This window comes from Temnothorax nylanderi, unplaced genomic scaffold, assembly GCF_030848795.1.
Source record: "Temnothorax nylanderi isolate EJ_2023f unplaced genomic scaffold, tnyl_v1.0 TNYL_tig0724_pilon, whole genome shotgun sequence".
Taxonomy (NCBI): Eukaryota; Metazoa; Arthropoda; class Insecta; order Hymenoptera; family Formicidae; genus Temnothorax; species Temnothorax nylanderi.
Genome location: NW_027249786.1, coordinates 1 through 72,089, shown reverse-complemented (window position 1 = coordinate 72,089; position 72,089 = coordinate 1). Strand labels below are relative to the sequence as shown.

At 34.9% G+C, this 72,089-nt stretch overlaps 4 protein-coding genes across 11 annotated transcripts; 1 reads left to right on the top strand and 3 right to left on the bottom strand.

The window, feature by feature from the left end:
• Positions 1-10,341: 10,341 nt before the first annotated feature.
• Positions 10,342-10,809, bottom strand: LOC139785019 (uncharacterized). Its single transcript, XM_071724192.1, has one exon. The coding sequence runs from the start codon at positions 10,807-10,809 to the stop codon at positions 10,342-10,344; it is 468 nt and encodes a 155-aa protein (XP_071580293.1).
• A 7,352-nt stretch (positions 10,810-18,161) lies between these two features.
• LOC139785020 (uncharacterized) lies at positions 18,162-22,629 on the bottom strand. Of its 2 annotated transcripts, XM_071724194.1 has the most exons (3): positions 20,829-22,629; positions 18,401-20,645; positions 18,162-18,316 (listed from the first exon to the last, which is right to left on the bottom strand). In XM_071724194.1, the coding sequence occupies exons 1-2, from the start codon at positions 21,244-21,246 to the stop codon at positions 19,861-19,863; spliced, it is 1,203 nt and encodes a 400-aa protein (XP_071580295.1). In that variant the 5' UTR covers positions 21,247-22,629; the 3' UTR covers positions 18,162-18,316; positions 18,401-19,860. The 2 variants fall into 2 exon arrangements, with proteins under 2 accessions (XP_071580295.1, XP_071580294.1); XM_071724193.1 differs by having other exon boundaries at positions 18,401-22,629.
• Positions 22,630-25,142: 2,513 nt separating this feature from the next.
• On the bottom strand, positions 25,143-54,763 carry LOC139785018 (octopamine receptor beta-2R-like). Of its 7 annotated transcripts, XM_071724186.1 has the most exons (5): positions 54,687-54,748; positions 54,358-54,428; positions 53,493-54,264; positions 27,727-29,065; positions 25,143-25,764 (listed from the first exon to the last, which is right to left on the bottom strand). In XM_071724186.1, the coding sequence occupies exons 4-5, from the start codon at positions 28,719-28,721 to the stop codon at positions 25,518-25,520; spliced, it is 1,242 nt and encodes a 413-aa protein (XP_071580287.1). In that variant the 5' UTR covers positions 28,722-29,065; positions 53,493-54,264; positions 54,358-54,428; positions 54,687-54,748; the 3' UTR covers positions 25,143-25,517. The 7 variants fall into 7 exon arrangements, with proteins under 7 accessions (XP_071580287.1, XP_071580289.1, XP_071580286.1 ...); XM_071724188.1 differs by having other exon boundaries at positions 53,493-53,916; positions 54,046-54,763; XM_071724185.1 differs by lacking the exon at positions 54,358-54,428 and having other exon boundaries at positions 54,687-54,754.
• Positions 54,764-60,655: 5,892 nt separating this feature from the next.
• On the top strand, positions 60,656-72,081 carry LOC139785016 (glucose transporter type 3-like; the record flags this gene model as incomplete). The annotated part of the gene is made up of 4 exons (XM_071724184.1): positions 60,656-60,734; positions 61,550-61,800; positions 62,105-62,307; positions 71,970-72,081. Coding segments are annotated over exons 1-4 (645 nt in total), but the record flags the coding sequence as incomplete, so codon positions are not given.
• Between the last annotated feature and the right edge of the window lie 8 nt (positions 72,082-72,089).

Genomic DNA, 72,089 nt, shown 5'->3' with positions numbered 1-72,089 from the left:
CAAACAAATTCACGCTATGATTGCAAACCTTAACGGTGATCCAGCATCCTATGCTGATGCAATGGCTACGAAAGAAAAACTCGAATGGACTGAAGCAATCAATGAAGAATTAAATTCAATGTATAAAAATAACGTTTGGAGTCTGGTGGACAGACCAAGAGCGAAAGACAGAATCGAAAGCCAAACATTATTGACTCACGCTGGGTATTAAAAGAAAGATAGAAAGTAACAATCAAGTGAGATTCAAAGCTCGGCTCGTGATTAGAGGCTTTAAAGATGAAAATGTTTATGATTTGCAAGAAACTTATGCACCTGTATCTCGATTACCTCTGATCCGAGCAGTGCTCGCAATCATTAATAAATATAACCTGGAAGTATGCCAAATCGTAAAAACTGCTTTTCTGAATGGCACATTGAACGATGATATATATATGGAAATTCCGGAAGGAGTTCAGTGTTCGAAAGAAACAAGATTAAATAAAGTCTGCAAATTAGAAAGAGCATTGTATGGTTTGAAAGTAAGTCCAAAACTATGGAACGAAAGATTTACGAAAACTGCTTTAAAAATTGGTCTGAAATCCCACGAAAACGAACCATGTCTATTTACTTGGCGACAAAAAGAAAAATTTTTTATTTTGATCTTATACGTGGATGATATGCTTATATCAAGTAACGATGTAGAAAAACTCAATGAGATTAAACGAAAGCTGATGGAAGAATTCGAAATGACTGATTTAAAGTTTTTCTAGGGCTGGAAATAACTCGAAATCGGAAAACAAAAGAAATGAAATTGACTCAATCAAAATACATTGATTGAATGCTCCGAAATTTAAATTTGACGGATTATATCCGAAACGAACGCCAATGATTACTAATCAGGTAGCAAATCGCGAGCGAAAGCATAGGGAAGAAAATGAACAATTGGAAGAATTTATCGAAAGTAGTAATATTGAAAATATTCCATATAGAGAAGCTGTAGGAACGTTACTATATCTAGCAAACGCTAGTCGACCGGATATTAGTTATTCGGTAAATGTACTAAGTAGACATCAAACAATCCGACAGAAAACGAATGGAAAATGATCAAACGAGTATTTTGTTATTTGAAGGGAACTCGAACGCTAGGATTGAATTATTTAGGAAGATCGAACGATTTACAAGCATATTCTGATGCAAGTTTTGCTGATTGCAAAGAATCTCGAACGACTAGTAGTTTTGTTATTAAATTGTTTGGTGACTCAATTGCATGGCGAACACGAAAGCAAAAATATGTAGCACTATCTACTTGTCAGGCTGAGTACGTCTCGATGAGTGATGCTTGCCAGGAATTAATGTCACTGAACAATTCTTGAAAGTGATACTCACTAACAATTTCTTTCCAATGAAATTGTGGTGTGACAATAAAGCGGCAGAATTCAGCTCGAAAGTTAGCGGAAGCAATAAACTAAGACATATACCAGATTTGAAAGAACATTATGTTAGACAGTGTGTTGATAAGGGTTTCGTGAATGTATTTTGGATAAAATCGAAAGAACAAATTGCGGACGTATTTACTAAACCCTTGGCATTTAACTTGCATGCTTCTTTAACAAATTCTATTATGAATGTCGAAAGTAATGATAACTGATCAACTTTAAATTTTCTTTGTTTATTATAATTCTCTTATGTTACAGGAACTACTGAGTAGTCAAGTTGGAAAGGTCCGGAAGATGTACATATATGAGCGGGAGGGAGTGTTAAATATGGCGCTCAGATATGAACACTATAGGGAGCGGTCGGATCGCCCCCCCCCCCTCTACTTCTGCTTCGTCCTCTGCTCACACGAACGTGCGCGACATTCATTCCTTCAGAAGACATCTGAGTACACGGATCGCGCGTCAGATTATACATTGCTGCCGAAAGTTCAATTATTACATATTTAAAGTTTTCTTGTATTGAAAGAGTGTGAATGTGATATAAATAAATTACGAAAGTGTTTAAATAAAGAAGGTGTTGTTGCTTTGCTTTGACCAAAAACTTCAAAATTTATCATTATGCTCAGTCTTTTATTTACTATTACGCATTTATCGCTGATAACGTAAAATAATAACTACATTATGAAAAATAGAAATAAATTAATAAAATCCTCTCATACATCATAAAATATCCTTTGATATTAGAATCAACGCAACATATCTTATATTACGTATATCATGCGCATTTTATGCTAAATAATTAAAAAACATAAAAAATCTCCGTTTTCTAAGTTTCACGTCTTATTATCAATATCACATTCTTGTACCGCTCATCTGCATCATACTTTTATTTCATCGCGTAAAACTACCATGTTTATACTTATTAAAATTTTTCATCGAAGTACGTAAACTAATATTACGATATGCATTAAAATTAATCAAATAAATGAAAATAAAAATAACTATGTAAAATGACGTTTTCTGGGTCAAACGAATTGAAATATAATAAAACGCATTTTACGCATAAATCTCTCGCGTATCGTTTCTTTACGCGTAACCGTTAATATCTATTCTTGAGGAACCTCCTCTTCTGCGCCTATCGGGATATCCTCCGTGGACGTCTCCAGTTGCTGCGTCAATCCTTGATAATTATGCTCAGCTGATAGGTCAGCTGTTCGTTGTACCTCCACCTGCTCCCTGGGTATCAATGCCAATGCCCTGGCATTATTCGTACTCGCCTTTGCCTCATCCAGCTGCAACGAAGCCGAGGAAACCGGCGACTCTTTAGCCGTCGGTTTCAAGGTCTGGACCTTGGCCGCGGGGGAGCTGGCCGGATGGATGCGAGAATTATTCATTGAATGTCTACGCACCGGCCGGTTCCCCAAAAGATGGAAAGAGGCCATCCTAGTCCTCCTGCCAAAGCCGGGTAAGCCTGCGGACTCCCCGTCCGCGTACAAGTCCGTGTGCCTGCTGGACGAGGTGGGCAAGATCTTTGAGAGGATCATTGCCGAGGGCCTCGTCCAGCACCTGGCCCGGAGAGAGGGTAGAGGGCTCTCTGATGACCAATTCGGCTTCCGTGCTGGGAGATCTACCCTGGACGCGATTAGGCGCGTCATCTTCCGCATGGGGGCCGAAATTGAGGGGGGGGGGGAGTGGCACTGGGAATGTCATTTGACGTTATCAATGCCTTCAACTCCCTCCCCTGGGAGGTAATAGGGAGGGCGCTGGTGAGGTTCGGCGTCCCTCCCTACCTGATCATGGTCATCAGAGACTATTTCCGGGACAGGGGGTTAACGTACACGGACCGAACGGGGTCAATGTTGTTCCTCGGGCCGCTTTTTCTCGCGTATGCGCGCTGAGGCGCTGGCAGCTGATGTTTCAGTGCAGTAGAAATTTATGAAAATAGAGGTCCCGTTAGGCCCCCAACTTAGATATTCTTAAAAATGATCTAAAATTACTTAGAAAATCGATAAAAAAGCAGTAGTAACACACATATATATGTACATGTATGTAAAATTGCAAAAATTATCTAAAATATTGTATTTTCCGCAGAGATTACTAAAAAAGTATAAATAATTTCTTTGTTTATATTAAATTACAAACTAGAAATATGGGTGTGTGTTTGCGTATGTATTGACGTATATGGACGTACATGGATATTAAATACGATAATATGTATCTTCTAATTGTTCAGTAAATATATATGTACATATTATGTATGTATTATATATATAGATATATATGTATATATGTATGTGTATACACGCGCGTACGCACACACACACACACACACACACACACACACACACACACACACAAATTCAGCTATAATAGGAAAATTAAAGTAAAGCAAAGAAGGGTGTTAAAATAATTTATTACACCATGTATATATATAAAATAAAATATATTTATTTGGCAGACTATAAAAAGAATACCAACATTTGTTGCAAGGGTAAGGAAAACTGCCAAAAACCTTACCAGTATTCATACAAAAGAAGTACATTCAAAGAATTCCCTCTTAAAAAAAAGTACATTCATTCATAAAAGAAAATTATATTTCATTAAATGATTATAATTAATATAACAAATCAAATGACTACATTGATATCACAATCAGATTAATGTTAATATCACAAATATGTTTATACTAGTTAATTTTTATAAAGTTAACAAAACTTACATTTGATCAATAATTGTACATATCATACATATATATTAATATTTTATACTGAAACACAGTAAATCCTTTGTTAAAAAATCTGAGAAAAATAAAAAGAATTATATATAAGTATGTTTATATATTTAATAACACAAAATAAAATTTTAATTCGAGAAAATATTGCACAAACGTAATTACTGCACATGCACGCAAAAGGAAAAAATTGGCTAGATGAATATGACTACGTTAAGTAAAACAATAATAAATAAATTGTATGTAAAGTAATTAATGAGTGACTACGTTAGACAATAATAATTATATATAAATTACAAAAGAAATCTTAAGTGCCATCAGACGAAGTAGATTGTTGTGCATATAAATTTTCCGGGTTATATATGTAATTCGAAATGTTCACAATCGGGTTCAAAATTTACACAATTAATATTTTCTGTTTGAAAACTTGATCGAACAATAGAAATTGCGGAAATAGTTTCATTGGATAATTTATTTCTTTTTTTAGTTTTTAAATCTGTTACTATAAAAAATATCCGTTCCGCTTCGGTATTTGAATGTGGAAATGTTAAAATTGTTTCTACTAAAAATTGTAAATTTGAAAATATTTTTTGGCTATTACCATCTTTGCATTCAAATATTTTTTTCCACATTTCATCGATTTCTAAAGAGGCCAATTCTTTTTTCTGTAAGTTGTTAAAAAATGTTGGTAAAGTTACCCATTCGACTGCTAATTTTGTTATATCTATTTCTTCTATTTTTAAGCGCTCAACAATATTACTCAAATCGGTAATTTTAAATCTACCTACATCAAAAAGAGCTATTTCGGGATCCAAGAAAATTAATTGTTCAAAAAAAAATCTTTGTAAGGCAGACGTTTTATCATTTCGCGGATTGCTGTTTTATAAAACTCTAAGCATTTAAATCTAATTTCCCGAGCGCATTCTAAAGATAACGTTGCCAAATGTTTTTTACATTCAGGTCCAACCTGTATTTGATCTAAGGCTGCGTTCGGTTTGGGCGCTCACGCGCTGTAAGCATCATTCTATCTTCGTTGCACATCGAATATCAAACGAAGATAGAGCGATGCTTACAGCGCGTGAGCGCCCAAACCGAACGCAGCCTAAATGTCGGATGTTATTTTCATCGTCTACGTTTATAGTAGCGATTTCTGTCAAAGCCTCGGGGATCATAAAATTTGTCGCAACTTGCCGAATTATTCGCTGACTATTTTCAAATAATTTGTGAATTAGAATTTTGCGCGATTGAAAAATAATATTGAAAATATTTAAAAAATGTAAGGAATATTTTAAAAACAATAAATAAGCTTTAATGGAATCATCATTTAAGTGTGTTAAAAAAATTTCTGCAGATTTCAAATTATCTTCAAATATTTCTAGATTAAAATAATTTTTTAAAACTATCCAATTATCAAGCAATCTAACAACGCATTTGTGTAAAACAAGCCATCGCGTATTTGATAATTTAAGAATTTTATTTTTCTCTACATTAAAAACTCTTGAAATTCAGCTAATTTTGCGGATCTCTTTGCACTACCTGAAACGTAAGTGGCACACACAACTCCTCGAATTAAATTTTCACAGTCCTGTGGTAATTTTCCGCAAGCTTTACTAGCTATTATCGCGGATGAATGGCAGATGCAATTTAACAAAACTACATGTGGAACTTGTAACTGTAAGCAAGAAAAAAAAGAATTATTGCATCCAGTCATTACTGATGCATTGTCGCTTGCCATTCCAACAATATTTGTAATCGGAATTTTTTTACTTTCTAAAAGTGTTTTAAAAGACTCGAAAATTTTACTTGCTGAACAATCTCTGGCATCTAAACATACTAAATCTAATAACTGAATTCTAACTTTCTTATTTAAAGGCGAAACAAATTGTACAAGAATACACAAAATCATTTTATCACAAATGTCTGTGCTCTCATCAATTAAAATAGAAAATTTTTGTTTTCGCAAAATATTAACAATTTTTCCCGTTTCATATGTAGCAATTACTTTTTTAACAATATTAGTGCACTTACGTCGGGCCATTGAAAGAGCCTGCGCAATTTTAGAATCTATGAAAATTGATCGTAACAAAAGAATCAAATGATCTGCAGTATAAAATGCAACATTATGCTCTGCATAAAATGCAGCTAACTTTATTTCCGCGCGTTTAACTTGATTTGTATGTGAAAGAGTACTTTCATTATCATCAAGTCTTTGATTTTGACATGTCGATCGTGATATATGCTTGGACCTTTGTGAGTGTCGCACTAAATCTGTTTTGCAACATCTGATGGCAGTATTACATAAAGTAGGGGAGACCGGGGCAATTCGTGACAATACGAAAAATTTCCCGCGCGGATAACTTCTATGCATTTGCTGGTAGAAACCTGTATTACAGACCATAGATGGGTCTAATGGTCCTCTATATTAGAACAAAATTCGGTGTGCGTATCTACAATGTTTCGTTGTCAGTGGCGGAAAAAGTGTTTACCTCGTGTAAAAGTAAATTTTTGAATCCACGGATATTTTGTGTTCAATACGAAGCAATTGCTTCCAGATTTGAAACGGTAAGTTTTACTTGTTCACCTGGCATTTACACACACATGTGTAACGCAGGTTGCATGCATTTATTTCTTGTCTGGGTTTTTCGGACCACGAAAGATAAAAAATGACGCTGGGGCATTTCGTGACATGACCGCCTGGGGTAATTCGTGACACATTGCGTGAACAATCCTGGGAAAACGATGACGATATATGACATCCCTTCGATCGTCACCGATTCTTTGCCTTTAGCCACAACAAGTACAAACATCAGGGTCGGATTCAAAGCAGCAGGAATCTTTCCTTTCAATCCTGACGTTTTTGGTGAAATTGATTTTTTACCCGGTCAAGTCACTGATCGAGGATGGAATGGAGATGACCAACCACAGCCAGGTACCTCAACTGAAAATGATGTGTCAAGGGCCTCAAACAATCCCTTCGATCGTTTCCAAAAGCGGGCAAAAGGAAAGTCACGACAAGAGGACGAAAACGAAAGAGAAGTGCAATTTTGACTGACGCTAATGAACTCGATGCACTTGTTGACGAAAATGACGAAAGAGTACAAAATAAACAAAAGAATATAAAGATCAAGCTCCCCAAGAAACAGCCAGCTTGCAGAGGACGTGGACGCCCGAGAAAGGTCGTTACTCGCAGTTCGGAAGACGACGAAAGCGAAGCCTAACGATTTTTTGCCCTTCCTATTCCATTTAATGTACAATTTGATTAATAAAAACCTTTTTTGAGTGAGTAAGTGTACGTTTTGATATAAATCATGAAAATAGGACGAATTCGGACATTGAAACCCGTTGAAAGAAGAATTGTCACGAATTGCCCCGTGCCTTGTCACGATTTACCCCGGTATTGGGGCAATTCGTTACACGAGACAGAGTGAGGCATTTCGTGTTCTACTTTAAAAGTAATGTGATGAAAAGACACAAATAAATATTTTTTGAAAACTAGAAGGTTGCACGATGAAAAAACCGGCTAAAACGTATTTTTATCTCAAATACTTATCTCAGAAAAAATTCAAAACCAAAAAATGTCACGATTTGCCCCGGTCTCCCCTACACAAAGCTTTATCCTCTGTAGGATGAGAAGCCAACCATCCTTCAAAACAATCCTCATCTAGCCAAGAATTTTGAAAACTTCTAATTTTTTTAACGGCTCCTGATTTCTTTAAATCCATTTTTTAAATAAATATTTTAATAATGATTGATATTAACATAAAAAATAAAAAATAAATTTTAATAAATTATATATAATAATAAATTTATAGTTAATAATAATGAATAATATATACAAAATATTATTCAAATCTATAGCAAATTAAACTCTCGCACTGTCGTGCCTCGTAGAGACGTCTCTGAATTTACTGTAATCAAGAAATTGATTACAGAACTCTTGTATTTCTCGATAGAAAAGCCGTAAGGACGAAGGTACCTTACCTCAGAGTCCTAAAGACAAACGTTTCGAAGGAAACGTGAACTTAATCCTCACTGGATTCTAATGGCCGCTCTCCTTTGTACGAATCTCGTGTATCTTTTACAACAGCGGTGGCCATCCACTCAGCTAAAAATGCCGCTCGTGTGAAATCAAACTGCCGAACTGATTGTTCCTCTTCGAGATATTATCGTGATCCCAATTCACGATACGGATTATCCCTGTAGAGTAGGATTCTCCGGTTGACGAGCCTCGAATAGATTGTACGATCCACTTCCTTCCAGAATATTCGAGAGCTGCGTAGCGAACCCTCGAAACGTGCTCACAGTTCGAGCGATGGAACGGAAGTGAAGACGCACGCGTCGCGCGTCGAGTAGTTGCCTATTATAGCGCCACGTAGTGAAACGCATGCGCAGCTCGGAAATGATCTAGATTGTATTAGTAGCGCCGCTATGTTGATAGTGTGTTTACAGGAGGTCGATAAAGTAGCTCACGGACTTATTGATTAAACTCTTCAACATCAACTAACTGTTTTACCCTCGAAAGCTCTGTCTGTCCTTACTCTTAATTTGAACTTATGCTATATTCTGAACATTTCCCCCCGCCTTTGTTAACCACGGTTAGCGAACTAGATCTTTTATTTATTGGTGAAGATAGGAAGAGGACAGACCTTAACTGTAGGTCGTTTTAAAACGGAGGTTTGAGTACGCACAGATACAACTCGAATAAGGCCATCTTTGCCTGGATGAGTGTCGATAACTCTGCCGAGAGGCCATTTTAGGGAGAATATCGCTCGTCTAGTACTAACACAAGCGAGTCTTTCTTAATGGAGGAAGTAGCTTTGTTCCATTTATACATGGATAAATAACGTTGAAGGCATTCCTTAGACCATCGTGACCAAAAGCTGTCCAACATTTGACGAGTACGTTTCCATCGTGATAGTAGAGAAATTTTAACATCTTCGAGAGAAGGCTCAGGTATTATCGAAAGTGAGCAACCAATTAAGAAATGACCGGGAGTTAGGGCATTGAGATCGTCTGAGTCTTCCGATAACAGACTTAACGGTCTAGAGTTAAGAATAGCTTCAATTTGAGTTAATAGAGTGGTCATGTCTTCATAAGTTAGTACAGATTCTCCTAGGATCGTTTCAAATGGTATTTTACTGACTTGACACCAGCCTCCCATTTACCTCCAAAGTGAGGTGCAGAAGGTGGATTGAAAAGCCATTGGGTACCATCATTTGCAAGCAGAGTGGCTAAAGTATTCAATTCTCTAGACGATGATTCAAATAATCTTTGTAATTCGGAATCTGCTCCTTTAAAATTTGTTCCGCAGTCACTTCTTAGAGTTGCACATATTCCTCTTCTAGAAGTAAACCTTTTATAGGCCGCAATAAATGCATCAGTCGTGTAATCAGTTACCAGTTCAATATGCACTGCAGACGTAGCTTCGCACACAAATAGTGCGACATAACCTTTATAAGTACGAGCATTTTTTCCTCTCCATGTTTTAAAACAAAATGGACCAGCGTAGTCAACTCCAGAATGTAAAAAGGGACGAGAAGGAGTTATTCTTTCTATTGGAAGTTGTCCCATTAGTTGTTGAGCTCTTTGTTGTCGATAACGAGCGCATTTTACGCATTTGAGAATGAACGATCTTACCGGGGCTCGTCCCCCAATGATCCAATACTCATTTCGAATAACTGCTAAAGTTAGTTGAGTTCTTCCATGCATAGTGCGAAAGTGAGCCTCTGCTATTATAAGAGAGGAAAGAGGTGAACTTTTAGATAGTATCAATGGATGTTTGGCATCCTGAGATAAGAGAGAAAATTGAAGACGACCTCCTACTCTTAATAAACCGTCTTGATCAATAAAGGGAGTGAGTCGTAAGAGAGAATTAGATTCAGGTAACGATTGTCCATTAGATATAAGATTAAGCTCTTTATTAAACGATGTCCTTTGAACTACTTTTACCCAGTAGAATTTTGCCTTTTCCAAATCTTGCGTGGTTATCGGATCAGTTATAGATACCAGAGAGGATTTGCGGAATCTAGCTACAATCCTAAAACACCAGACAGTAATACGCAATAACCGAATGAAATTTGAATAACGAGTAAGAAGATCCCAAGGGTCTTCTGATCTTACACTAATACCAACAGATACTTGAGTCAAACGCTCTTCAAGATTGTTCTTGTGAGATAAGACTTTAGATTCTTGTGGTCATGTTGGAGCATCTTGTCGCAGCCACTGTGGTCCAGTCCACCATTCCACATGTTCTAATAGCTGAGTAGCTGATAAGCCTCGTGTGGCCAAATCTGCTGGGTTTTGAGTACCAGGAGTCAACTTCCATATGACCTGTGGTAAGGTCTCTTGTATAAAACATACTCTGTTCTGAACAAATTCCTTCCATCTCGATGGATGGTTTGTAATCCATGTACGAGCTACCTCGGAATCAATCCAACCAAAGATAGGTATTTCATGTCGTTCAAGGACTGATAAAATTTGAACAATTAACTTGACAAGCAAAACAGCCCCGGCTAATTCCAGCCTTGGTATAGTTAGCTTTTTCAAAGGGGCAACTTTAGTTTTTGATGCTACCAGCTGTACGGTAACATGGTTTTCCTTAGATACCGATCGTATATAAATGACGGCTGCTATGGCCTTTGATGAGGCATTCACAGAATCCATGAATTTCTAGATCATCCGAAGTTCGAAACCCAAGCCATCTCGGAAAGGTAAGTTTTGGCATCTCTTGTAGTTGATTAAGAGAAACTCCGGTTGTCGTAGTACTTGAACCGTTAAATACGACCCGCAATTTACTAGTAAGGCTAGTGCTCTCTCCAAACTCCGTGATGAGGCAGATAATAGACCCGTTCAGGTTCGGGTTGTGAGTCAGAGACTCTCTCCAAGTGATGTAGTTTCTTATATTCCTCAATGAACTCCGTATAGAATTTGGCATAATCAGGATTGGTAGAAAATCGATGGTTTAGACTGTTAAGCACTCTTGTTGCCTTTATTTTAGACTCTCCAAGCTTATCGGTAGAATCTTTAAATGGAAGTCTTACAACATATCTCTCACTTGAATCTCGGTTGTGAGTAGCCATAAAATGGTCCTCGCATTCTTGCTCATCAGGGGATAAAGTTACGACTTTAGAATTGGGAACTTCTTCAGTTTCCCAGAAACGTTTCAGTAAGTCATGAAGGTTTTCGTCGACCTTAACATGATATCCCTGAGCTTTGCTGCTCATATCTGAGGTGCTAATTGGACCAGAAACAATCCATCTTAATGTAGTACGTTGCGCGATAGCGGCATCATTAATTCCTCTGACGATTCCTTCTATTATCTGACAATAGACATCAGCTCCTAATATGATATCAATGTTTCCTGGTTTCGTAAACTCAGGATCAGCTAACTTTAGTTGATCTAACTGAGGCCAAGATGAACAATCAATTTGAGTTGACGGTACTGACGATGTCAATTTAGGAAGAATATAAGCTGAAACCGTATATTCTATACAGGAAATCAAAATAAGGCTTAAGATTAAAGGAAGTAATGCCCTTAGTCTTATTACACTGCTGAGCACCTATACCGATTAAAGCTAAGGACGAAAGAGTTCGTCGGAGACGAAGACGTTGAACGATTCGATTAGTTATCAACGAAATCTCGGATCCTTGGTCGATTAAAGCTTCTGACTTTAGTGGTTAATCCATCATCCGACAAAATCATAACCTGAACAGTAGCTAACAAAACTGATGGAGTTTCAACAGGATTTTCTATAGAGGAATGCAATACCTTAGCGTCAGATTCCTTATTTGTAGAAGTCTCTTCTTTAGGTGTAAAAGTCTCTTTACTAGGAGGAGTAGATGACTTGTTTACGTGAATAGTGGTATGATGGTTCTTACCGCATTTCAAACACCGTTTTGTTATTTTACAATCAGAGACTTTATGATGTCCCAAACAGTTATAACAGAGTTTGTTTTTGGTTATAATAGTTAACCTTTGTTGAACAGTTTTATTAGCATATTGTGAGCATGCAGATGTTAAGTGCTTTTGTTTACATATTGCACAACCAAATTTGGAAGTCGAAGTTGTTTCCTTGGACTTTTCTTGATGACAAACCTTAGCCGATGTAGGTTGTGTTTTAGTTTGATTCAAAGTTTTTCCATAACGGGATTTTTCAAAAGCTTGAAGAGAGAGTACTCGAGCGAGCAAAAATTCACTAAACTCGACCCAGGTAGGAGGTGTATAAGGTCCAGTACCTTGGAAGATCCTAATGACTGCTCCCAAGCTTTTAACGACTCATCATCTAATCTTTGAAACGTTATAAAGACGAAGAAATCGTCCCAGTGTTCAACCGGACGTTCTAGTGTTTCTAAAGTTCTATAAATTTGCGTAATCGAGGAATATAGCTTTTTGTGTTCGCTAGCTGAATTTTTATTCAATCGTTTAAGAGAAAGCAAAGATCTCAATGAATCATTAACTAATAATCTTATTTTCATAAAAGATAACCAAAGAATCCCAAGACCTTTGAAAATTATTCGCCGTAATACTAGTATTCTTAAGGAAGAGCGATGCCGTACCAATAAGACTCGTTTTCAAGTATTGTAATTTTTCCACTGCTGATACGTGAGGATTTTTCCCTACGATAGAGTTAAACATGTCTTTAAAAGATAGCCAATTTTGTGGAGATCCATCGAATTCCGGAAGATTAATTTTCGGTAGCCGAGCATGTTGCATGTTCGCAGAACTAGTAGACGGCTGAGGAGCGAATTGAACAGATTGAGCGGATTGAGCAGATTGAGTAGATTGAGCTGATATTGAATGAACAATCGGATCTAGATTCGATTCTAATAAAGAAGTTATCTTTTCAAAATTATTGAGGTAATTCTCTTTTGTAGACAAGAACACATTTTCTCTGAAATAAATGTGCTCATAAATTAAATTTCTATCATAAGAATTAAGTCTCCCAACGGATATAATAATAGCCTCATGCATAATATTGAATTTTTCCCAAGACTCTTTAAGAGAGGACAGAGCAGATCTTATTTTTTGATTAGAGATACTTGAAGAAGTATCTTGTACTAAAATGTTTGATTTAAATGTTTGATGTAAATGATTTACATACTAAAATTTGCTTTTAGCGCTGTGAGCGTGAATCGGACTGCAGCCAAGGATATATATCTCGTATTCTTACTTTCTCTTCCATATGTACATATTGTACATGTAAACCATATGCACCTATTCATTACTCTCTCTCTCTTTCGTTTCTTACGTTCTTTCACGCTCTCTCGCTTTCTCATGCTCTCTCTCTCTCCCTCTCCGTTGTATACTGGGTACCGTACACCTAGTAAAATGAAATCGGGACTTTTTGGAAATTTGGTGTTCTAGGATATATTTACTTATCAATTTATTTATTATTAATTTATTAACATTGACATAATTCGATCAAGAATTACAACATACAGGAGCATACTCCCACCACGCATGTCGGCATATAGATGTTGACATAATTTGTGAAACTCGCAAGTATAAATAAAAGCAGTAATACATATAAAGAAAAATGTTCTTTATTTTAAAATATCTTTAGTTTCAACGTGGAAACTTGAAATGAGATTATATTGCGTTAAACTTACTTGAGCTTTTTGTACAGTGCAACCAAGTAAAAAATGTTGGAATTACTTGAAATTCTTATCAGAAAAATGTAGCAATACAATGTCATTTCAAGATTTCCACGCTGAAACTAAAGATCAAGAATTACAACGCAATATAGAGGCACAATTCCGCCATGCAGCTCGGTATACACTTTATGTTGACGTAACAGGTGTGATACATATAAAAAAAATGGACTTGATTTTAAAATATCTTTAGTTTCAACGTGGAAACCTTGAAATAACATTATATTGCGTTAAACTTACTTGAGCTCTTTGTACAGTGCAACCAAGTGTTGTGAGCGCACAACGTAGTTAAGACTAATTAATGCACTTGGCAACACCAAGTGCCTCCGATACGAAATCCGACCCTAGCGACGGACATAAAATCTACATCCGCCGAAAAGACTGACGATTGCATCGGGCGACCGATCATCCGATGCAACTCGACACGACCAGAAACGCTGACCGCGTATACGCGGTCCCCCCCTATAGGGTTAGCGCTAACGCGGGAGCCACCGAGTTTGCGACAGACGCGGACAAATACCGCCGAATCCGACGATCGGCGGGCAGTCGTCAGTTAACAACGAAACGGTAACGTGCGTCTAAAATATGAAAGCGTTTCAACTTCGCGAGTATTGGAACTAGAATAAAGGGAACTGATATAAAGTATAAAAGGGAAATATATTTGGCTCAATTATTGTACACATTGTGACGTGCTTTACTCTCCGACCCGGAATTCCCGAATCCTGTGCCGGCCCTGAGAACAACTCCCGGTTACGGCACAACACAAGTAAAAAATGTTGGAATTACTTGAAATTCTTAGAAAAATGTAGCAATATAATGTCATTTCAAGGTTTCCACGCTGAAACTAAAGATCAAGAATTACAACGCAATATAGAGGCACAATTCCGCCACGCAGCTCGGTATACACTCTATGTTGACGTAACAGCTGTGATACATATAAAAAAAATGTTCTTGATTTTAAAATATGATAAGGATAGAAGGAACGAATATCTCTTATTAGGGAGACGAACTTTTATTACAAGCGAACAAGCGATACAAACTCAACGCGACACAGAGAGTATCTGCCGGACGGTTAGACGCAAGTCACGCACGATTCCTTCGAGTATATATACATGACATAGAAGGTCGCTCATATTATTCCTAGAGACAATCATATCACGCAACGCTACCGCTAGGATGTGCGTATTGCTATAAGGGTCATTCTCAACACGCCCTCTCAAGACGCACGTCATTCGCATGAGTCCTCCCTTACACCAAAACCAAGTACCTCCAGACACTTTTCGTGGCTGGCTCGAGCTAACGGTTTTGTCAACACATCCGCGATCATGTACTCCGTCGACACATGCTCCAACGCAAACATTCTAGCTTTAATCGATTCGCGGACAAAATGATGTTTAATATCAATGTGTTTTGTACGAGCATGAAACACGGGATCGTTCGCCAGACACTGAGCCCCCCGATTATCCACGAAAATCGTAATTTCGACCCAATCATGCAACCCGAGCTCGCGTAACATGTTGTACAAATAGATGACTTCCTTCGCTGCCTCCGCCAGGCTGACGTATTCGGCCTCCGTTCAGTGATGGAAAGTTGGATAGGCTGGACGGGCATGCGCGGCCAGCGCGGCCCCCTCCACACAGAGTGACGCTCGGTCTATCGGTGTGTCGGCAGCGCTCGGCAGTGCCGAGCGAGAGAAAGAATATTACTCCCTCCTTGTCGCTCTCACTTAGCTCGCGCGATCGACGATGTTTTTACGCTGGAAACTCTAACCGTTAGTTTTAGGCGGGAATCGACGGAATGCGGGGTAATAGCTAGGTTATAGGTGTATAGGTATAGATAAGTATAGGTAAGTATATTGTAATAATTACATATATAATATATTTTTTTAAACATGGATAAAGGAGCTATCAAAAAAAGTAGAGTTCGGAAATTCCAGACATCATAGTTAGATGAAGATATCTTTAAAGGATGGTTAGCTCCCCATCCTATTATGAAAGATAAAGCATTATGTACATTGTGTAATAGATCTATCGTATGCATTAAAACACATTTAATTCAACATTCGCAGTCAACCTCACATATTCAAGAAGCATCTTATCAAAATTTACGTCAAGAAACAGTAGAAAATAGTACAGATTCTCTTTCTCATAAAGATAAAGTAAAACGCGCGGAAATAAAATTATCGGCCTTTATTGCTGAACATAATGTTCCTATTCAAATCGCGGATCATTTAATTCTCGTAATGAAAGATATATTTATAGATTCCAAAATTGCATCAGATCTTTCACTCAATCGACATAAATGTAAAAACGTTATTACACAAGTAATAGCGAAACGCGAAGTTGGAGAAACTATTAGTAATTTACAAACGTCTAAATTTTCAATTTTAATAGATGAAAGTACTGATATTACAGATACTAAAACCATGTGTGTTCTTGTCAAAAACTAAAAAAGTGATGACACAATTATTAGATTTAGTTCCTTTAGACGCTAGAGATTGTTCTGCTGAAAAGCTTTTCGAAATGTTTAAAAATCTTCTTAAAGAAAAACAGATTCTTTTAAAGAATGTTATTAGAATGGCAAGTGACAATGCATCTGTAATGGTAGGATGCAATAACTCTTTTATGTCGCGTTTAAAATTAGAAATTCCGGGCTTAGTAACATTAAATTGTATATGTCACTCATCCACGATTATAGCTAGTAAAGCTTGCCATAAATTACCGCAATCATATGAAACTTTAATTCGAGCCGTTGCTTCGTATATCTCGGGTAGTGCAAAGAGATATGCAATTTTGGATGAATTTCAGGAATTTTTTAATGGAGAAAGAAACAAAATTTTAAAATTATCAAATACAAGATGGTCAGCTTTATATCATTGTGTAGTCCGGTTACTTAACAATTGGGAAGTTTTAAAAAATTATTTTCTTTTGGCAGTAGTAGAAGATAAATTAAAATCCGGCTGAAACAATTTTGCAACAATTAAATGACTATACGATTAAAGCATATTTATTATTTTTAAAATACGTATTAAATTTTTTAAATAATTTTAATGCCTTTTTCCAATCTCGCGACATTTTAATTCATAAAATATTTGAAAGTAGTCGACAAATAATTATTGATATCGGTAAAAATTTTCTTGTACCACAGGCGTTAAAAGATATAAATAATATTATTTTAGATAATCACATAAAAGATGTCAATGATATATATGTGGGCCCTGAATGCGAAAGCCTTTTACAGACATTACCTTTAGAATGCGCGCAAGGAATTAAAAGAGATTGTTTAAATTTTTATGAAACTTCACTTCGCGAAATGTTGAAACGTTTACCATATAATGATATTATTTTTGAACAATTAATGTTTTTACAGTCAAAAATTGCACTTTACTATGAAGGTAGAACAAAAATTATAGATTTGACTTTACTTGCAACGCGTATAGGATGTATTGATATTGAAAAATTAAATTTTGAATGGAAAATTCTACCTTCTATTTATAATGATGTTCAGAAAGCTCAGTTGGAACTTTTAGAAATTAGCGATATGTGGAAACAAATATTTGAATTTAAAGATATTAGCAGGGGAAAAATGTTTCCAAATTTAGAATTATTAGTTCATTCAGTTCTTTCTTTTCCCTATTCAAATGTCGAAGCCGAACGCGTTTTTTCCATATAGTCCGAGAGCTGATGGACCAAAAATGCAACAGTTTTAGAAAGGCTGATATTTTAACATTAGGTCATGTATCGGTTGTATGTCAATAGCCTACCGTCAGTCAGCCAGTTTTCCTAACAGCTGGCGCGGGGGCGGCTCGAAACTTGTAAAAAAAACGTGTATGTTGCAACTGTTTTATAAAATCTGAAAATTAGTTTGTAGATAGTAAGTCAACTAACAAACTGTGTGGGTGTGGTCAGTCAGCAAAATATTGCAACGGTACGCGTCAGCAACGCGCTAAAGTCATCAAAAAATTGTAGTTGGTGAAAGTGTTGTATGAAATCTAAAATTTTGCATACAATTAGTTAATATTATTTAAAACAGGAAAAACATAGTCAGTCAGAATTTTTATGTAACAAACGCCGTCAGCAGCCAATAGAAGGGCACGCCGCGCGCTTGATTTATATAGCACGCTCGATGACGCGGGCTGATTATATTTAATAATAAAATAAATGGTTTTAATACAAAATATTATCTATAATTTCTTTAACATGAAAAATATTGAAATAAATCAACGGGACGAAACGGGACGCGTCAGAAACGCGCTTAAGTCATAAAAAGTATGGTTTGTAAAAATGAAAATATAATAAAGCAAGTAGTTTATGGGATTGAAAATAAGAAAAAAACAATCGTCAATTTTTATTTAACAAACGCCGTAACCTTTTTAAAAAAATATTTTATTTTAATATCGTACTTAAATTAATATTACAAAAATTAAAATAATTTTTATAATCAGAATCGCTGCTACAATCATATGCTTTATCAGACTCATCGTAATTTTCTTCGATATCAGTTACCTCGGACTCAGCATCTGCAAATTAGTAAACGTATAATACATTTCATTAGTTTATTAATGAAAAAAAGGCTGACAAATTTGCTTGCAATTATTTATTACCTAATTCATCATTTGGTTGAATTACGACGTCTTTAACGAATGTAGGAGTTTGCTGCCCTTCAAACCAGTCCAATTCGTATCGTCCTTCTGATTCCTGCCAACCATTTTCGACTGCTAACTTTGTGGATGGTATCTTTTGGTGTGCGTGGGCCCAAATATCAGATATATATGCACTGCGATGGATTTGTTTGATGAGCTCAGCTCTGCATGGCGGAAGATTTGACGCATCGTAATTCTTCGCATTAATTTTAAAAGTGTCGTCGTTATCTTTAAATGTGTAGTTTTTTGAAAATATTGCGAGACGAGCTTCATTTAAATTCTTAATTTTTTTGTGACCATACAATCGACAGACAAATTCCTCCATTTTTTCCATTACACCTGTACGATTATCGTCATTTAATGCGCTGAAATTCGCAAATGCTTTTTAAAAATCCTCTGACTGCACCAACAAATTATATGGACGCTTTTTTCCTTTTCGGGAAAAGGCGGGGTTCTGGTCGCAGCCAGTGAAGGCATGTAGAGCCGGAAGAGCAGCGCAAATCGATTGTCCTAAGCGTTTATGTATCTTAGTGACGTTGACGTATCGTAGAGAGTTGCCAACGCCAACTTCCATCCAGATCTTCACATCGCTTTTTAAATTACTCATATTAGCAGCATAATTATGAGTATATCGGTATCAGAGCACTTGATGGAGACGTTAGCATCATAATTAAGATTACAAATCTGTTGGATAATTTTTGTATCGGCTTCTTCATGCGAGGGGCATGAAAAAACATCTTCAATGCTCTTGATGACTAGTCCGTTTTCAACGTTGTATTTATAGCAGTAGTCGAAATTCAGATACACCGTTTTATTACAAAAATAGGGAGCCAACTGAGCCCTTTCCCAATCCTGTATTAGAAATCGAACTAGAGCTTCCTTGAACTTTATATTTCTAAGTTCTTTTGTGAAATCCGCAGGACGTTTCTGTTCTTCTCCGGTGATATGATAGTCACGCTTCTCACTTGTATCTCGAAGAGCGTGCTCGTTATCTTTAATAGAGGGTGACTGGTATTTATCAAAAACGATAGAAACATTTCTACCGTGTTGCCTTACTACGGCTTGTAAAATTTGTCTGGAAATGTTACCAAACGTTAATGGTATATCTTTCAATAAATAAAGGAAAAAAAATCCATCGATCACAGTAAGATCGATACGAGAAGGAAGTTCGTTATCAGCGTCGATCACTTCATTTTCTAAGCACTTCAGCAAAGCCGATTTGTCGGTCTTGCACATAGTGCCGTCCAAATGGCATAGGGACAAGGGCACGGGCGTTAGCGGAAAAGACAATACCTTCTCAAGATCTATTTTTTGATCCAAAGAAACAACAAGCAGCCGTCCAAAAAGATCTCGTTGCATGCGTATCTCTTGTTCTTTGCCATTCAAAGCAACTTTTTTCTTTTTCAGAGTGTCTGCGTATGTTAATATATTATTTTTTTTATTGGTCTTTCAAATCTATTAGCATCTTCCTCATATTCTCTTATAAAAGTTTCTCGTAACTTATTGCCACTAATTTCTATGTTCAGTAAAAAGTCCTCTATAGCGGTGCTTGCAGCTTGGCCGTTTGAAATGTTAAAAAGCTTTTGTTTATCAATATCTCCATCGAACGGATTTATATTCCGCAGAATCCCATCGATAAAATTGTTAAGTTGTTTAACGCTTTTGTCCATTTTACTTTTTTTTAAGTCAGCTGTAATGTCCTGATTTCTTGATAAACCTGCTTGCTGTAAGACGTATGAAATAACTGTGGATCTTATGCTGTGGCTCTTGCACCACTTTTGGCGAGCTGCTTCGGAATTCGTTAAGTGCAAGATGCCCGTGAGCTTATTTGCTGCGTCCAAGTTTATCGTTTGCTCCAAAGTTAAGTCGACAGGTTGTCTAGAGAAATCTTTGTCGGTCCTCTTGACTCCAAACGAACCTTTCTCGAATAAGTCTCGGAGACCTGGATGCGTCTCGTCAACTTTGCACAAATTGTTGTGGTACCGAACAAGCCATCGGGCATAATTCGGTTGATTCAGAGCAAAAAATAAATTGCTGATTTTTGGCAAGATGTATTTAAAAAGGCTGAAATTCGCAGTCCTAATACTCGAATTAAACAACAAGTAATACTTAACAAGATTCACATAAATCATGTAATATTGAGCTGTTTTGCCGTATTCACCGTTGATTGTCTGCGTTAAATAATTCTCGTATTTTTCAGTAACATCTAAAAGCGGATTATTCTCAATAATGGCAGATGCTGATTTTGTATTATTAAAATTTATAATATAATTTTTCATCTCTGCTGTTATTTCAATATTATTCTGCTTTAAAAATTGCCGAAAGTGTAAAATAGAATATGCTAAACTGATAATGGGATGAATCCGCTTGCACCGGTTGAAATGCTTACCATTGAGAAATCCGTTAATATTAGTAGAACCAGTCGCTAGTAATTCGGTATCGATCATAATATTTGATATACCACAGTTATCAATAAATTTTCCTATGGCTTTGAAAAACGCCATCATCACATGAAACCCACCAATGTGTACGAAAATATTTTTAAATTCATCTGATTGCGATTGAATTTGGAGAGCTACTTTCGCAATCGCCAAATCGTACGTCACTTGAATATACGTATCATTGCACTCTGCTGCAATTTTCAGAGATTGAACCATGGTTTCCTTTACAGCAGCATTATTTGTCGGTGATAGATTAATTGTTGTCAGGTACGATACTCGCTGCTTTATCGATTCATCAAGAAAAATCTTGCTGTTGAAACCTACCCACATAGGGGTTTTTGGTATTGCCAAGGCGTGCGAGAACATCCATACGTGATTTATTCTCTGCTGAGTTTTTAACTGCTTGGTTCCTCATAGATTTCAGCAGACAATGGTTGCAGAACGTCCAATAATCTTGGCCGTTTAGGATACGGATCTAAGTTTGGATTAACCGCATCGAAAGTTCGTTTTCTCTTCTTACCGTTGGTTTCCTCTGCTTCTGCTGTTATTTCTGCTGTTACTTCAGCTTCATTACTACTCTCGTCTTCAGTTGCATCCGGTATAATATCTTGATACATAATTCCGACTGTGTCGTGTAAGGTATCTTTGCCAGTAAGTGTATCCACGAATCTATCGAAGTTATTGAATGCAACTCCTTTACACAAATTTGGTTTCCTTACGATGTCATCTGGACAAATTTGGGTATGCGAAGTTGCATGGTAAGTCGCTTCGGTTTCCAATTCTTCCGTGCTCGTATAACTACAGCAGTGACCAAATCTATTAACAATGTTAATAACTTTTCGGCTGCTTGTTAAGCTTTTTAAAGCCATAGCAAGAGTTATATGCTTAGATGTTTTTATGCGCCCATTAGATACTGCGTATATCAGATCTTGCGAGAACGACGACACAAGTCTCTTGCGATTCACCGTGTTTTGTCGCTGCGATCTTGTACCGCTTAGTAAGGTTACGAAAAAGTCCGATAGCTTCTTCGGTACTTCACATTCTCCTTCCAGCAAATTTTTAGTCGTAATGTTTTCGGGCAGTTTATTTCGATTAATTTTATTAATCTCTGCCCTCAAAATTAGTGCTGCTTTTTGAAGTACATCTGTATTCTCTATAGAATCATAGTCATCGTCGGTAAGAGCTACTTCACCATAAGGAGCCACAATACTTTGCTTTCTGAGAACTAATATCTGTATTTTTTTTTTGAACGTATTCAATAATTTGTTTTGTAGGTAAGTAGAACGAAAATCGTTTGGTTGTAAATCCAAAGATTTTGTATACTCCTCCGTCAATCGGTCAACATATATTTTCGTGAGCAGCTTGATGAAAAAAAACTGTTTTTTTTTTAGATTACGTTCTCTCTCACAAAACTGCATACTTCCTCATATGCAACCTTGTGCGCATGACGCTCAAGGTGATAACGAGAACAATCTTCGGAAGGAGCATCTGCTTTGCGACGTTTGGACTCGTTTTCAAAGTTGACTAAGCATATCCGATGATATAATATTGTACGCCCAGATTTTTTTAAATGTACAACTTTACTGAGCATATGCGCATTGTCACTTTCCGTAGCGTACTCAATTATCACATCTGCGATGCTGTTTCGTTCGGATGTGGGTAAGAATACGTCAGAAATATCACGATTTGGACGTGGTTTCCGGATTGATTTGCAAATTGGTGAAATTATAGTATTGGATAAGAGAAATTAAAAGGTCAAAGGATTTTAAAAATTTTGAAAATTGTAAAAGTTACGCTATGTTGAATTTTTTACTAAGTATTTTTTTAAGTATTAATATTTACGAAACTATTCATCGGATTTTAATAAAATTTAAATATGTTATACTTGAAATCATGCCTTTTTAGACTATTGCATTATTGAAAACAAATTTTTTAATTTTGACCAAAAAAAAGTAAAAATATTTTTTGGAATTGTTTTTATTCGAACGGGACCAATTTGTCAGAAATTTTGTAAGATAATAAAATATTCCTTATAGTGTAACCTTTCTTTAAAAAAAAAAAAATTAATGGAGACTCTAATAGGTTCTGAGATATCGCAATTTTCGTGAAAGCGTGCAGCACCGCGCCGCGCCGCGCGGCCCGCCCGTACAGTGCCACACGTAGTACAAGGCGCTTGTTCGAGCTTCGCTAGCGCCTAAGCTATTAACCGTAGAGTAGGGCTCTCACGGACTTTTTTATAGGAAATTTTATGCTCTACGAAAAAGGTCCAGTACAATTTTGTCGTAAAGCGCACCGTTTTCGATACGGAGGCGTTAATATGAAAACAATCTTAACATATTGGCAGAAAAAACTCAAAAACCAATCTCTTCGTTGGTTTCTCCTACCCCTATTTCATATATAATTTTTTTAAATTTGGTTGAAGACTAAACCCAACTTAAGGTAGTTCTCCGGTCCTTGTACTAGAGAAAATCGATTTTCTCTAGATTTTCTTGAAACTGTGAATATACGTTAATTTTGGTGTGCTTTATGCGTGGTCTAAACTTCAGTACCTCTTGCGGTATAAAAAATCAAAATACTGAGCCTCAAAGTTTCAACTTCTTTTACTAAATTTTAGTAAAAATTGAAACTTTGGAGGCTCAGTATCTCGATTTTTATACCGCAAGAGGTACTGCAGTATCTGCATCGAGATACTGCATCGAGAAAATCGAGATACTGAGCCTCCAAAGTTTCAATTTTTACTAAAATTTAGTAAAAGAAGTTGAAACTTTGAGGCTCAGTATCTTGATTTTTTATACCGCAAGAGGTACTGAAGTTTAGACCACGCATAAAGCACACCTAAATTAACGTATATTTCACAGTTTCAAGAAAATCTAGAGAAAATCGATTTTCTCTAGTACAAGGACCGGAGAACTAACCTTAAACGCAATCAAAGAAATTCACAGGATGAGACAAAGACGGCTTGGCTTGATACTTCATACGCGTGGGTAATTTGAAAGCGAAGATAAGTGCAGATTTCGGAATTTCTCTCCGTGGAGTTGCGTACACTTGCTGTCTGCCCATTTCATCGTATTTTTACTACCGCTTTAACATTATATATATATGTATATATACAGGGCTTATATGTATATATACAGGGCATATATGTATATATACATATATATATAATGTTAAAGCGGTAGTAAAAATACGATGAAATGGGTAGACAGCAAGTGTACGCAACTCCACGGAGAGAAATTCCGAAATCTGCACTTATCTTCGCTTTCAAATTACCCACGCGTATGAAGTATCAAGCCAAGCCGTCTTTTGTCTCATCCTGTGAATTTCTTTGATTGCGTTTAAGTTGGGTTTAGTCTTCAACCAAATTTAAAAAAATTATATATGAAATAGGGGTAGAAGAAACCAACGAAGAGATTGGTTTTTGAGTTTTTTCTGCCAATATGTTAAGATTGTTTTCATATTAACGCCTCCGTATCGAAAACGGTGCGCTTTACGACAAAATTGTACTGGACCTTTTTCGTAGAGCATAAAATTTCCTATAAAAAGTCCGTGAGAGCCCTACTCTACGGTTAATAGCTTAGGCGCTAGCGAAGCTCGAACAAGCGCCTTGTACTACGTGTGGCACTGTACGGGCGGGCCGCGCGGCGCGGCGCGGTGCTGCACGCTTTCACGAAAATTGCGATATCTCAGAACCTATTAGAGTCTCCATTAATTTTTTTTTTTTTAAAGAAAGGTTACACTATAAGGAATATTTTATTATCTTACAAAATTTCTGACAAATTGGTCCCGTTCGAATAAAAACAATTCCAAAAAATATTTTTACTTTTTTTTGGTCAAAATTAAAAAATTTGTTTTCAATAATGCAATAGTCTAAAAAGGCATGATTTCAAGTATAACATATTTAAATTTTATTAAAATCCGATGAATAGTTTCGTAAATATTAATACTTAAAAAAATACTTAGTAAAAAATTCAACATAGCGTAACTTTTACAATTTTCAAAATTTTTTAAAATCCTTTGACCTTTTAATTTCTCTTATCCAATACTATAATTTCTCCAATTTGCAAATCAATCCGGAAACCACGTCCAAATCGTGATATTTCTGACGTATTCTTACCCATGCACGAGTCAATATTTTAAAAAATTTACTTACACCACTATGGCTTTTACCTTTCCATATATTAAAAAATATATATACACCACTATGGCTTTTACCTTTCCATATATATATATGGTATATATATATATATATGTATGTATGTATGTATGTATGTGCGTGTGTGTGTGTGTAGTTAAAAATTTAAGACATATACGTTACGAAAAATAAATAAAAAATTAAATATTTTGTCTAAAAAATGTGAGAAATATACAATTCTCCTTCAAAATTTATATGTTTATTTCAAATTAATAAAATGAATTTGGTATAAAATGTGTAAAACCTTATAAATTGATATTTTTATCCCATTGCAGCGAAGTCAAGAAGTTATAATTTTATAAATATAATAACAACTATCTTACTTTAATTAATTTGGAATGTATCAAGGGCAACTTTAATTTATCGAGTGACATACGTAGTAGCATTGTATGTAATAAAGTTTTGAAAGAAAAATGCCATAAAATGAAATGCATACCTTAATCTGTCAGACCAGATCGTACCTGAGGGATGGCCGACGAAAATCCAGCGCTTCGAGATCCGATGGTTCTCGTCTACAGAGCGAACAGAAAGCGCACTGCAGGGTATTTTTAAACGCTTCTCGAAAGTCGCGATTAAAATACGCATAGATCAATGGATTTAATGCTGAATTCGTGTACCCAATCCAAAATAGAATCGCAATCACGACGTTGGGACACGGACAAGTCTCGCCGCAAAGCGCTGTAATGACGTACCTAACAATTGAATTAATAATTATTTGTCTATATACAAATGTTGTAAATACAAAGACAGAAGATTAATTATTTTTAAACTCAAATCTCGAGAGCAATGGGAAATATGAAAGCTATTTTATTCAAACTTAACACTTGTTTTAACCCTCCAGCTGTATACTTTTTTTTGGGACCTTGCATACGTGGGTCTGTCGCGTCCGACATTATTTTCCCTACTTTAAAGTACTTTAAAAATCTGAAAAAATTCACAAAACATCTGTCAACATTGTAGTTGACGATTTTATAGTCATTTTGATAAACATCGTTTATTTAATATTTTATTTTTAATAAACTTTGAATAAGAATAAAGGAAACAGATGGATTTCTTTAAAACTTTGTAATTTTTTTCTATGCAATATAAAAAAATCCTTTTAAGGTTTTTTTACTTGAGAGATAAGTGTTCAAGAAGAAAATAGTGCAGATTGATATCTTCAAAAAAGTTGAATTATTCAGGAGGGTCAAAATAGTACTTTTTAGGTAGAGAACATCATTGATAAATGAAAAATTAAAGATAAAATTATATATAATATGGCATATATATGACTTTTTAAATAATTTATTACAATTTTATGATACAATATGTAGAATATATTGAAAAAAATTCGTCCACCGAGCTTCGGCCGCCGTCCGAAATTCCATTTTTTGGGAATAACTAAACTAGAGAAGCAACTATTCGTCAAAATCTTTTAAAGAAACATTGTTTTGTCCAAAAACAATCACATTTATCATAAATAATTGCAACATTGTTACTGACAGATAAAGACTATGTCGAGTGTATACCTGGGTCTGAGACGTCCGTGCGAGATTTGACTCGCTCGGCATTCAGCGATATGTTTATCTTTCGAAGCGGCTTTGGGTCCTTGGATTCCTTCCCCCACCTACTTTTTTTAGAGGGGGACCCAGATAGGCAGGCTTGCTGGTTCTCAAGTTACAAGCAGACGTTGTTTTGGCATGGACGCCGTAGACCCACGTATGCAGCTAGAGGGTTACATTTAAGCAACTTGATGCGCTTTTTATGTTCCTGTAAGACTGTTTTGTATCTCTAATAAAAAATAAATTCCTTAAAAAAATATAATTTAAATTCTATGTTTTCTGTTATTAAATTTTGTATTAAGTAATCTGTTAATGATGGTATAATTAAAAAGGGTACAAGAAAAATAAATAAAAAATGTTAGGTAAATACTTTTTATAATTTTGTTTTTCAAAAAATTAAATGACGAAACTGGTAAATTGAAAATATCCTTTTCTGCTTTCAATTTGTATAATTTTCAATAATACTGGTTACAAATTGATAAATTTAATTTAACAACAATTCTCTCTCTCTCTCTCTCACTCTCTCATTCTCTTACTCAATTACCCTCATTTGCCTTTTATCAGAATATGTATACATAAAATTAAAATATCCGATTTAATAGAAAAAATAATTTCTCTTGACATGTTACAAGTAGCTTTTGTAGCAACATTTTTTATGTTATATAAACAAAAAATTGAATTTGTTAATTCATACTTTGATAGTCAATACACATTGAAATACGTTGGATAATTTATATATTGTAATGTAGCTAAAAAATATCTTTCGAAAGTGACTGAAAACATTTCCAAGTTTTTTGTAATTGATTTTCTTAAAAACAAAGCCTTACATTGAAAAATTGTTACATCTTTGACTTTTTATCTGATTTAGAATCGTCACTTTTCCGATATCATCGTTAATAATGGATCACTCTGTGTTAAAAAGAATCAAACATTTTACTAATATGTATAATCAAACACACATTAAATAAAATATTGATAAATCTATCGATTGTCATCTATCAAATTAAGAGAGTAATCCGTTAGGATTAAAAATACACATTAGAATTAATCAATTACGAGCACATTGACATACATACATGTAGTGTTTTATTAAGAGAACTTGAATGCACATACCAAAGGAAAAATGGCAACCAGCAAAGGATGAAGGTACCCATAATGATACTCAGCGTTCTTGCCGCTTTGTGTTCTCTCTTCATCTTCATCATATGTTTGTCTTTCGTGGGGGTGTGTAAATGCTCGGTGTTGATCTCATTTAAAGTTAATGTTTTTGACGATCCGGCACTGTTTAGTTCTCCATTTAAATTATTAAGATCCTTACTTGGTCTGTGACTGAGCAACATGGCATTGCCCATTCTGCTGTGCATCTGCTTCTCTTGCTTGTTAGCCTCTTTAAATATAGCAAAGTATGTGACCGCCATGATGGTACACGGTATCCAGAAGGATATGCTTGATGACAGTATAGCGTATATTCTGTTGACCTTAAACTCGCAGAGTTCTGGGTGCTTGTGCCTGTGCACGCTGTTCTCTTCCGTAGTGTACCAGCCGCAGAAGATCGGCACGAAGGAAATGATGGCCGGCGACACCCAGCAGGCCAGTAGCATAAACGCCACCACTCTCTTCGTCATGTTGATGGGATACTTGAGTGGCTTCACGATCGCATAATATCGATCCACCGAGATGCACATTAGATGGAGTATCGAGCTAGTGCTAAAGTAGACATCTAAGGAATTCCAGACGTCGCACATAAAATAGCCGAAAAGCCATCTGCCGGTCACCTGCACGCTAGCGTTGAAGGTCATCGCGAACATCGCCACCAGCATATCCGCCAGTGCTAGCGAGACCACAAAGTAGTTGGTGATAATTCGTAGCTTTCTGTGCCGTATCACGGACACCATCACCAGCAGATTACCGAACAGCGCCGTGGCGATAATCGAACCGAGGATGCAGACTTTGACGATTGCCGAAGGCATGTCTGACCAGTTGACCTCCACCGCATTCACCTCGGTATTATTGCTATAAGGATTCTCCTCGGTCGAAGTGACGTCCAATAGCGGTGTCACGTCGAACGAGGAAATCTCCGCCGGATCGAACGTCGTTTCCGCGGTCATGCTCGCCCAAAGGCGAGTTGGCGGCTGAGTCCTATAGCCTGCACTGAGCGTTGACCGTCCTCTATAATACTTTAGTTTTTCTCCTCTCGGTCGAAGAGTTTTAGGAAAATGACTTTAGGTGACGAAAGTCCCGACTAGTTGACACATCTGACTTGCGTTCATTTTCGATTCGAGCAAGGGGGAAGATCGCTTTTTCACGTCTTGTCTCCGAGCTCCTGCAGCCAGCGCGATCGCTCAGGTCTTTACGAGGTGTACGAAGAGACTTATTCGAAAGGAACGTAAAGCTCGCAACAATGCTTTGGTGATGCTACTATGTCGTCATATATACGTATACTCTTCGGAATCTGTAAATAAAAAACAGAGAAACATTCTTAAGAAAATCAACAAAACAATTTTTAAATCTGCTATCGCTATCGCTATCGCAATCCAAGCGAGTAGATGTATAAGCGTTCGCATACATATTGCATATTACAGAGAAGATATTCTTTTCATTAGAATGTGTTTGGAGATTAACTGCAAGATATATGTGTGTAATTTAAACAGAATAATCGGTATAAAGTTGTATGGCAACAATGAACATTTTGTTTCAAAACATCCGAGAGATATTTCATTATTTTTATATATATAATATACTACTACACAATATTATTTGACACATTTTCTCGCAACAAATTATGTCAATATTAACGTTGTTAAGTTGAGGAGCTGTTTATTTAATTGAATATTACAGTATCTAAAGACTTTTTCTTTATTGAATTAATTATTTGACTTTTACAGAAATGCAAAAAAAAATAATAATGTATACAATATTTGAAGAATATTTATAAAATTATTTTTAAAAAAATTTATTTTCTGTTATAAGCTCTGTAATTATTTTATATCTGAAGCTAATACATTATGAATATATTTTTCATAAATTGAGCACTGCAAAAATGAGTAGTTATCTGGATTTATCTCTGTAGGACTAAATTTTATAATTACCTATGTGATATTTCTGCATAACAAAATAAAAATGAAGTAATTTTTTACGCAGGAAAAAATTCAATAACTGGTATTGCATGATAAAATAGAAAATAAATACAAAATAGTAACATAAGAAAGAAAGAGTATAGTTTGATATTTTTACACAGTTTACATCTTAATAATTTGTACATGATTACATCTCTTAAACTTCACACACACATATATATATATGATTGTATGCACACACACACACACACACACACACACACACCCATCGATAAATTTATAGCATAAACATAAACCTTTAAATGTATACGTCTTAAATGCATCTTAATGTTAAATTACAATATTATTTGTGTTTTATACATACAATATATATACTTATAAATACGTATTATATGTATAAAACACAAATAATAATTTAACATTAAGATGCATTTAAGATGTATACATTTAAAGGTTTATGCTATAAATTTATCGATTTAAGATAAAAATCCTATATCTTGAAATGTTTTCACAATCCTGTCTATCTTTTCTTTAGATAGTCTGCTCAGTTTGCTCACAATTGTGATGTAAACCATAGATATCGTATAACTTATAACTCATAAATAAACTTGGATGTAATAGACGATTCATATGCGAGCCTTCGGCGTGTAGACTCTTCGATTGCTGTATTCCTTCCAGATTCGCATATCAACTGGTACGGCAGTTTTCCATTCGTTTCTACTTAAAATGGGGACACGTCGGAAGAGAGCTGGCAACCTTCAATAGAACGTCCTCTCTTCTCTTTCCCTATTTATTTTTCCCTCCCCTACATCTTTCTCAGTCACTGTTCCTCTTTCTCTTCCCTCTTTGCATCTTTCTGTCTCTTTCTCCGACATAGTAGTCGTGTGGCGACAGTGCTGTGTCAAGTGCACTCTCGTCGAGCCCATGTAATTTATGATCCGCTATTTTTGCGGTATATTTAGGTCAATTATTCCAGCAGTAGCGTTGGTCGGCCATGAAGAAAAGAGACCGAGAAAAAAGCTACCACTCAAAGATGCAATTTTTATTCTTGAATAAACTATAAATACTGTTAATATTGTCGAAATTAAGAACGCGGTGAGAGGAGACACACCGAATGAAGAAAAAAGAATTATTATGTTAAAAGACAACGCACTATTGACCAATTTATAAAGACAAACGAAGTTTTAGTCGAGTAGCAATATTTCACTTTACGCGGCGGTAATAGGTTATTTATTTCAATTTTGTTCTAACTTTCAACCGTCATATTTTTTTCAATTGTATAATTACTGTAGAGCAATTTTTCGGCGATGACAGAACTCTGTGTGATTTAATTATAATAATTTGCATTTTTTTCCAGTAACTCCCGTTTTTCGCACGAAATAAGAGAGAATTGTGATCAAATTATAGACTTATCGGCTTTGTGTGAAAAATGATTGAAGGTGTGTGTGTGTGTGTGTGTGTGTGTGTGTGTGTGTGTGTGTGTGTGTGTGTGTGCGTGCGTGTGTGTGTGTGTGTGTGTGTGTGTGTGTGTGTGTGTGTGTGTGTGTGTGTGTGTGTGTGTGTGTGTGTGTGTGTGTGTGTGTGTGAGTGTGTGTGTGTGTATGAACAAATAAAATTAATAAAGTTATTGCATGCTTTGCTTTAATATAAAAATATATGATACTAAGTACAGTTTCTATATTTATATGATTCAATATATGGCTCTCAAATTGCAAATTTAATTAGAAAAATTTAATTGTGATCGCGATAATGTAATTTGAATAATGATTTATATAACGGTTTAATTGTAAAGATAAAAAGGTAAACACACACACATACACATACGTAAATAATATATTACTGCAAACGATGTTATTAAATGAAAATTTAGATATATGGAGTACCGCGCTAACGAGTGTAATATATTAATGAAAATCAACAGGTGGTACGCAAAAGATTAATAAAGAGAATCAAATTTTACTTTAATACTAATATACATATGTTATGTTATATTAATAGAGGTATAATGTTCGACCCAACTGGCCAAATTTTATTGCTCAAAACAACGCTACGTTTCGACCGTAGATTCCGGTCCTTTTCAAGCGTATGTACTCACAAATATTGATTGGTCAGACATAATGTCCAAACTATGTCGAATCTAAAAAATATTTGTGCGTTGAAATTAAAACAATAGAAAACTTATTAAACGGCATAATTCGCTGTGTCAGAGCCGTGCGGTGGTAAAATCCACGTTGTTTTGAGCAATAAAATTTGGCCAGTTGGGTCGAACATTATACCTCTATTAATTCTTAATTATTCACTGGCGACTCAAGTTATCTGGTTATGTTATATATCCATCGATCACTTTCATGCACCTTTCTTCAGCTACAAATTTTGTTTTCAATACAATGAGAGCTAGAGAAGCGTAAGATTGGACAAGATTAGAAAATTAAATATTAAAAAATATAAGATTATATTATAATTTTAATTAATTAATTAAATTGTTATTAACGTGATATCTCTCTCTCTCTCTCTCTCTCTCTCTCTCTCTCTCTCTCTCTCTCTCTCTCTCTCTCTCTCTCTTTCTCATCATATGGCGTAAATGGCTGTAATAGTAATAGTGTGCTACATCGCTTTATCAAAAATTGTATAGAGAAATCGTTGGCGAATATTGTTGTACCTGCTGCCCGAGCAGAAGTAGCCATTCGATTCTACTATTGATACTAGCAGCGGGAAGGATTTCTATTTTCCAGTATCTTTGACAAAATTCTACGTATATAAAAAATTCTACATATATGAATACATACCTATAAGAAGAATCGGAGCGCATATCTCGTTTATGCGGTAGAGAATTGCATCACGTAACGATGCCGAGCATGTAAATCGCACACAGGCGTCTATTGAATATAAGTAGAATTCTCGACGCTAAGACTGGCCAAGGGCAGACCTCAGAATTCGAAAGATCAATGATGAGTCGGTCTCGTATCTTACCGCTTTCAGCATAATGAGAATTTCTAGCATTTTCGAGCGTTTGTATCGGTACTAATGCGATTTCGTATATAGTCACGCGTAAAACTTTATCGAGACCTTACAAAACTAATAAATTGGATTATTGTTTCGTCGGAACGTCATATATCAATCAAAAACGTCTAAATTTATCGGCAACCACCTATTACCTATTCAATAAGGCTTACGTATAGGCTCGAATAGTTTGCATGGGCAAACTGCTTGAACAATTTAATAAGCCAAATTCCTAAAATACAAAAAGATTACTATATTAAATATTTTTACTAAATATTATAACTTCTTTCTTCATAAATTATCCATATTGTAATTTAATTTACAATATATTATTATAATTTAATTGTGAAACATTAAGATATAGATATATTACCACACTTTCTTCTTTCTTATATAGTAATATATATATTTTGCATGCTTATATTTGTTTCTAAATTCTGAGATACGGTAAATTATTTTTTATTTATTAGTTCATCATCTTCATCTTCCACTTCAATGCTTTAAGTCTGCGAACTTTTTTTGAATGTGATATTTCTCAATTTGAGAGTTGCTCAATAAAAATTTTTTAAATAGCTTATGTTTAATGAGGATCACTCCCGTGATATACATCGGTCTCGCTCCGCGTATACTTGGCGCGAGACACTACCGTGTCTCTTGATATCATTTTGTCTTCAAGCGTCAAAATATACCGTACCTTACAAAATTAAAAAAAGCTCAAGACTCTCGGTCCACAAAGAAACATACTATCGAAATTTTGCTTGTGCCACGAAACGCGCCACGTCATACCTGCCGAAAAATTTCGTTGCTGATTCTCTCGTTTCTTTTTTAAGCAAGCGTACGCTTATACAAGCATGGTATTGTGGTCTTCGCAATTTGTCAGGGCAACCGTCGAGGGATACGTACGCTTAATATGCGATTCGCATCATGTACGCCGAAACCCTCCCGAAACGTGAATAGCATAAATAAGTCATCCAACAATATAAGAATCGTCATTTTAGCTCAGAATTTTTTCTCCCGCTGGTCCTTCGCATATTCCGTCGTTTTAGCGAAAATAGCACATTGATTTATTACACGATTTCGTTAACATGTACAGAAAAATGCAGATGTAAGAAATACTTTTGAATTTGTTTATTTTATTTTCTTTTTATTAGTTATATTCTTTTTTTAGAGTTTATTTATTCTTGTTTATTTTATTCTAATATCATTGAATGTATCAAAATCTTTCAAAAGGCCTGATTTAATCCGTTCTTCCATCTCTTTTCACAAACACACACACACACACACACACACACACACACACACACACACACACAATCGTCATGCGATATACATATGTACATATACAATATAATAATGTTGACCGTAATGAGTTCGTGAAATAAATTCTCAGTGAAGCCCCTTGCACAATGCCAGGCAACAGGCAATAGGAACAGGGAATAGAAATCAGAAATCATGTATAAATGCAGAATAAACAGTGACACAAGCAATAGACACAGAGTTTCCGTCACGTTGGAAATTCTGTGCCTATTGCCTGTTGCCAACCAATCATAGTATTCGAATTTTTTAGGTTGTAATTAACGATTTTTTGGTTATTTCCTGTTCCTATTGCCTGTTGCCTGGCATTGTGCAAGGGGCTTTACAAACATATCAAGATAAAACCTTTTCTGTTAATTATTACTATACATATATATTTTTTACATTATTGTTATATAACATCGTTAAACATCGTTTTATTATTTATTTCTATAAAAATTGTGTGTGACAAAGTAACAATAAGGTTGAAGAAATATTTTAGTCTCTTAACAGATTTTTGTCCTTAAGGCTACAATTATGCAATGGAAGACAAAAGACACGCTGTTGCTTCTTCAAGTAATTTTATGTAACAATTTTATCGGGCGCGTTTACTTAGAACGAACCGGGTTTGCTTTTCCGTAAATAATGCAGCTTGTTGTTGCGACACTGACCTTCGATCGAGACGCCAGGATTGTCGTGATTCTGCATCGAGTGCGCTGCCAATTCATGCCAAAGAGCACTGACGGGTTCTAGCTTCCGCACTGGCTTGGTCACATGTTGGCAATGTGTGTATATGTAGATATGTGTGTGTGCGTGCGTGCGTGCGTGCGTGCGTGCGTGCGTGTGTGTGTGTGTGTGTGTGTGTGTGTGTGTGTGTGTGTGTGTGTGTGCGCGCGCGTGTGCGTGTGTGTGTGTGGGACGTTTGGGTGTGGTATGTTTCTTGTACGAAATTTGGTTACGAACGTGGTTTTCTTCCGTAGTGATCGTCTGGCTAAAATTTTCCACGAATGTTAAAATCGTCATGTCATCGATAAAGCATAGAATGGCGGCAACGACAAATCGATGCTTGCCCAGCAAACTGCAAAGCGTGCCAGATTCTTGCTGCAATGTCCGAGCTTTATTATCCGCTACATATAGTTTTCGTCTTCATCATATGATACATAATATACGATGGCCGTCCAATATGTTGTTATGAGTATCCATTTTGTGTCCAAAAAAAGCAGTCGTTAAATAGAGATTTGATAAATTCAATAGCTAACAATAAGCACTGTTGCATTAGAGGATAATTAATATCACAATCTTATTATACATTTGCATTTATTTATTTCGTAAAAAATTTTAATTATTATTATAGGAAGCTTAACCTCAAATTGAAGAATAGCTTTTACTAACAACTAAAGTCATGTGAATTCGAAGCGTTCATAGATGTTGACTAATATTATTTATTAGGGCGCAACCTGTTTTTCATAAAGGTGCATTTCATATGCATAAGTAAAATTAATTCTGCGCAATTTGAAGTATTAAATGTAACTGTAGCCAGTTTAATAGTAAAGATTCAAGGTATAAGAGAGTAAAAAACTCAATTTTTTTTACATTGTTAAATATTAAAGGATGGAATTTAAACCAATACCTTGAGTTAAATATTTTGCCATTTTTAATTAAAATGCGTGTGGAAATTTATTATTTTAACTCAAAATAGTATTATTTTAACTCCATTGGGGGGTTTAGTTAAATTAACATTATTTTGAGTAGGCTCAGTGGCAACCTGGCAACCTCAGAAGCAACCTAGGAATAATTAAAAATGATTTAAATTGAGTATAATTTGACGTTACGAAAATTTAACAGCGTAACTAGAAAATATATATATCTTTTAATTTTTCTTAATTCTAAATTTAATATACTGTTTATATGTTTGTTATTAATTGTTTATGTATATTATTGTAGATGTAACGTTGTCTTTGTATAATATGTAATATGTCTTTCTTTCGATATAGTTGTCACATATGACATTCTCAGTAGAAGATTTATAATATACAAGTGAACATTAATGAAACGCGTGACGTGGTTTGAATAGAGAGAGAAGTTACTCTTATTGGAAAACTAAATTCTACAGTTTCGTAGTTACAAAGCTCGCAAGATTGCTTAACGATAGATTGCGTTCGCAGTCACGGTCTTCGTCGTCGATAGAGAGAATTATTGGGAAAACGTCTTAAGATGTTCAGTAAAGATGTTCAGCAAAATTTCTTCTACGATTAAAATAGCTAATAGATGAACGCGGTGCGACACGATGTCCTTCGCACAATTAAATTGCAATTTGTGCAATTAAATTTCATGGTATTTGATATAGCTTACAGATAACCATTTTGATGTCTTATCTCAGGCAAAAATGACACCAAATCTTAACAAATCTATTGCATTGCATTGTAATAAATAATTTTATCTTTATCTTCGTTTTTATGAAGAAGGTCTCTTCTCGTCGTCTGAGAGCTTCTCGTTCCTTTCATTCTTTCGATTAGTTACTCAATTGCGTTACATAAAGTATTTTGTCATTCGATTTGCCTTTTATCGCACATTGTTACTTGCAATAAACTTTGCTATTTATTGCGAAAGACAATTTATTTTACTAAATTGTGCGCACTTTGAAAACTGATAATAGCTAGATAGCAGCCACATGATGTTATATTATAACGGCAGAAATATTAACAGAGGCGTAAGCTATATAGTTGTACATGTAATTTCCAATAATTTGTTGATTTCCCCCGCGGCTATCTGGGCAATTCCTCTCGATCATGCTAATACGAATTTTATTAACTGATATTTTATACAGAATTGATATTTTATACAAACCGGTGATACACAACCAAACAGGGATGAATAATTAAGAAAGATTAAGTCGAAAAAATTTAATAAAGTTTTTCTTATGAGACACTGTTTTCGAAAAGGATATCTTTAAACTTTAAACATCGGTAAATGAATAAAACACTAACGCTTTTTTATATATTGTAGTTTCTGTATAATCATTTTTTCTGTTATAGAAAACATTGTGCTATTAGACTATATGTGAAAAATACTCCGTGGCCATAACTTCAAACATATATTCAACATGTAAAAGTTGAATAAAAGTGATTTATGTACATGTATTAAGATATATTGACTTCTAAATTTTAGTGTCAATTACGTTATTTAGCTATATATTAATTATTCGTTTATTTTTTACAAAAGGTGACTGTCAAAGTTATTGTCTTTGGCTTGAATATCTCCAAAGCTCTCAAAAACATTATCATTGATTTCTTGTTCGAATATTTCTAACATTATCTAATTTTGCTAACAATTTCTTCAATATGTTGGCAAAGTGTGTGCATAAATTTTAAATAAACTGACAGATATAATACTATGAAAGATCGAAGTTTTTGGCGATTTATATGGATATATAATACAGTATATAATAAGAGTATAAAATCAGATACTGTAGTAGTTTAATTTGTAGTGGAAATTATTGCAACGTAAAAACAATTGGAAATAAAAAATAAAATTAGGTGGTAGGTATTGATGTTTATACATATATAGATACCTTTTTTTAAATTTTATTACTATGCAAGCAAATTTATATTACACTCACATTACACGTTTATATATCTACTGGAAGATTATATATTTAAATATCACACTAGCAGAGACACTTACATATACACATACATGCGTGACGCGCGCACCCTCCAGCATAAAGTAAAAAATATGTGTACATACTACATACATCGTGAAACTGAATCTATTTTAATTATTTACAGTAATAAGTCACGTACGATGGATAAACGACTATTCGACCATAACGTAAATCCAATTAGTGAATATTGATTTACAATGTGAGTTATTATTTACATATGTCGTATATAAATAAATAAATAAAGTCCCAATATAAATTCGTTGATCAAATTTAGTTGCTCAAAAATAATAAGATTTAATGCCTGATATAATCCTGCATGTACATACATGCAACGTAACATCGGTTTGACATTAGTTTTGATTTTTAGCATTGACACAAATTACATCACGTAAACAATTTTAATAGTTGTACTAATGAAAAATTTGTCAAAACATACTATCTATCTATCTATCTATTAATTACGTTTTGTTATGCGTGATTTGATTTTAAATATCGTATATATTTGCTTAGATATATGGCATATATGTATATATACAATCAGATATTATAACGTTTAAGTATATATTATAACGTGATAAGTATATAGTTACATGGTGCGACACAAGTCTTTTACAAAACTGTGTAATTAAAACGCGTTGAAATTGAAAAATCTAGTTATATGTATGCGTCCTTATTCAGTAGCTGCAATGCAGGTCGCGCGCGTCGTAGGGCAGCGATCGATTTAACGAGCGTGGGTACCGAGGTACATGGTGCTTAATACCCTTGAATACGAAATTTGTAATTCGACCTTCGAGCTGACGGGCTCTCAAAATAGATAATCGAATGCGCCTGTTTATTTTCGGTCGTTCTTAATCATATAAATAGAATGTCATTACTCGATCCAAGGGAAGCGACTCACGGAGGTGCATTTATGTCTCGCGCTAGAATATCATTTCTATACAACCGATCATTTTATCTGTCATACAAACGAACGTGTCGTATTGTGTCGTCAATGATAAAACGAGAAAAGGACCATAAAGGTCCAAAAAGACCTCTTATCAAGAGTATCTTTCCTTTCTCAACGTATATACGTAATAAAATCTAAGTAAGAGAACTTTTCAAACACCCTGTTAAATACATATGTATGTATATTTATTAGACATCTTTATAATTCAAGATCTCTACTTTACGTCTAAAAAATCATTCGTATCGCCACTTTTATGCATAAAATCATTTATCGTTATTCTCTAACAATAACATTTCTCATAAATTTCATTATTTCATCTTTTTACGTACAAGTACTTAGTCCTGTGACAGATACTTATCGAGACTATTTTCATCTGCTATTCTTTGAAAAAAAAGCTCCTCTGCTTTGTCTTCCTCTCGTTATAAGAAAACACGCTCCGAATAAGTTTTCACGATTTGTGTGTTAGCTGAACACGACAGAGGTTGAACACGACAGATCGTTGATAAAGAATTATGAAACGGGGGAAGAAACACCTTGAAAACGTAGGACTTGTGAGGTTCGAGATAATAAATGCCGCCGCATGGAATGTTGAACATTTTCGAACGCTCGCGTGAACACTGAGGTAGAAACCTTGAGACGCTGCAATTGAATAACGCCATGTTGGTTACGCAAGAGACCGTCGCATCGGCAAGATTGCTGTAGCGAAGAATGCGTTATGACTCGCGTTTGTTTTCATACTGTTGCAATCAGAACAGTACCAAGATCGGCATCGAGATGCGCGACATTAGCGTTTCGTTTTTCGCTACTGTATTCAATCGCATCATTGTTTTTACGCTATATTACTCGATTACTCCGTCACACACACACACACACACACACGCACACACACACACACACACACACACACACACACACACACACACACACACACACACACACACACACACAATGGGCATTAAAAAGACGTCTTCGGTATAGCTTGATTAAATCTCACGGGGCGAGCCAATGCTACTCGTTAACTTTTATTCGTTCCACATCTTTCAATCCGTAAATCGTAAAATCTCTATTTGTACAGGAGCTGTACGTATAGTTGAGGTAATTTTTTTATTTCAGTCCTGAAATTTTTAATATGAAAGCATCGATTCTACTAATTAACCTATTAATCTATAGCAAAAAGGTAGTCATAGAATATTTGTACCTCCTTATACTGCTATACGTTTTGTTAACATTAACTCATTAACTCATTAACTCATTAACATTTTCTTCTTCTTAGAGACTATAATATTAACTTTTCTTTTGAGGAAAAAGTGAATACAAAGAATAAAAATTAATTGTAATAAATATGGATACTAATTTGGACATATTTGAGTACCATATAATGTGACGTAATTACATATCCCGTTACTACGTAAATCGACAAGTTCCGATTAATTTTACAATTATATTACCTATCACTGTGATGTCATACAAATTTCATTATATATAGTAATTTATTATAATTATGCACGCACAAACAGGATTTAAATATCATAATTTCGCGTAGTTTGATCCGTGTTTTTTTGAAACAATGTTTACAATGTTGTTTATTGGAAATCAAAATATAGTATATTAATCGTCATGTGCGTGCGTGCGTGCGTGCGTGCGTGTGTGTGTGTGTGTGTGTGTGTGTGTGTGTGTGTGTGTGTGTGTGTAAATAATATACATGCGCGTGCGTGTATATTAAACTTGATTAAAATTGCAAGCATTGAAGCATTATTTCTAGGTATGTTGTATATGTAATATGCATATACCTTATGATATTAACAAGGAATATAGAAGTTTACATTATATATAAGAACTTGCATAAATTTAGGTGTAATATATTTATGCTTAATCGTTTTAATTTTTGACGATTCCTACCTTACCCTTACATCTATTGATTTCAATCCGGTGACTTTTACTTTTATAATACAACAAATACTTGAGCATAATTATTTTAAATACAATTAGAAAAGAAATTTCTTGTTCTAAAAAATTTTTTGTCAGCAACATTAACTGAAAGTGTACACAATGTCCGATTGCCAAGTGACTCTGCCCGGTGTCGAATATCGATTGGACCCTCCAGCAATAATGATAAGGGTTCGAGAGGCAAGACTTGAAGTTTCGACCGAATTGCATGAAAACAGCACCCAATTCTGCTCGATCGTAAAATAAACCGTAATTAACTATAACGAGCAAATTCCAAAGAATTCGCCTGTGATATCCAGGCAATGAAGAGTTTAAAGAAAATAAAGTTCGGAAAAGTTCAACGCGCGTTTACTATGAAGCAAAAAATCGCTGGTATCCTGGGAACATTAAGATATATTTTATGCGAAAACTTATATATTATATTACTTATTTTTATTTGTAATATATACTTATATTTTAAGAATATTATTACATTTTTCAATTAAAAAAAAGTGTATTTAAATAGATATATACTAGCTGGTTACCCGGGCTTCGCCCGGGAGTCGTTTTTCTTAAAACGACTTTATTTAGATTTATGTTTCAATATCCTTATTGTGGACAAACATAAGGAGTGTTCATGGATTAAACATGTCGTAACCAATCTTTTTCTACTCGATCAATTATTTCCAAAAAAATTGGAAAAATTTCTGATACCGGTTTCCAAAAAGATCGATAACGAAATATTATACACTTTATGGCACTCCCCGGGAAATTCTACTCCTGTTTTATATACAATTCTTTAAGATTCAGTCAATTATTTCCCGAAAAATAGAAAAAAATTTGGGTACCGGTTTCCTAAAAGATCGGTAACGAAAAATTATACACTTTATGGCACTCCCCAAGAAATTCTACCCCTGTTTTATATACAATTCTTTAAAATTTGGTCAATTATTTACCGAAAAATTGGAAAAATTTCCGATACCGATTCCCAAAAAGATCGGTAACGAAAAACTATACACTCTATAACACTCCCCGGGAAATTCTACCCCTATTTTATATATTTTTGGTAAAAATTCGGTCGAATAGTTCAAGAGTGTATAAAGAACATACATACATACATACATACATGCATACAGACATTCTATTTTATATATATAGATTGGACTGATTAGCTTAATTCATACATTCTCTTATTCAACTCTTGTCGTTTAAATAGTGTATTCTTGTATATCTATTATTTACCTTTGATGTTACTAATTTTATACATACATATATATATATATATATATATATATGTAATTTATTTATGTCTCTAATCACTTATAATAAGAGAAGAGAAAGGTCAATAAATAAATAATTGGATTTTTCAGAATTTTTTTGTTTGTGGAAATATTCGACAACCTCTCCTGGGTATCCCATATTAGTTGCATTTGTCTCATTTATTAGATTTAACTAATTTCTTTGAGCAAATGCTTTAACAATAAAGTTTTTCTAAGTATCTTCAATTTTCACTTATTCACTCACTATTTCATTCACTCTCTCACTCCCTCTTTCTCTCATTCCTCTCTTCTCATTCTCTCTCTCTCTCTACGTATACATATATCTCTGTGTATATTATGTATAATACATACAATTTTTTACATGACACCTCTGCAATATTTCTGTGTACGGCACAGTATAACATTGCTATAATTTTATATTGCTATTTTTTTATATTGCTTTATTTTACATTGCTATGATTTTATATTGATCTTTAATTTACATGTATGATTCATCATTAATACGTTAATGGTAACTATAATAATTGTGTAATAATCGCGGTACTGGAAAGTGGCTATTATGACTATTATTGGTAGTAATTTACGTAACACGAGCAACAACAATAGTTGAAATGACAATGTTTGATTCAGTTAAGGAAGTGGAGCGTAATATCAGTTGGAGCGCGAAGCTTGTTCGCGATAAATCTGAACCTGGCAATATAAATTCTCGGCTAGTACTCTAGTGGTTGGAGCTGTGATAATTGAAGAGCTTGTTGTAAAATTTAGATAAGTGGATTTTTTCAAAAGTATAAAAGTTAAAATAACTAATTTTGACGTATATAAATTATTTAGTATATACACAAATCTTTCATATTATGTGTGTTGTATACAAAATCTAACAGCTAATGTGAACGCGTGAATTTGTTTTAAGTATAAAGCACTTAATTTATTAGCTTTATTACTGTAAAACTTTATTATTATGCTTTGTCAAAGGTCTCTCTCTCTCTCTCTCTCTCTCTCTCTCTCTCTCTCTCTCTCTCTGTCTGTCTCTCATTACACCGAATTAAACTGTGCAAGCACCTACTGCCGTTTCCACTGCGAGTGCGGTTAGTCTCTGCTTTAATAGTGCCTTTCTTTGATTATTGTTGCTCTGTTTTCACGGATATCTCGGGTGAGCAAAACTTGAGGCTTCAACGGGCTTTCAATGCCTGCGTCTGCTTTATATATCAGGCGAGATGGGATGAGCATATCACCCCATATTTCAACAAGCTTGGGTGGCTAAAGTTGAGTTCACGACGAGATTATTTTATTGGCAATCTGACTTTTACCCTTCTGTGTTCTAAGGTCCCTAGCGTCTTATACAGCAGATTTGAATTTAGATGTGACAGGACTCAGCGAGATACTAGGGCACAAAACGACACCTTATCTTTGCTTTTATGTCGAACTGAATTTTATAAAAGGTCATTCAGGTATCATTCGGCCAAACTTTGGAATAGCCTACTGTATAACATACGTAATTCTGAGTCACTAAATGCTTTCAAGAGAATGCTATACGACTATTTGCTAAGAGCGAAATCATGAGTCCATACATACACACTCACTCACACACACGCGTACACAGGCACTGACACACGTATGCTGGCTTACACATGTATACTGCATAAAACATAGGGGCGTTGATTTTTTCGATCCTAAATTACTTTGTGTTATCTTTAGTTTAGTTTAGTTTACTTGTATATTTTGTATTATAATTTTTGCGCTTGAGAGGATCCTATCCTGGAGCGCGTAATAAATTGCGATACTATATCTCTCTCTCTCTCTCTCTCTCTCTCTCTCTCTCTCTCTCTCTCTCTCTCTCTCTCTCTCTCTCTCTCTCTCTCTCTCTCTCTCTCTCTCTCTCTCTCTCTCTCTCTCTCTCTCTCTCTCTCTCTCTCTCTCTCTCTCTCTCTCTCTCTCTCTGCGCGCGCGCGCGCGCGTGTGTGTGTGTGTGTGTGTGTGTGTATTGTTTATTAAAAACAATAAACAGTAAAGAAAATACAAAAGTATACAAATTGATCGAATTAAACATTCTTAGGACAATGAATTAATTAAATTACTCATTATTAGAATCCTAATTACTCCTAATTATATACTTTATCCATGGAATTGAACTCGATTGATACCATTTGATTCATATCCTTTCCCTTGAACGCGCAATAAATGGATAATATAAAGCTGTGATATTTACGCTTTCCTCCGAAGAAAGCATTTCTTCCGTCGAAAAATTACATAGTCTGTAAATTTCCGTTGCTATTGCATCTTGATACATAATAATTAAAGTAAAAGCTAAACGCTATTTTATTCGGCATCCTTGTACGAATTACAAGATAAAACATACAGCAACGAAAGTTAACGTAAGTCAAGCCTTTACGTTCAATATCGCGTCGAGATTACCTCGATAAGAGCGCTTATTGCCTTCTGCATTATATCACGTCATAGTGTAAATCCATTTATAACAAATCTTGCGCATTCTACCGCGACCACAGCCATAAGACAATAAATATTGATGCCGAGCAAGTTCTTTTGCTATTACGACTCTGATGAAATATGTGTATTGCCATTTCTATGACTTATCGCTCATATGTTAACGACTATTTCGTAGCTCGTTTACTATATCTTATCGTCTTTAACTAACGTTTGACCTTGAAAATTATAGTTACGACTTACTTTATGCTTTGATAAACTTATATGTAGACAAATATTCAAACAGCAAATATTGAGTTTACAAGCAATTATTATATATTATATTGCAGATTTTATACATCTTACTCTCAATCAAAATTCAATACATATTTAAGTATAGAGAAATAACAGAATTTCTTTCTTATAATTTTAATGTGCATAGCGATTATTTTTTTTAAAACATATGTTACAATTTACTTTGTTGCACTTTATTTTACATTAATATAAGTTGCGCTAAATAATTACACTAATAAAAACGTGATAGTCCACTGTGAAATTAAAGTTTGATCGCATTGAAAGATTCACGAATTAAATCTTTGATTTGACTCGTTAGATCAAATTATTGATTCGATTTAAATTGATAAATAAGTTCTCTCTATTTTTTAAGCTTAAAAAGAAAAAATATGGATAATCGATTTGACTTTATAAAAATTATTTTAAATTACGTAAAGAGATATAAATATAAGATTATAAAAATAAGCTTAAGAAAGCGAAAAATATGTAAATTTTTAGATTAGCAACACTCACGGGAGTCAATTTTAAATTTGAGAACATAAAACATTTAACTCAGCTTTGATCAAGTAAAACACGTTGTTGCAAGATTACAATTATAGCAGACCATGGACTGCGTTTTGCTCATTTCTCGTACTATTATATGTAATTAATTTGAAAATCGGAAAAATTTGTTTCTCAAAATGAGATTATCAATGTAATTTCTTGATGTCGTGATATTTAGCAAAAACTTTGAGATTAAATTATTAAATTGCAACGTCGATTTGAGAGATTTTGAGAAGTAGCGCAGTTAGGAAGATTTATATGCTTTCTTGACACAAGGATAAAATGACCGTCTCACATGACGATTTAAGAATGTGTGAGGAGGATCTAAATATTCTTCTCAAGTGAATAATAGCCAATCGAATAGTGTTGGTTATATCAAACGAGCAATCCTGCAGTCGTTGCAGCGTAATGTCCTCATGTCTAGTGTCATCATGGATTTATTAACAATAAGTTCCGAGCATAGTGCATAATTTGTGAAATAGATTATTTATATAATTTAATGTTGCGCAAATTTGATATTGGATTTTTGTCCGATTTACACTAATATACAGCCTATACAGCCCTTACTGCCTTTAGTCTTTAGTATTACCTAGTCATTGTCTAATTCTCTAGATTGATGGATATTGATAGATAGCAATTGAATTAACGAAAACGCAATGCTGTCAAAAAAATTGTTCAATCAAATATCATGACTATTAACAAGTTACATTTAGAATTTAAAAAAATTTTGCAGAATAACTGAGAACGTTAAAATAAATATAAGTTGTAATAAAATGTTTTTCTCTCGATATAAAATTGGAACGCGTGCGATAATCGACATATTATACTAATCTTATAGATTAGTCTAAATGCTATATACATAGATTTTTAGTCAATAGTATACAATTACAATAGTCAATAGTATACATATAATAACGAGTTATATTTTAATTTTTTAAATAAATTAAATGCTGCGAGTTGCGTATAGTGCATGCGTATATTTGAAGAAAAGCGGGACAAATGTTGAAAAAATTAAGTCCTGAATTAAAAATTTTGTCCACATTACCAAAAATTTTACTGAACATTAAGGTAGATTAGCGATTAATAATAAAGCAGATAATAAAATGAATATGTTGTAGTACAATTTTGTAACGACTCAGCGTGCAGAAACTGGGAATGGTTTGCCATTATGGATGCGCTGTATACTCTAGCACAATGCCATTGCTAATTGGTCGACCGTCATTCTCGGTGCTCGGCACACGGTGCTCAGATTAATTGCAGAGAATCTGTTACGTGTACATGCATTCGTCAATCGAGATGCGTTTCGTGCGGCTACTACGTGCTATGTGCGATTACGTACGAACATTACAATATACCTACGATACAAATATACAGACTTGTATAGCCGTTAAATAAAATTCTTAATGTCTATTTAGATATACTTTCACGTCTTAACTTCGCATCTCGAGTGAAAAATTTGTACATTGACAACAAGAATCTGTGTTTAATAGCAATTGAAATATGTCATCTCTAAATTTATATGAAATGCAAAATAATATCAAGATATGAAAAATCTGAGTAAAATAGTGAAAATGATATGATAAAAGTCATTATTTCAAAACATTTACATTTCAAGATATATCTTAACATATTGCTATAGTAAATACAAGCAAGTATTATATATATTTACTAGCCTTTATTTATATACTTTTATTATATAGCAATATGTTAAGATACCTTAAAGTGTAAATGTTTTGAAATATTATATATATATATATATATACCACCTTTTTTAAGCAGAAATTATCGTTAGAGTGATTTTGCTCACTCACATTTTCAAATCTCGATAAAATTTCATTATTTGGACATAGGCCATGCGTCATTATAAGAATATCGCGAGTATCTTTAAATGCTTGTCTTTAATGATCGTATTTTAATAGAATTTTGGCAGCCGCTGCGCAGACAATTGTCATATTTTAAAATAACTTCAAGAAATCTCATCGTTTCAGCGTACAGCGTAATCAGAGAGTAGCATGTTTCTTCGTCCTTAAAAATATTATTCACTGTTATACAAGTTGATGCCATAATCCATGTGTATATTTATAGATAAAGTTGAAGTTATAATCTTTCAATTTTATATTATAACAAATCTCTGCTTACAGTTACAATCCACATTGCAAGCTTATTATCATAAACACATAAATTTAAAAAATTAAATGGTTTTTAGAAAGAGGTGCATTACAAATTATTGAAGAAATATGTTTTCTTTGCTTGCTTATACTTTTGCATACACTTAACATAAGTTAATAGAGGTTTGACGCTGCTCGTATCATTTTCCACCGGACGCCGGACTCTAAATTCAACTCAAAGTCTAAAAAATTTTTTACGTAATAACAGACATGCAACCTCCCATTAGAAAGTCATTATTAGCATCCAATCTTATGTCGACAATCAAATTACACCGTGTGCATCCAATAAAAAAAATACCGAACGTAACTGCATTAACGCAATAAAGGATTTAGAATATACGATCCGAATTACAATAGACGCATGCAAGCGTTTATTATTACTTTCGAGGCAAAGTTAAGCACATTGCTTCTCTTAACATTGTGCATCTCGCTCAACTTACGCAGCAGGTTACGCATCGTAATACATAATCCCGCTGGGTTAGGTTAGTATGCATACGAGAAGCAAGTCGCAAAGTCGTGTTGAAGCTAGCTTATGTGATCACTTGTAGATGCGGAAGCGGCCTTAAGCGGCTCGCAGATTATCATCGCGTCTCGTTATGCGAAAATAATGGCGTTTTATTGTCGTTTGTTATCGCAGCATAATTTACCGTCGGGCATTATAAATTCCTAACTTTAAATTATTCTCACATCTAAGAATCTAAGAATCCGCAAAAAGCAAGAATAATCGAGTGAGGCCTCTTAAGAAATTATATGATTACTTATCGGTGATTATTCAATCAACGAATTCAGCTTTTATTCAAAAGCCAACACGGAAAAAAAAGGATTTGCTACTATAGGGACAACTAACATTTTTTGTTGCGAGAGCTCTTTTTGCTATTATTGCAAAATTAATTAGCTCTCGCAGCAAAAAATGTTAGTTGTCCCATATTTAACAAATAGATTTGCTATTCTAGCAAATCTTTTTTTCCGTGAAGCTTTATTATTATTCTTACAGGATATTTAGAAAATGACAGAACAATTAACAGTTATTATAATTTAAAGTTTGTTTTGCAAGTTTGCTTTTCAAGTTTATTCTCTCAATATTTTTTTATTTAAAGCTCTTGTAGTTTTAAATCTACCATTAAAAGCAAACAATTTTTCCATCATTTGATGTAAAAAGTATTTTAAAAAATTTTATTTTAAAGAAACGAAAAAAGAGAAAATTTTGCAGCAAGAATATTTTTACTGGTATCTTTGAAAACGGGAAGAGATGTCTGTGTGCAGCAAGACAGATATGGATAGATGCGACACACACACACACACACACACACACTATATATATATATATATATATATATATATTTATATATAGAAAAATATAAATTTGGATATATACTACGCAGAGTTCGATAAACCATCCTGCTGATTAATTACGTTTTTTTTATTCCGGATTTTTTATATGTTTACTGAACCCCCTCCCCCACATGCAAAAAGGGACTCAATAAGTTATCAAAAATATAAGCTACAAATTTTAATTAAAAGATTATTTTTCTTGAACGTAATATGACCATAAAATAAATGTTACTTGTTGTGACGTTGTCGCAATGAAATACACCGTACATAAAGAAAACTTCTCTTTTAGAAGAAAAGAAAAAAATACGTGTAATATGTTGTGCGGTGACATACCTTTTTAAGCATCTTTTAATTATCGCTAAAACGACTATTCTGGAGAAATAGTTTTAACACGCAAAAACTGCATATGGGTCATCATTAATAAGCATTACTCTCTCCATTATTGGGTATTTTTTCCAACTTAATCGCTCTCTCTCTCTCTCACTCTCTCTCTCTCTCTCTCTCTCTCTCTCTCTCTCTCTCTCTCTCTCTCTCTCTCTCTCTCTCTCTCTCTCTCTCTCTCTCTCTCTCTCTCTCTCTCTCTCTCTCTCTCTCTCTCTCTATTTTAAAAGTAGCTATTTTAAAATTTTCTAAACGATTACGTCGTCATGTCATTTGGAAGCATCCTGTGTATTTTCTCAATCTCAACTTTTAACCTTGTCAAAGCTCGCGTCCGTAATCCCTGACTGATACGCGGCACGAAGGTGACTGTAATAACGCTATCAAAAGTCTCGTGGAATCGGATGGAATTGAATTTCATATCGTAGAAAACGACGAGCCGCAAGAGAGCTACTCTTTCCTCCAGAGTCCAATCTGGAAAATCAACGAGGAAGAGTAGTTACATCGCGGAAAGGGGACGGAATGAAAAGCTGATACGCGAATAAGTTTTTCATGTGTCACGCAACGAATTACGATACCCTTGCGAGAAGAAGCACATGTGTACCTGATTTACAATAGTCATAAATATTTTTGGAAAATTGATGATTTTCGAACGATTTTTCTGATTATTCTCATGTTCTAAACTATTTTTATTACCTTGATTGCAATTACGTATTTTTGTATACAACTTATCTGTATGACATCTCTCAATATATGCAACATCAAGAAAAAGAATGTTACATGGTGTCTTTTTGAAAATGTAATCTCGATATTACTCTTATTGTTTGTGTTGTTTATAGGATATAAAACAATTCACTTAAAAGAATGAGAGTTTTCCATAGTGTTATCTGATTCTTAATTCTAATATCTCTCCCTATTAATTACTTATACAATAGTTAATAGTAAATGTTATGCTGTAATTTATCAATAATAACGGTTCTTTTATTTACGGTTTCGTGAAATAAACGATTTTTCAATATCTAAGATATTATGGAAAATAAATTTATTTTTTTCAATTAGGATCGTAAGTCATGGTGTAATGATAGAAATATACAATCGCTATTTCGTCGAGCGAAAAACTAATAACAAAGGACTTTTGCTCTAACATTTTAGAGAACAATGGATCACTGCTCTTTGGTTCTTTGCTATCGTCTAGTATAGAGTCGATAAGATTGATCGCAATAGCGTCTATCGAACCTCGCACCAACAAAAATAAGAGAAGTCGTAATTTAGACATGAATTTGATTATAAAATTTAATCTAATGTCATTGCTTGTAATTTCTTAAGTTTTTCCACGTAAAATTTATCACTCTGATTTACAACAAATTTCACTCTGATATATTGTATTTATTTTAATTACTCGACAAGCACATGGTTATACTATAATAAGTAACAAAAGTAATTGGAGTAACAGGAGTAAACTTTAATGGTGTAATTATCAAAAGAATATAAATTTTCATTAATACAAATATATTATACGATGTAGCCACGCATGATGGGCAATAAGATATGTTAAAATCGAATCTATGTGCGTCTCGTTGTGTACTATATCTTGCAGTGACTAATAACTGCGTTTAGTATACTAAAGCATTCCTCTCAAGCGCAATATTCCGCTTTGTACCCCATTACACTCGTTGGTAATTAAATTCCCCGTAAGCTTTAATGTAGGTAGTAGGGAGAATTTATGAGAATTTCTTATGTGTGTGTGTGTTTGTTTCTTTTTAAAATTGACTTTAAGAACGCGAAATGCTCAAGCCGTTAAACATTTATAATTATTATTAAGTTACTGTGTAAAGGAAAAATCTTTTTCCAATTAGATGCTGCTATTCTTTTGCCTTAAATTAATTGGCAGATATTACTAATGTCCACCATTTTTTATTTCCACTTCGCAATGTTAATTAATTAACTATTTACTAAAGAGCATATAATTTATCAGAAATTGTTTTACTACGTCACAATCCCGTTATCTATCATTCTACAACTAGTACAATTATTCGATAACGGTGCAACTTTGAGACTTGTGGTGTACAATCGATAGTTATACTTATTACATGGTTAAAAGTTTATTATTGTCAAGGCTACAACTATTATCTTTACTTATTCTTCATCAATGTGTTAAAAAAATATAAAAGATTATTTTATAAATTCTTATTAATATTATTCTTTATGTATAAATTTTCTCATTTTACCTACTAAAATTCAACCGTCTATTACAATTCAAAAGAGCATTGTAGCAAGAATGATGTTTTAGCTTATTTCTTTTTTTTTAACTCTAATTCCACAGAACTGTTACACGTTTAATGCATTGTAAATGTAATTTGACAAAAAAAATTTTTAAATGTAGATAAATAATAATGTCAAATTGTCTAATATTGAAAAATATGTGACTTTTGGAACATATTTTTAACGTATATACACATACAAATAATTACAACGTACTAAATATTTATTTTATAATGCATTTCTGATGCAAAAATTAACATTTTAATGCAAAATGCAATTTATATCAAATACATGTAACGAAAACTTGAATTTATATCCATTTATAGGTTATGTAAATGGAAACAAATAGAATATGATTTTATGCTAATACTTTATACAGCTTATTATACGCACTTTTCCGAAATGTAAACTAGTTCATCGATCAAGTTTATTGAAACTGTTTAATGAGGTGCATAATAAATATTTGACGGAATGTGGAGGCGCAAAGTACTATTATTTCGACCAAGAATTTCTTGGAGCACAAACAGGGATAGAATATATAACATTGCTGCTGTAACTGATACGCGACAGGTGCTTGCTGTTTCGAAATTGCACTTGTAAATATACTTGATCCATATTATAATGTGTGTGTGTGTGTGTGTGTGTGTGTGTGTGTGTGTGTGTGTGTGTGTGTGAGATAGAGATAGAGAGAGAGAGAGAGAGATTAGCGTTAAATTTTTCTTAATATAATATATACATATATGTATATGTATATGTATATGTATATGTATATGTATATGTATATGTATATGTATATGTATATGTATATGTATACATAAAGAATCTTATACAAACATTTAATATTGTAATAAAAGTTACACTTTTTCGTTATTTGTATGAAATTCGGCTATTATTCCTATTTTTACGCCTCTTCTCTCGTTTCAATAAACGTAAAAATTTGATTGACTCAAGTAATTTTGCTATACATAGATATAACATTTATAATGCACGTTGGCAATATTTTGTATCGAAAATCGCAAACGAAATGTAGCGCAGGAGCACGCGGACAAATAGCCGCAAATACTTATTTCTCATGTCACGCAAAGCAATACCGTGCGACACGATAGGATCTCATTTTGCTAAATATAATTTTCTCGCTTCGCGTACGTGTATATGCGACCTCGCTAAGCTAGTAAACAAAATCTGTTTGTCGACACGACAGTGAACCAACGTACAAATGTACATAAAAATCTGTTAATAGTCTTGTAATGCGTGCCACTTGTATATCTTTGGAGCAAATTTATTATTAGCGAGATATAATAGTGATATAATAGTCAATTATAAAGTTTTTTGTTTTAAATATTTCTGTGTAATTTTGATTAATTAATGTACACAGTAAAAACTTTTGTGTATTTTTGTTAAAAAAGATCCTTGTTAAAATTTTTGTGTTAAAAATGTAACATGCTTATGTGTTAATTTAACTAATTTTGATTATGTTATCTGATTTATTTGTGTTAAATTTATATTTAAGTAAATCAAATGTTAAAATAACACATTTTATATTTAATCATAAGATTAACATAAAAATAATATAGTTTTGTTAAAAAAATATCCTTTTTATTTATATTTAACGTTATACAGATGTCTATTGTACATACAAAAATGTTAAATTAACATGTTTTTAATTTATATTTAACATTATACAGATGTTTGTTGCATAAAATTTTCGTTCACATATCATCAAACTTTTCTTTATTTTGTGTTAAATTATGGACATAATATTTGTGTCATAATTTGACATATTCACATTACTAATATATAAATGTATAATTTTTAAGTTTATGATATATTGTCTTGATCATCAATTTCTAAAGCCTCCAAGTTTTTATTAGTAACGAAAACCTGTTTGCGTTAACTGATTTCAGAATAGTGTCAAGATTGTCAAGCTATAAGATTCGTATCACTTAACTCTCATTGCAGCTTTGCTGCACCGTAACGATGTTTGCAAGAAACATATTGTTTACTTTTTAATGTTATATTATTATGCAGTTTATAATGCAAGGATTATAAAACGTAAATATAGAACGATAATAATACAAGTATAATTTTATCGTTACATCTCATATGTCTCATATATCAGAATTGAGACGAATAATCAAATTTATAATTCAGATGTGTAAAATGGCATGATTTTTTCGATACGTAGAATTTCTTCACCTGGAATGGAGAAGAACGTGCATAGCACTAGAGATATCGAGTTTTGTCGTAATCACGAAATAACATTGTCATATACATATAACGTCATAGAAAACTCACATAAATTTTGCGGGCCTCCACTTGCAATCCTTCGGAATTTCCTATAGAATCGCTTCTGTCAAGTGCCGAGCACCTGACGTTCTCACAGGACTTCCTCGTACTTGTCGGCATTCGCGCACGTGCATCGTAGGCGTTATCACGACTACTGAATCACTCCATTATCGTGGCGCGTTGCTCACCGAGTCGCATATCGACAGAACATACTTCCTTTTACGCGAGTGAGTCGTCCAGTCCTGGACCGCACAACCCTCGAGAAACATCTCTGGATGCGTCGATCTTTGAGGCTGTCTCACGCTCTCCTCGATCGTTTCACGCTCCTCGATCTTCTCGTCTCCTTTTCCTCGCGGAGAACCTTGATATTCCTCGACGACGACGAGAAACACTCGTTACACCCTCATAGATATCTCAAGCGTTTTGGATCAGGCTTAAACGGAAATCGACGTGTTCGGGAGGGGGAGAGAGAGAGAGAGAGCTCGTTTCCGCGTTCGAGTTTAAGCTCGGCACGAGGGCGAGGGTGAAGGCGATCGTCGATCGTACATTCTAACGTCCTTACTCCATGGTCACAATTCCTCTTCGAATGAGTCCGCGGCACATTCCTTCACTCGACACTCGTTTGCTCGCGCGTAAGAGCGATTCATTACGCTCTTGCCGTGTTTCTGAACGAGCTCGCATCGGTCGCATTCGCAATGTGAGAAAATTGAAAAGATCCGCTACGCTAGTCCAAGCTGCCCCGACGAATCGGCGCAAGCTCCGAACCTGGAGCTTCGAACCTCTAAGTCGATTTTGCGATTATCTCTCTCTCCCGCCCTCACCGCTCTTTCTCTTTTTCTCTCTCCCTTTCTCCATAGAGATATGTTAAACCCACCCTGATAATCCTGATTCGCAAATTCGCTTTCCCTCAGCCGGCGAGTCGAGTAGAAATCTCGTCGCCTCTCTCTAAGAAAACCGTATATTATCTTTCTTAAAGAACGATGGCTCGATCGCGCAATGAGACGAGAGACCCAGAGAAGAAAAGAGAGATGAAGGAAAAAGAGAGAAAGAGAGAGAGAGAGAGAGAGAGAGAGAGAGAATAAAGGAGAGAACGTGCAATAGGACGTGCGATATAGGAAGGGCTAAGGAGAGATGGTCAAGTAGAGATAAAAGGAAGGAAAAAGAGAGGAGAAGCAGAGACGAACGAAGGAGAGAAAGAGGCACCTCGGAGCACCTCGGAGCACACGCGTACTCAGCAAAGCTCGCAGCGTGGCGGGTCGACCGCGACTGAATCGTTGTCGACTCGACTGCTGCTGGGGTCGAGCTTGAATGAGCGAGCGTACCTCGGGCTCGTGAGTGGGAGAAAGAGGGAGACAAACGCCAGGCAAAAGGGACGAGGATAGAGGGGTGTAGATGTATAGCGTCGAGGAAAAGCTTGAGCCACGACCCATACTAGTATGCTACCAGCGAAATTTTCAAAGACTCGTGCTTGCAATCTTTAGAGGGGGATTCACGCTTTTCGGAGCGATGACTTTAAAGCTGCCCCAAGACACCTTCTTCTACGTCGTATTCATAATCGAGCCTCTGTACGATTTGATCGAAATATTAATGCGGACGACTTGACTTGCGTGTATCGCATACGCATATGTTATATTTTTAATATTATTTAATTAAATACTCTCTTCTTCTCTCAAATACAGCTTTCTTCTAACGGCCTTTTGTCTTCTGGTATTTAATATTATTATAATAATTTAGTACAATAACGTACGATAACGACACTCGATCGACAGAGTTTACTATCCTACAATACATTTACGTATTTGATAGATGACACGTCGATGTTTCTATTTATAATACAAGTCGAGAGCCTTTGAGAATGTATAATTATGTGAGACAAAGATGTGAAGCGTGATGTACGCAGAAATAAAAAGCCTAAGTGTAAAACAACTAAATAAAATAATTTTTACTTACACACATTATCATGCGATTAGCAGAAGCAAGTTACTTGTTAAAATCGAAAATGGCTTCTAATTCAAGCAAGACCGATTTTTTTAAATTAATGCGAATCGAGCATCTCCCTTCCTCTCTCTCTCTCTCTCTCTCTCTCTCTCTCTCTCTCTCTCTCTCTCTCTCTCTCTCTCTCTCTCTCTCTCTCTCTCTCTCTCTCTCTCTCTCTCTCTCTCTCTCTCTCTCTCTCTCTCTCTTTCTCTCTCTCTCTCTTTCTCTCTCTCTTTTTCTCACTTTGAATGCGTTCAACGCGCGTGTTAGCATACAATAGCGTTTTCATCTAATGCGCGCGCATTGTATCCAATGCGACATCTCACACAGTTTTAACCAATACATCAATATAAAAACATAAGTATATATATAAGTTTAGGTGTCATATAGGTGCGCGAGGACAAACTGTGTTTACAATTAATTTATATTTTGCCATTAATTGTTTATCCAAGAATTAATATTATTATTATTTATGGCATCTTTTTTATTTAATTATCATGAGAGATTTAGCAAGTTGTCTAAAAAATACGTGTCTACAGGAATTAAAATTTTTTAATGTGTTGTAATGTGCATAAAAAAGCAGTTTTTTTAATTAGTGGAATGCTTGGAGATGCACATATTGTAATGCATTTTGAAGCGCGCAGAAAAATTAGTGGTTACACGCATGCATCATTTAAATTTGGAAGCCTTTTATTTAACGTTTTACATTATAATAACGTTAATATCAATGCAGGAATTGATATTACGTTATTGTAATATGGAATACAAACGTCACAGTGATGCTTTCACTTTCAACAAGATATCACGGGTGGAAGTACATGATTAATTACGTTCATAATTAGCACGTAATCCACAGTATCTAATCGTGGTTTGACTAAAGCGACTAGATATTCGAGGGCAACGACCAATTCCAATCAATATCTTGCGCATACACGAAGCGATGTACACCTACTGAGAATATATATGTACATATATATTATATATGTATATATACGACCCGGCACGAAGAATAGAGATCGAAAAAAGAAGGCACTTTTTCTAAGAGCTGTGTACTGCTAGCGAAGGTACCGGAACTTATTGGATGGAAGTCGAAATTGCGATCTATTTCACCCAACGACGTAGCGTGGGAAGGATTTCTCCTGCAACGTGATTGCGGCAGCTGTGCACGCGTTAATATTAGATGACACCTAGCCGCGGAATCAACTACCGGCAAAAATGTTCCAGTCTCGCATGTCACCAGCAAATAACCGACGATCAGACGTTCGCACACTTACAAATCATACTGCTTTTTTTATTAATAACCTTGTCGTTAGCGAGCCATTTTAATTGTAATTTTTATCATACGTATGATCAATATATGTATGGTCAATATATATGTATATCGAATATGATCATATCATAGATATGGTCAACGAGTTCTCTTTTTCTTTTCTTTTCTTTTCTTTTCTTTTCTTTTCTTTTCTTTTCTCTCATAAATATATATGTCAAATTTAAAACGTGGAAGGAATTATTCTTAAAATATTTCGGATTTAGTCATTTATTTAGAGACTCTCGTCATTCGCTTGAGTCAGTCCCACGTGATAACACTTGTATACATGTAGCACCGTACCTTATATTATCTATTTAATATCTCTAATAATACAGTAAGATGTAGTGAGACATCGCATATAATTCATCACGGAACTGTCGATGGTCCATTGTTACAATATTTTACCAATATACCAATTTCTGACTGTCCGAGTAATTCTTTATTTTGTAACAAAAATGTTACCGCGTTATACCATATGTCACAGTTAATTCGAACTATATAATATGTGTATATATACAATAACACTTGTTCCCATGACAATTGGTAATGAGTTGTTTAGAACAGGGAATATGAAGAAAAAAGCAAATTTATCTTAATTTATCTTCTCTTTTGAGTTACAGCTATCGCTATAACTTTCCCGTTTAATGTCAGCAAACTTTCATATTTAAGGTAATAGAAGTGTACAAGTTAGAGATTGATACAAAATTTTCCAAGATAATTTCGCATAGCACTAGTAAACGTACAACAGGTTATATTTGGATACACCATACTACTGTACTTGATGTGACCAAGATATTCCTTACATTTTTTAATACTTTGTAGACTTTTAAAAACAAATTCTTAATATAAATATGATTTTTAAGAAGGTGATAAGAAAAGAAAGATATATGTGTGAGATATGTACGTTATAAATTTAAAGTTACATTATGAAAGAATATATGTAGGTTCAATTTTTCTCTTATTAGAGACAACAATTTAACAAGAGTGCATATAGGACACAAGTTTTTAATCGATATTTTATGTATGTACATAAGACGACTTGACATACACTACTAAATCGTTATAGTCGGAGAGCTGACGACACTTTTGGCGCATGTTCTGAGTGATCAATTATCAATATCCGATAAAAATTAAGACTTATACTATGACTCGAAAATCCGTTTTTTTTCTCACCTGCGTACTTCTAAACCCCCCAGGTACGGCCAACCAGGTGTTCGGATTATCGAAGGAGAATCGTCCACGCAGGTTAAAACGGAAAATCGTATTTTACAAAATCACTTGGCCAAAAGTGTCGTCAGCTCTTAGACTATTATGGCATACCTAATGCATTGGCTGTTTTTCACCTCTTTTGAACGTTTACGTAAGAGCTGTTTCATCGACATTCGTTAGTCGGCCGAGTATCGACATTCTGGCCGAGAAATGAGAAACGTCGTTGATGTGCAAACAATGAATAGGTAACGTCCACTCACGATCAACTGCACATCGTTCACATCGTGCACAGCGCCTGCACACATATCTCATTATTTGCCTTACATGTTTATTTATATTAAATCGTGCCTCTGTCAAAATCCAAAGTATGAATACCAAAACCTGCACATCTTTATATATTCATATTCATATTATTGTTTCAGACAATAATGGAAAATAATGAAAGTACATTCAAACTCATATTGGTACACGTAAATACATATATGTATACATATCTATATATTATCGTCACATTGTAACCTAACTCCGCATTTTTTTCATTTTTATCTTTTAAGCATTTATGCATTGATATAATGTTTCTATCTTAATAAAGTAAAGTTTCTTAAAATACGTATTTCCGTTCTTAAAGAAGGCATGTAAGAGATTGAATTGTTGCCGTCTTTCGCGATGTTGATTGGTTCTCTCGCTTGGCTCACTTCGTATTGCGAGAGACAAATTTCGACTTTTTTTAATTCTCAGATCTCAATAGTCGTTTCCGAAGGATTTTAGCGTGCAGAAACCGAATCCGTTGCCCGAATTGCTCTATCACGTCAGGTTTCGAAGATATTTGTAGGAAAAAATCTATATAGAAACCATATATTATACCTTGAAAATTGATAAAAAATACTATATCTACCTCCTGCTTCTACCCGTAGCGGGGCAGCAACTCGTGCGCGGGTTAAAGCGTCATGGAGGTAGATATAGTACTTTTTTAATCAATTTCTCAAGATATGACATATGGTTTCTATAGATTTTTTTCCTACAGAATTCGAATCCGTTGAGAAAATGGGCCTAACACGTATTATTTTACAGTTATTTCAATCTAAAAAAGCCGAAAAATGGCATTTTTGGCATTTTTAGGTACATATATCTCCGAAACCTGACGTGATAGAGCAATTTGATCAATGGATTCGGTTTCTGCACGCCAAAATCCTTTGACTATTGAGATCTGTGGATCAAAATTGCCGTCGGCCTGTGCTATTGACAAATTACAAGACAGTGTTATTGAAGTCCGTTTAATATCATCATTTAAAATCACAGATATGCACCATTAATAAGTGGTATTATTAAACAAAATTAAATTGTTGCTGCAGACAAATAGTCTGATTAAAGAATTCTTGAATTCTGTAAGATATTAAAAATATTTTAACTTGTAATATGTAATGTGTCACTTTTGATTAATATTGCTTTGTTCAATATTGATTGTTTTGATAAGAAGCCATCTCTCTCTCTCTCTCTCTCTTAATGCCCGACTGAGCTTCTGTCAGTATGTAGCCCCTACTCGCCGCAACTTTGAAGGCACGCACGTTATTGTGGGAAAAATATACGTAGAAACGTTTCGACTTGGGAAAGGTAAATCAATGTTCTTTCTGAAGGATATCGCGGTGCCGCCCAATGCTATGTCTCGATGAAATATAAATAAAGCATAGTTGTGAGCAAAAAGAACTTGACACTATTATACCATGTATAATACTTGACGAAATAATATTCGTATATAACAGAATTGCTTTTGTGTGTGATGACAATCTTATAAACTTCTTAACTTCTATCAAAGGAAAAGCAGTAACGGTTTTTAAAATAATTCATTATCGATGCTGTTTTAACAAAAATTGGAATAATGTAGTATAACAATATCTACAATTGTTTCCCATAAAACTTACATAAAAATCAGTTTTTTAATTTATTATACAGATTTATAAGATATTTATAGTTATCAATTACTATATTGCATATTGATCGATAAGATTTATCGCTTTACGTACAAGATAAATCAAAGATAGACAATTCCAGAATTTGTTAATAAGCTGGCGTGCTAAATATTGCGTGCCAACATATTGATTTTATAGATTTAATTCTTTCAAACACTCTCTATTTTATATTATTGTATGGTAAAACTATTTTATGATATAAAAATTATTAATGTATAAAAATATGTTGAATCTACGCATCCTTATTTACGTAGCATTGCATTTAATAAATTATCTAATGAATTACCTAATTTGTTATTACTAGACATCGGATTTTTTATATGCAGATTGGTGGAGAGAAGCAACTAATAACTTAAGATTATGTTATTTATAATGCCTATTATATAAGGCATTATAATTAACATAATCTTAAGTTATTGTTTTATCACTTTAAAGAATTAGAAACATTCGTATTAAAGAGAAGACTGCATCATAAAGAACGCAACGATATTTGGAATAAATCACGAATCAAGGTCGGTAAACAATGCAGTTTGGTAAAACATCCGGTCGGATATTAAACGCGAAGTCGAGTCGATACGTTATTTGTATCGAGCAGAGGGTCAGTCATGTAGCTGAATTCTCTCGAGTCGATTTGAATCGGTATCGGTGGATGACAGTTGGAGAATGGTGATAGCGCTTAGACAACGTCACTTATCACGTCTATTATGAAAATGACATCGACATTAGCTCCCGAAGTCAACGACGATAGTAGGATCTATCGATTGAATCAGCACATGGCTGCCTTCGTAAGTAAGTTCGGAAAACGTTTATTCGCTATCACTCTAACTAATTGTAAGCAACGTAAATGTTTTCTTTAGATTTAAAATATAATTATTAACACTTTGAAAATATACATGTATTTATAGAATATATATGTTTTATACATATGTCCTACACATACATACGGTGCCTCATACAAAAGTTTATTATATCTTCCTAATGTTTTGCTACGTAAAATCAAATTATGAACTTGAGCAACAGCTTAATTCTTATGGTTGCATAGTATATTTGAGAGATATGCACAAGTTTTCACTATTCATTATATAGTACTTATACGACGTGGAATACAATCGTGCGGATATGATCTTAAATTGAATATATTTACAATATAATAAGGAGTACTAATACGTATATACGGTTTTTGTTTAAAATTTTTCTACTAAAATATACATTAGGTATTAAAAATATCCCTTTTAATAATTTTACTCGGATTGTATGTACAGTCATGATTTCCACGAAGTGTAGTTTTAAATCTAATGAAATTCTGATTATTTTGTCTACATCACGTGTGTCTATACATGACGCCCTACTATATAAGCGGACTATACCTACCTACCGTTTGTGTGGCGTGAAAAAATATAATCTGAATAATCATTGGATATTGTTACGATATATAATATAAGAAAAAATAATATAGTTACACACAAATATATTCATACATTTGAATATATTTGGATGGACTTATATATACATGTGGAAGTGGATCTACAAATTTCAAAATCGCTCAATATAATTTACTTAAATATACGCGATAAAATAGTGATTCTTTTTGTTTGGAAATTTAGCATCTCTCGGCGGTTTCGCTCTCGGTGTCACACTTGGATGGAATTCAAATGCCGGGGCAATTCTTCGAAACATTTTGAACGCTAGCGGTACTGAAATCGGCCTTATCGGTGGTATTTTGAATGCCGGTGCTTGTGTCGGCGTGATGTTTATGCCTTTTTTTATGAAGTATTTCAGTCGTATCACAGCCATGTCCTTGACTATGCCAGGATTTATCATCGGATGGACGTTTGTTTGCTGCGCTGGCCAAAAAGTATGCCGTAATGTCAAGTTTCGCCAAAATGTTTACGTATATAACAAATTATAAGAGTAAATTTATAGCTGTCTCGATGCGCTAAAGCGGTCTCAATCCGCAAAGTGTTTAATTACCTCGCCTCATTGTTAAATATCATTTAATATCAGGGAATAGTCAAATTAGTTCAAGTCAATTATTACAGGATTGTTTTAATATTTTATTGGACGTAATATTTTATATTGGATTTTAAAGATAAAATTTGAAAATATTGATGCGTTAACTAATGAAAATGACGTATACGATGTATTAAACATTTGCACAGATTTCGCTCCTCATAATTGGTCGATTCATATGTGGTATGAGCGGTGGAGCATTCTGCATTCTGACGCCGATTTACATCGCAGAAATCGCAGATCAGAATTCGCGAGGACGACTTCTTATGTATTTCCAGCTTTTAATCAACTGCGGAATTATGTATGCCTTTGTAGCCGCCCATGTATTAAATGAACACGATGCTATATCGAGGTACTTGTAACATTGAATATAATATCTTTGAAATTTTTCAATTTAATTATAACGTAAGTATAAATAGGCTCAAACGATTAATAAATCAAGTAATAAATAAAGGGCTCAGAATCACAACAGGATGTTTGCGTGTTGAAATATTATATTAAAATAAAAATTTACAAACGTTTCAGTCTGTCGTTAGACCATCTTCTGTAATAAAAGTAATTTGACAATTTGACAATTAGCCCCCCTTATGAAAAAGTAGTACTGGTTTTAATACTGGAAAAAGTATTGGTGAAAGTACTGGAGACATAAGTACTCAAAGTACTACTAAATTCGACCATACTGACTTCGTCAGTACTCCTTCCCAGTACTCATCTAATACTCATTCAGTGTACTCCCTCCAGTACTCCCTCCAGTACTTTCTCCAGTGTATTCCCCCCAGTACTCCCCCCAGTACTCCCTCCAGTACTCCCACCAGTACTCCCTCCAGTACTCCCTCCAGTACTCTTTTAGTACTTATCGAATAATCGTAGGATACTAACGTGTGGTACAGGCGCAGGGGAGAGTGGGCATCCTTGAACCACGTTTTTTCAAATCACATTAAAAATAATTTTTAATAACTTCATTATAATATAAATGAGACTATTTGATGTTTAATATAATAAACTTTGTTTGTAAATGATTTAAGAAGTAAATTTTCAGAAATATTTTGCAAAAATAATGATTTTTCGAAATGCTACGTTTGTCACAGTGGACCCCACGCGTGGGGTCGATTGAGCCATAGCGTAGGGTACACTGTGACATGTAATGTGAAAGGTAGGGTACCCTGTGACACGTAGAAGAGATCTGTTTAAATCCTGTTTATTACAAATCTTTGGTCAATTGAAAAACCAAGACTGTGCTAGAGAACCAATTTATCAATCGTGTCATAATTGTTTCATCAAATGACCTAAGAAATTGAAAACTGAAAACAAAGTCCTATAACCTCACTTTTTGTCGTAACCTAGCAGAGATCAACGAATATTGCCTCACAGCGACTCGATTACATGTGATCTCCCTTACGAAAAAGTAGTATTAGCAATCAGTACTCGGTACTGATCAGTACTGAGTGATCAGTACTCGTAGTATTGAGAGTATTAGTATGTTAATACTCATGAATACTGCAGAATGGTCAGTACTGTGTCTGTCAGTGCTTACAGTATTGGCAGTACTACAAGCAATAATACTCATTAGTACTTCAGTATGACATCAGAGTATGACACCCTTACGAAAAAGTAGTACTAGCAATCAGTACTCAGTACTGAGTGATCAGTACTCGTAGTATTGAGAGTATTAGTATGTTAATACTCATGAATACTGCAGAATGGTCTGTACTATGTCTGTCAGTGCTTACAGTACTGGCAGTACTACAAGCAATAATACTCATTAGTAGGGGAGACCGGGGCCTAACCGTCAGTTTTTTTTCGGTGCCGATTTTTAACAAGAAAATAAATAATTTTAGTTAAAAGTGGTATACCACTGTAAAGAGTGAACCTTTAGCTACAAAATTTATATAGGAAATTTTTATCTACGTCGCTTTGTTTAACCGGTATAGAGCAAAAACGACAACGGTGGAAAAATTGAAATCTCAAAAATGCCGGGGTTTAACCGTCACACTGCATTTTCAATACATATACGTACATCTAATCCTGAAAAATGATAGGATACGTCTTAATAATTGTTTTTTAAGAGAAAAATATAAAAATTTATTTAAAATTTTTATGCAAAACATTATTAAAAAATAGTTACGAGGGTTCCTCTTTCCGCAAAAGTCACTCGCCCGACTTGTTTCACTCCTCGACGTCCGATGACTCTATTCGGTGTCTGAACGGTTGTAATTCCCGTCTCATCCATATTCCATATGCAGTGAGCCTGGAAATGCCCGGAAATGCCTTGGAAATGCACCCGGACTGCTTACTGACGGATTAACCCCAAACACAAGTTTCAGGTTTGATCGCCCACGAAATATTAGACATCAACGATAATGAAAAAACTACACTGGATTCGTGTTCAGCATGCATTACTCTTTATAATCACGTACCTCGAGATTTGGAGAGCAAATATTATTGCAGATATTACAAAATTTCCACGCGCAGAAAATGTAACTTTCACCTTCCGAAAACACGTTTGCCCTCGTAAAAATCATAACACGGCAGGTAACCTGCCGAAACTCCGTTGGTCACATGGGTACCATAAGCAGCGTTTACAATGTTAATAGCGAGTTCGCACAATATACAGGTTCCGAGATATTTGATTTGACGGTTCAACCCCGGCGACGGTTAGGCCCCGGTCTCCCCTACTTCAAAGTATTGAAGTGGTCAGTACTTTATCAGATTAATATTCGGAGTACTATCATGATAGTACTGCCAGTACTGTAAGAACTAATAGGCACAGTACTGACCATTCTGCAATATTCTTGAGTATTAACATACTAATACTGTCAATACTACGAGTACTGATCACTCAGTACTGAGTACTGATTGCTAGTACTACTTTTTCGTAACATATCTTGGAAATATTAAATTAATAAAATACTAAATTAACACACTAAACTATCAATATGACGTTATTTTGATATCATCTTGACTTTTTATTCTACTTGGATAGTACTGCGCAAGTAGGGGAGAGTGGGTTCCCTTGAGCCACGGGGTCCAATGTGACAGTGCGAGTTTTCTGTATTAACGTTCTGCAAAATAGTGACGGTGGGTATGAAAACCCACCGTTTCGTTTTCAAAACATATAACTTCCATCAAAAAATTATGCCAAGGGAACGGGCTTGGAAAAATTAGCGGGGAAAGAAGATCCTGTTGAGCTTGACTCTAGTCTGGCACTGTAAGGAGACATGAGAGGTGTAGCATAAGTGGGAGATGGCAACATCGCCGGTGAAATACCACTACTTTCATCGTTTCCTTACTTACTCGGTTAGGCGGAGCGCGTGCCCCGAGGGTTTCGTGCCCCGGCGGTCACGGTGTTCTAGAGCCAAGCGTGTCAGAGTGGCGTGAAATAAGCATATATACTTTAGTTAAAAGCAGATATGTAATTGGAGCCTTGCAAAGTAAATTTTTACTTGTCATAACTTTTTGATATGTATGGATTTCTAGGGATTCTACAGTTAAAAAAAAATTCATAAGACGTTCGTCGGGATCTAGGTTCAATAACAACGTGCGCACAAAAACGTTTAATTGTTCTGTATCTGAAATATTTACGATAAATAATATCGATGTTCAGTGGGGTTCAATGTGACGCAGGTTGATGGGGTTCTCTGTGCCACGCTTACAGAACTACCTAACCTACCTACGTGACAGCGCGAGTTTCCGTAGTGTGTTTCGATCGCGGAATAGTAAATGTTAGTGCCTAAATTTTCCTATAAAATGAAATAATTTCCATCGATAATAATCATATCCACACTTTCATTATCTCTTTTTTTCACCCTTTAGTTACAGATCACATGTAATCGAGTCGCTGTGAGGCAATATTCGTTGATCTCTGCTAGGTTACGACAAAAAGTGAGGTTATAGGACTTTGTTTTCAGTTTTCAATTTCTTAGATCATCTGATGAAACAAATATGACACGATTATTGATAAATTGGTTCTCTAGCACAGTCTTGGTTTTTCCTTTTTGTAGAGAGAAGAGTTAATAGACTACGTGTCACAGGGTACCCTACCTTTCACATTACATGTCACAGTGTACCCTACGCTATGGCTCAATCGACCCCACGCGTGGGGTCCACTGTGACAAACGCAGCATTTCGAAATATCATTATTTTTGCAAAATATTTCTGAAAATTTACTTCTTAAATTATCTACAAACAAAGTTTATTATATTAAACATCGAATAGTCTCATTTATATTATAATAAAGTTATTAAAAACCATTTTTAATGTGATTTAAAAAAACGTGGTTTAAGGGTGCCCACTCTCCCCTACTGCGCCTGTATCACACGTTAGTATCCCACGAGTATTCGATAAGTAGGGTAGACCGGGGACAAAAGTAACATTTTGAGTTTAAGATTTTATAACAGTTAAAATATAATATCTACGTAAAAAAGACCTGTACCTTTAGATGTAGAATTTATTTGACTACAAAATTTTCTTGTGCTGAATTCAGTAATGTAACTAGGAAAAAATTTATTATTGTTTAAAGAATATGAGGAATACTGTTACAACCGTCCCAACCCCCGGGACAATTGTAACAGCATAGGGGGACGATTGTACCACATCATCTATAAATAAAATAATGGTTATTTAGTAGGTTAATTAATCAATCTTACGAATTTTCTATAAGAAATGCAACTTTAATGATAAAATAATATGTTACATGACAATATCAGTATTTTTTTACATTATAGCAAACAAAAACAAATAATACTATTTTCCTCAACTGAAAGACTATTTATAATCATATATATTTAAAAAATTAACTATAATAAAATGAAAAAGAAACAGAAAATAGCTCTCTCTCTCTCTCTCTCTCTCTCTCCTCTCTCTCATCTCTCTCTCTCTCTCTCTCTCTCTCTCTCATCTCCTCTCTCCTCTCTCTCTCCTCTCTCCTCTCCTCTCCCTCTCCCTCTCCTCTCCCTCTCCCTCTCCCTCTCCCTCTCCCTCTCCCTCTCCCTCTCCCTCTCCCCTCTCCCTCTCCCTCTCCCTCTCCCTCTCCCTCTCCCTCTCCCTCTCCCTCTCCCTCTCCCTCTCCCTCTCCCTCTCCCTCTCCCTCCTCCCTCTCCCTCTCCCTCTCCCTCTCCCTCTCCCTCTCCCTCTCCCTCTCCCTCTCCCTCTCCCTCTCCCTCTCCCTCTCCCTCTCCCTCTCCCTCTCCCTCTCCCTCTCCCTCTCCCTCTCCCTCTCCCTCTCCCTCTCCCTCTCCCTCTCCCTCTCCCTCTCCCTCTCCCTCTCCCTCTCCCTCTCCCTCTCCCTCTCCCTCTCCCTCTCCCTCTCCCTCTCCCTCTCCTCTCTCCCTCTCCCTCTCCCTCTCCCTCTCCCTCTCCTCTCTCTCCTCTCCCTCTCCTCTCTCTCCTCTCTCTCTCTCTCTCTCTCTCTCTCCCCAGGCATTGATGTTACAATTGTCCCCTAATGATATTTTATGATTCGAAGTAAATTTTTTACATAAATATCTGGATGAAAGTCAATCGTATTATGCAAATCATCAACATAGATAATCACTAAAACATATAAAGATAAAACCTTATACCTTCAGCATAAAGAAAGAAAAATATTTCAGATTTTATGCACGTAAGAAAACTTACTTCAGAAAGGAAAAAAGTAACTTCTTCTCCTGCACACATGCACGTTCCGCGAGGGGCGGCAATGAACTAAGGAACAAATGCCGCTCCATCTAGCGGATCTCGCCTCGCGGTCCCACACACGTACTTTTTATAGTTTAAGAAATATTCACGATGTTACAACTGTACCCTGTTACTTTTGTCCCCGGTCTACCCTACTAAAAAAGTACTGGAGGGAGTACTGGAGGGAGTACTGGTGGGAGTACTGGAGGGAGTACTGGGGGGAGTACTGGAGAGAGTACTGGGGGGAGTACTGGGAGGAGTACTGGAGAAAGTACTGGAGGGAGTACTGGGAGGAGTACACACTGGAGAAAGTACTGGAGGGAGTACTGGAGGGAGTACACACTAGAGGAAGTACTGAAGGGAGTACTGAATGAGTATTGGATGAGTACTGGGAAGGAGTACTGACGAAGTCAGTATGGTCGAATTTAGTAGTACTTTGAGTACTTATGTCTCCAGTACTTTCACCAATACTTTTTCCAGTATTAAAACCAGTACTACTTTTTCATAAGAGCTGTAACTAAAGGGCGAAAAAAAGAAAAAATGAAAGTGTGGATATGATTATCGATGGAAATTATTTCATTTTATAGGAAAATTTAGGCACTAACATTTACTATTCCGCGATCGAAACACACTACGGAAATTCGCGCTGTCACGTAGGTAGGTTAGATAGTTCTGTAAGCGTGGCACAGAGGACCCCATCAACCTGCGTCACATTGGACCCCACTGAACATCGATATTATTTATCGTAAATATTTCAGATACAGAACAATTAAACGTTTTTGTGCGCACGTTGGTATTGAACCTAGATCCCGACGAACGTCTTATGAATTTTTTTTTAACTGTAGAATCCCTAGAAATCCATACATATCAAAAAGTTATGACAAGTAAAAATTTACTTTGCAAGGCTCCAATTACATATCTGCCTTTAACTAAAGTATATATGCTTATTTCGGCATAATTTTTTGATGGAAGTTATATGTTTTGAAAACGAAAGTTTTCATACCCACCGTCACTATTTTGCAGAACGTTAATACAGAAAACACGCACTGTCACATTGGACCCCGTGGCTCAAGGGAGCCCACTCTCCCCTACTTACGCAGTACTATCCAAGTAGAACAAAAAGTCAAGATGTTATCAAAATAACGTCATATTGATAGTTTAGTGTGTTAATTTAGTATTTTACACAGGCACACAAAATAAAAAAAGTAGTCTGTTCTTTTGACCAGACCCACCTATCTTTATGTATTTTGACGCGCTGAATCCGAATCTGAAGTCCGTTTAGCCCAAACACCCTCAAAATTTCGAATAAATCGCAAAAAATAGTTAAAAATGGCGAAAAATCACGTTAACAAGTGCGAGAAAATTCGGAAAAATTTTTTCTGACCTGGATCAAGTGTGTTTCTTTTGTATTTTGACGCGCTGAATTCGAATCTGAAGTCCGTTTAGCCCAAACACCCTCAAAATTTCGAGTAAATCGCAAAAAATAGCTAAAAATTGCGAAAAATTACGTTAACGAGTGCGAGAAAATTCGGAAAAATTTATTCTGACCTGGATCAAGTGTGTTTCTTTTGTATTTTAATGCGCTGATTCCGAATCTGAAGTCTGTTGAGCTCCATTACTAAAAAAATTTAGCAAAATCACAAATTTAAAAAAATGAAAATCGTGAATAGTAAAAAATCCAGAAAAAAAATGTCATGGATATGAATTACTTCAGAACAAATTGTACGGAATCAGGTTTACTTTGATGTTCTTCTTATACTGTTCTTCTCTTGTAGCGAACTCTTTTCTCTTCGAATGACCTATGCAGTGGGTTTCTCTTTCTCTTCTTCCCATTCTGATTCGTTTCTCTCTTTAGTGTCCAACAGTAATCTGCCATCATGTTGATATCCCATCTTCCTTGGTATCGAAACTCCATTTCACGTATATCTTGATGGAATCGTTCTCCTTGTTCTTCACTGTAGTCTCCAAGGTTTTCAGGAAAGTAATTAAGATAAGAATGTAGGAAGTGCAATTTGAGATTCATCAAGCAACCTAACTTTTTAAAATTTTTCAACAACTCTTCAACCAAAATCTGGTAATCCTCACTCCTCTCATTTCCTAAAAAGTTCTGAGATACATTCCTGAAACTTTGCCACGCTGCTTTTTCAGTGTCATTCATCTGTGTAATGAAATTTTCGTCTCGAAAAAGAGTTGCTCCATAACGGGAATACATATGCATCTATTCCAATAGGTCACTCAACAAAGCTCAAAGAGACTTACGAGAATTTGCAGATAGTATTGGAGAAAATAAAGTATTTGGAACATCAATGGAAAGTTTGCGGAAATCTGAAAATTTTAACTATGATCCTAGGCCAACAATCAGGTTTCACAAAAAATCCCTGCTTCTTATGTTTATGGGATAGTAGGGACAGGATAAATCACTATATTCAGAAAGAATGGCCAAAGAGAACGGAGTTTCATCCAGGATCAAGGAACATTAAACGCAGACCATTGATTGATCCTTCGAAAATTCTGCTACCACCTCTTCATATCAAGCTTAGTCTCATGAAGCAGTTTGTCAAAGCTTTGAATAAAGATAGTGACTGTTTTCAATACTTAGGAAAGAAGTTTCCCGCGATAAGTGATGCGAAATTGAAAGAGAGTATCTTTGATGGTCCTCAAATTCGAACTCTTTTTCGAGACGAAAATTTCATTACACAGATGAATGACACTGAAAAAGCAGCGTGGCAAAGTTTCAGGAATGTATCTCAGAACTTTTTAAAAAATGAGAGGAGTGAGGATTACCAGATTTTGGTTGAAGAGTTGTTGAAAAATTTTAAAAAGTTAGGTTGCTTGATGAATCTCAAATTGCACTTCCTACATTCTCATTTAACTACTTTCCTGAAAACCTTGGAGACTACAGTGAAGAACAAGGAGAACGATTCCATCAAGATATACGTGAAATGGAGTTTCGATACCAAGGAAGATGGGATATCAACATGATGGCAGATTACTGTTGGACACTAAAGAGAGAAACGAATCAGAATGGGAAGAAGAGAAAGAGAAACCCACTGCATAGGTCATTCGAAGAGAAAAGAGTTCGCTACAAGAGAAGAACAGTATAAGAAGAACATCAAAGTAAACTTGATTCCGTACAATTTGTTCTGAAGTAATTCATATCCATGACATTTTTTTCTGGATTTTTTACTATTCACGATTTTCATTTTTTTTTAATTTGTGATTTTGCCAAATTTTTTTAGTAATGGAGCTTAACAGACTTTAGATTCGGAATCAGCGCATTAAAATACAAAAGAAACACACTTAATCCAGGTCAGAAAAAATTTTTCCGAATTTTCTCGCACTTGTTAACGTGATTTTTCGCAATTTTTAGCTATTTTTTGCGATTTACTCGAAATTTTGAGGGTGTTTGGGCTAAACGGACTTCAGATTCGGATTCAGCGCGTCAAAATACAAAAGAAACACACTTGATCCAAGTCAGAAAAAATTTTTCCGAATTTTCTCGCACTCGTTAACGTGATTTTTCGCCATTTTTAGCTATTTTTTGCGATTTACTCGAAATTTTGAGAATGTTTGGGCTAAACGGACTTCAGATTCGGATTCAGCGCGTCAAAATACATAAAGATAGGTGGGTCTGGTCAAAAGAACAGACCACTTTTTTAATTTTCTGTGCCTGTGTTATTAATTTAGTATTTCCAAGATACGTTACGAAGAAGTAGTACTAGCAATCAGTACTCAGTACTGAGTGATCAGTACTCGTAGTATTGACAGTATTAGTATGTTAATACTCATGAATATTGCAGAATGGTCAGTACTGTGCCTATTAGTTTCTTACAGTACTGGCAGTACTATCATGATAGTACTCCGAATATTAATCTGATAAAGTACTGACCACTTTAATACTTTGAAGTACTAATGAGTATTATTGCTTGTAGTACTGCCAGTACTGTAAGCACTGACAGACACAGTACTGACCATTCTGCAGTATTCATGAGTATTAACATACTAATACTCTCAATACTACGAGTACTGATCACTCAGTACTGAGTACTGATTGCTAGTACTACTTTTTCGTAAGGGCCAGTATTCATAGTCGGCTATTATATTTAAGATCGTCTTAACCCTTTAACGGCCAGTGGGGTACATACGTCCTACTTACTTTTAAAAATCATATCTTCCATAAATATTTTTTTGAAATATTATTAATGTTGTTAAACAGAGATGTTCTTACCATAAAACTTTTGTGTCATTGTATGCTCGTATGTCAGTCAAAATGAATTATATCAAATGTAAAATGTAATCGAATTAGAACTAAATCTCCGGGAAGTTTACGTAACCATTAATAATATATAGGTTAATTAGGTATAACTTCATTTGTGCCGTGACATGCCTTGTGGTTGCTTTGGTATATCTATTGCCTGAAAGTCCTTTCTATCATCTTATGAAGAATAACGAAATAAAGGCGAAGAATTCTCTAAAATG

Excerpts from the sequence above, each read along its gene's own strand:
- LOC139785018 (XM_071724188.1), bottom strand. The coding sequence starts at position 28,721 with ATGACCGCGGAAACGACGTTCGATCCGGCGGAGATTTCCTCGTTCGAC. Across the intron at positions 25,765-27,726 it reads TGGTTGCCATTTTTCCTTTG|GTACGTCATTACAGCGCTTT; the intron begins GTATGTGCATTC and ends TTCAATTGTTAG.
- LOC139785019 (XM_071724192.1), bottom strand. The coding sequence starts at position 10,809 with ATGGATTCTGTGAATGCCTCATCAAAGGCCATAGCAGCCGTCATTTAT.
- LOC139785020 (XM_071724193.1), bottom strand. The coding sequence starts at position 21,246 with ATGTTCTCGCACGCCTTGGCAATACCAAAAACCCCTATGTGGGTAGGT.